Source organism: Solanum stenotomum, chromosome 7 (genome assembly GCF_019186545.1).
Source record: "Solanum stenotomum isolate F172 chromosome 7, ASM1918654v1, whole genome shotgun sequence".
In the NCBI taxonomy this organism is placed as follows: Eukaryota; Viridiplantae; Streptophyta; class Magnoliopsida; order Solanales; family Solanaceae; genus Solanum; species Solanum stenotomum.
The window spans coordinates 5957851-6018755 of record NC_064288.1 but is presented as its reverse complement, the minus strand read 5'-3'; the positions used below and the strand labels follow the sequence as shown (position 1 = coordinate 6018755).

The following is a 60905-nucleotide window of genomic DNA, read 5'->3' as shown; positions in this document are numbered from 1 at the left end:
TGCTAAGAAATGATTTTTAGATGGTAGTTTAAAGATTCATATGTTGCAAGAGAAATTAAAAAATAATAATTATTTATTAAACAGTTATCCCAAAAGACACCACTTGTAAAAATTGGATAAATTGCATGGTTAGCCTTTATATGATGTCTTTTAATTTGTGCCATTTTAATTTAATTTTTTTACACATATACGCCTACTTCAAATAACTATATCTGAAGTTTATCTTGTCAAAGTCTAATTTCATACATTTGTTATCAATTACTTCGTAGCAACTACTACTATCTTACTTATTGACTATCTTATAATAATTCTTTTATTATCAATCTCATCTAAATAATGTATATATACTAACCTTTGCGTATAGAATCTCGAATTGAAATATTTGGTTCAGTAATTTTGATTCTTAGTTTTTAAAAATATTATATTATTACTATATCAAATTAATTCGATATAGTTTGATATTTTAAAGTTCGATTTCCATATTTTACGGTATGGTAAATCAATTATCATAGTTTGGTCAACTTAAACTTATATATATTTGTATAATAAAGAATTATGACTTTAACTTTTCAAGAAACGTCTCAATTATATCATACTAATACCTTATACATGTAAAAATATACAAAATAAAGTACAAACAATTCTCTTAATTAATCATTTAGACATTTGCCCATCAAGAACATCTAAGTCGAGTCAAAATTTCAAGATCTAAATAACTAGTCATTATTTTATATATTTGCTAATATTATATAACTACATATATATACTTGAGTATAATATTCAGTATTTCAATATTTTTGTTCATAAATATCAAATATCAAATCGAATACCAAACCTTTTTTAAAGACATACGAAATACTATAATATTAAAAAAAATCAATTTTGACATGATATTCGATAGGTCAAACATATATGCAAACCCTTAAACTTGTTCCTAAATTTCATTTTGATACTCCAACTCAACTTTGTTCCATTTTAATCCTTCAACTCCAATTTTTATGTTCCATTTTGGCACTTCTAAGTGATGTGGCAGAGAGTGTGCATCACACATTCTCTAAGAGAGTGAAAGACAAAAAAAAAGTATGTTTTAAAAAAATAATAAAAGATTACCCTTTAACTTTGTTTCTTTTATGTACCATTTAACACAAAATACTAATTTTTTGATTTCTTTATGTCACGCCCCGAGCCTACACCCTGGACGTGGCCGGCACTCGAAGACCATTGTTGGCCCCAAGCGAACCCTTGGCCTGACTTTCTTAACTCAGCGGAAACTTAATTCAACAGAATAACTCCATGCAATGCAAGGACATAAAACAACTTAACTGATAACATCTGGCCTAAAAGGCAACTCGAGTCCCAAAATAGAATATTTACATATATACATAGATGAGAGACTCAAAACTAACCAACTGACTGACTGTCTATGAAGCCTCTATAACATTGAGATGGATGTTAGGACAGACCCCGCAACATCCTAATAACACAAAAGTAAGAGAACAAAATAATTGAGTCCTCCGGAATGCAAAGAGGCTCACCACTGACTCTGGAGTGCTTAGTTGGATCAACGACGTGCTGGATGGTGGTCCTGGGTACATGTGTCTGCATCGTCATAAGATGCAGGCCAACTAACATTAGTACATTGAATGTACCAGTATACAAGCTGGAAACTAAGCAACATAGGCTAGAAAGAAATCTGGAAGAAACTGAAAAGTTTACCTGGCTCAACTCAACTCAACCTGACTGACTTCTTTCAATATAAGACAATTTAAAACAAGTGCGATATAAAAAAAGACTATTTAAAACATGCTATAAACTCTGTGTGTATACAAAGATACAATAAGCCTGAGATGTACATAGAAATACAAATGAACTAATGTATATAAAAATACAATAACTGTTGTGTATGAAAACACAATAACTGCTGTGGGAGTTTCTCTAACCGACAACCATCACTTAGAGCTATAATGATGATACAGTGATCGACCTCACGCTGCTAGAGCATCCTATACCCGGCCAAAGGTATAAGACCTGAACTGCCTAATGGATCCACTAGTCTATCTGGAAAAGGATTCATCTAAAAAGTATGATCATTTTCTACCCATGGTGGCTAACATGGTTCTATGGGGGCTGTGAGTTCTTTCAACGCTCCCCCAATTCGGTGTTCGATACTACTCCCAAAAATGTACTGGCTCTTATGTTTTTAAAACATATGTCTTCCTGCTGGTTTGAGATAATTACTCAAAAACTTAGCTCAAAGGCTATCTTGGAAATCTCAGTTTCCTCTCTTGCTTCATTTAGAAAGCGATTACTCTTATCTGGAAAGCTAGCCTGAAGGCTCTTTGGAAATCTCAGTTTCCAATCTTGTTTAAATGTGAAAACATTTCTTTAAAACTTCTTTGGGAATACTTAGTTCCCTATAACTTTTGAGAAATAAACTCAACTTTATACTCTTGACTTAACTTGAAATTCTATACTCTTTGCTTGACTTGAAACTTGAGCCTTAAAATGAAGTTAAAACGTTCAATAAAGACTCTTAAACAACTTTAAAGACTTGCTTGAACTTACTTTTTAATTTTTAAGATTGACTCTAACTTCTCTTGACTTTGATCCAAACTTTCCTCGAATTGGATTATGAATTCAAGGGTAATGATCACATGTTTGTGGATGAGTTCTTGACGTTTAGACGTACCTTGGAGTGTGTAAAACAACTATGAAACATAGGTACAATACCAAGGAACATGCATGAGAAAGTAGGGAATGAAAGGGAAAACTTAGCGTCCTTGGCGCTCTGAGAGGCGCGGAGCGCCAAACCAAAAAGTTCAAAAGGGCCTAGTTGGGGCTCTGCTAGGGGCGCCCCCCCAAGGGCTGGACTTCAGAGTCCCTTTTGGGGCGCGCTGGTTGGCGTGACGCCCCAGCCCTTTTCCCCGAAAATTTCAACTTTTCTCCTTTATTTTTCCAACTCTAAACCTTCTTAACTTCAATGGATCCAGCCTCAACAAACAACAACAACAACATACCCAGTGAAATCCCACTAAGTGGGGTCTGGGGAGGGTAGAGTGTACGCAGACCTTACCACCACCTCGTGGAGGTAGAGAGGCTGTTTCCGGAGGACCCTCAGCTCAAGTACAACAACCCAAGAGAAATAAGAGGAAACATTATATATGACATAGTATCCAATAAGAGAAAAGTGCATAGTCAACAACGGAGACAATAACATCAAGAAAATAAAGTGAGAGGTGAAACTCAGTAAACGACACAAGACTATATGATCACAGACAAGAACTACAAGATCAAGGCTAGGACTACTACAAACGTTACCAACCAAAACCCTCGCACGGGAAGACAACACGCTAGCCCTACTAACCTTCAACCTTAATACGCGACCTCCACTCCTTCCTATCTAGAGTCATGTCCTCGGTAATGCGAAGCTGAGCTAAGTCCTGTCTAATCACCTCTCCCCAATACTTCTTAGGCCTACCTCTACCCCTCCGCGTACCCTCTACAACCAGCCCCTCGCACCTCCTCACTGGGGCGTCTGTGCACCGTCTCTTCACATGCCCAAACCATCTCAGTCTCACTTCCCTCAGCTTGTCCACCACAGAGGCCACTCCCACCTTCTCTCGGATAACCTCATTCCTAATCTTATCGCTCCTAGTGTGCCCACACATCCATCTCAACATCCTCATCTCCGCAACATGCAGTTTTTGAACATGTGAGTTCCTGACTGGCCAACACTCCGCTCCATACAACAAGGCCGGTCTAACTACCACTCTGTAGAACTTACCTTTAAGTTTCGGTGGAACTTTCTTATCACACAAGACTCCAGAGGCAAGCCTCCATTTCAACCAAGCCGCCCCAATGCGATGTGTGACATCACCGTCTATGTCACCACTTCTTTGGATTACAGCCCCAAGATACTTAAAACTTTCTTTCTTGGGAATAATCTGTGTGTCCAGTCTCACTTCCCCATCTGCCTCATCCACCGCATCACTAAATTTGCATCCCAAATATTCAGTTTTGGTCCTACTCAACCTGAACCCTTTGGACTCCAACGTTTGTCTCCACACCTCCAGCCTCGCATTAACTCTGTCCCGCGTCTCATCAATCAGTACTATGTCATCCGCAAATAACATACACCATGGTACCTTCTCCTGAATAGACCGCGTCAACTCATCCATCACCACAGCAAATAGAAAAGGGCTAAGGACTGATCCCTGATGCAACCCCATCTCAACTGGAAAATATTCCGAGTCTCCTCCAACCGTCCTAACCCGAGTCTTGGCTCCACCATACATGTCCTTTATCGCCCTAATATAAATCATCGGGACACCTTTAGCCTCCAAGCACCTCCAGAGGACCTCCTCGGTACTTTGTCATAGGCCTTTTCGAGGTCAATGAATACCATGTGTAGGTCTCTCTTCCTTTCTCTATATTTTTCTACCAGTCTTCGCATAAGATGAATGGCTTCGGTAGTCGATCGTCCCGGCATGAATCCAAACTGATTTTCAGAGATGGACACCCCTCTTCTCACCCTCATCTCCACCACTCTTTCCCAAATCTTCATAGAATGGCTTAGCAGTTTGATACCCCTGTAGTTGTTACAGTTTTGGATATCACCCTTGTTTTTATACAACGGAACCATTGTACTCCACCTCCATTCATCAGGCATCTTTGCTGTCTTAAGAATAACATTAAACAACCTAGTTAACCACTCTATACCTACCTTGTCCGTGCTCTTCCAAAATTCCACCGGAATCTCATCGGGTCCGGTCCCTCTACCCCTGCTCATCCTACTAATTGCACTCATAACCTCCTCGATCCTAAAACACCTACAGTACCCAAAGTTCCGAAGTCTCTCAGAGTGCGCCAACTCACCTAACATAATGTCCCTGTCCCCTTCTTCATTTAAAAGTTTATGAAAGTATCTTTGCCATCTTTGCTTGATGGAGGTCTCTTCCACCAATACTTTGCCTTCCTCATCCTTGATACACTTCACTTGGTCCAAGTCACGAGCCTTCCTCTCTCTTGCTTTTGCAAGCCTATACAATTTCTTATCCCCACCTTTGTCCCCCAGCTCGACATACAAGCGTTCGAAAGCTGCCGTCTTAGCCTTCGTAACTGCTAACTTAGCTTCTGTCTTTGTCGTCTTATAAACCTTCTTAAGCGTCCGTTTCTCTTCCTCGTCTACGCACTCCACCAACTTTGTGTAAGCCGCCTTCTTTGCTTCCACTTTGCCTTGGACTTCCCCATTCCACCACCAATCTCCTTTATGGCCTCCAAAATTACCCCTTGAAACCCCCAACACTTAGAATCAGAAACCCCTCAAGATACAATAAATTTCCTCTCACAAACACAATCGGAAACATGCTCCAAAACAACAAGGAACTTCAACAAACACAACCAATCTTTTCTCGGAATTTAAAACGAGGTTGGCGTGTAGGGGAAAGAACCAACCCAACACTATGAACTCACATACCTTATTAGGGATCACCCCCGACGAAATCCACGACGATCTCTACGAAGTTTGCTTCTTCTTCTCCTTTCTCCTCTTCTCTCCTTTTCTATCAAGAATCCTAACTCTCACTTTAAAAAGGAAAAACTGATTTAAAATCAGTCTAACACCTTAATATATATCCAAAAGAAATGGCTAGGGAAAAGACCAAAATACCCTTACAAAATCGGGTTAACTGTCCTGCCAACAGCCCAACTTCCAAAGGGCATAACTCCCTTATACGAACTCGGAATCGAGCAAACTCGACGGCGTTGGAAAGACCATTCCATGAACTTCGCAAATATAACTGGAAATACACCTAACTCATCTTGACCTAGGAGTTATGACTGTTCAAAGTTGGCCAAAAACTCACTTTTTCCCATAACCAAATTTTCCATATTTTTATTTTTCCAAAAATGACTATTTCCAATTCTAAGCCTCTTCATAGTTATTTCAAATTGCCGGATGTTACACTTTATTTCTATATATGTTATTGAACTGCAATTTTGCATTTTAAAAATCGACGATCATCCATTAATTATTGTAAAAAATTAAAATTGACGGATTATCATTGTTTTGTTTTTTTTTTTTTATAAAAAAAGTAACAATTTCTTTTTAAGAGTTTTCCTATATTTTTGCTTTAAAAATAACCAACGAAAGTGCGTCGATTTTCTTTCTTAAAAAAATCAATGACAACCCAACGAAGTCTATCGAGTTTCAACATTTTTTTGTAGTGTTATTAATTAGCAATGAACATGAGTTTTTTTTTACTCGTATTTAGTTGAATGAAAAATTAGAAAGCTGATATTTGAGTTAGTCCAAGTAGACTAGATATGAAAAAAATAATATGTGATGTTATTTAAATTAACTAATTGTTTGGAAAAAAAAAAATCAACACACTTTCGTCGATTATTTTTTTACACAATAATGTACAGAAACTCTAAAAAAAAATATTTTTTTAAAAAACGATGTTCATCAATTATTTTTTAACACAATAATGGCATGTGAAGTACCCACATCCCACTTTGTTGATTCTTTGGAAAGAAGTGCCAAAATAGAATATAAAAATTGGAGTTGAAGGGTTAAAATGGAACAAGGTTGAGTTGGAGTGCCAAAATGAAATTTAAGGACAAGTTTAAAGGTCTACATATGTGTTTGACCTATTCGATATCTACCGTATCATGTCCATTAAAAGTGAGCGGAATTTGATATCGAGGGGGTGAATCTGCTCTTTTAAATTACAAAACGGACCAAACATTGCAAATATCACAAACGGAAAAATATCTCAACAAAGCCCGGCGTGCTTTCGAAGTTTGAAAGAAGAACAATACGATAAGACAATACTGTGGCGCATTAGGGAAGAAGAGAAGCGAAAGAGAAATTAATTCAGTAATGGCGTTGGAACAAACAATTGCATACACTAACCCTTTTTTCTCTTCAACTCCAAGAACCCCTGCCAAATCTCACTCTTTTCGATTTTTCTCTCCATCCAAGCAAGTAGAAACCGCGAAATTAGCTTCGGGTTGTCGTATAAGATGTTCATTTGAGTATAATAATAGTTCTGGAAATGGAAACGGTAGTGTGTATGAGTATGAAAGGTATGCTGGGGTTTCTCAGTACCCACGGCCTTCGGAAGTACAGTGGAAGAAGGAGCTTTGTAATTCAGTGCAGCTTATTGGTAATGTTGCAGTGCCGGTTCAAATTAAGCATCTTAATTCCGGAAAGGTTGTAGCTTGGACTCGCCTTGCTGTAAGGAAGTCGCAAAACGACACTACTTGGTAATTTAAACGACACCCAGTTGATTTGTTTGGTTGCTTGACACTTTGTTATGTTTATCCTTTTGAAAATTTTGACATCTTGAATGCAACTCCAATTCAAACACTTGTAGCCATTAAGGGGTTGTTTGATTGCGGGTTAGAGTTAATGTAGCTATTAGTAATGCAACAATTATTATGCAGGATTTAGTTATTCCATCCTCTATCCTGCATATATAATACATAGATTCCCTTGTAAGTAAGTATTAGTTATGCGAGATTGTAATCTGGTAGCGGAATACCAAACTTGGTGTGTGAAATTTTATGCAGAGCAACTAAAATGCTACCAAATATGGTACTAGTTATGTTGGTTTTAATACATGAATAATTTACTTTTCTAATCAGCAACCAAATGACACCTAAGGAGGACCTTTTGTTGAAGCTGCAATTACTAGACTGCAGCTCTAATTCGAACACTTGTAGCATTAAGGGGTCGTTTGGTTGCGGGTTAGATTTATGTAGGTTAGTAATGCAGAGGTAAGTTATGCAAGATTTAATTATTCATGTATTAGTTATCCATCTTCTATATATAGATTCCTCATAAGTATTACGCGAGATTGCAAACTGGTAACCAAACACCGTATTTGGTGTGTTGAGTTTTATACATCTTTTTTTTTTTTGAAACTGGTAATGTTGAAAGTTTTGTACAATCAACTAAAATGCTACCGAACATGGTACTCGTTATACTGGTTTTAATACATGAGTAATTTACATTTCTAACTAGCAACAAAACAACCCCTAAGTAAACTATTTTCATTCACCAATACAAGTAGTAATAATGTGAGTGTGTTAGTTTAGAGGCAAACTTTTGTGCTACTGTGAAAACTTTAAGCCTTCATCCAATAACAAATCGAACAAAGTGATCCAACTATAATTCATCTAATAGACACTCTATCATGGCTGCTTTAGTTTGGTGTAATTTTTACTGCGATAAATGATAATTGTATATCATGGCATTGTTCCAATGATCTGTTGTTACACTTAAGGGGTTAAAGAGATTATCTTGAAGCCATCATAGCTAGAAAATTTAATCTACTGAAACTTTACGATGTGGAAATCTAATGAAAGATGCAGTATATCTACTATTATGCCATGAGGTTATGGCATCCTCAATTGATGGCCATAAAACTGATAAAGACTATTCACAATACGCATACATCTAGTATCTTAACATAACAAGTAGTGAAAGTAGATGCATAATTTATGTTTTCACCTGAAACAAGTTTGTCTTTTTCTTATACCTAATTCAATATTCAATGTGGCAAAAACTCATGACTTACAAACTGCTTCCATAAATCCATTGACTCATGAAAGCTATCTCTGTTGCTATAATCCTTGTATCCTAATGTCCATTGATCTACTTTTCTTCCTCTTCCACAACTGGACAGTGTCTGAATTTTCCATACCACATACCCAGAAAGTCAGTTTTCATGAGTTTCCTGATACCAATGTTTAGCTTGACAAGGGACTAGAAAAATCCCTAAAATTGAAATTTGCTCAGGCACATGAGTTAAATGTACTTGCGTTAATTAGTTGTCGAGCAAGATCTAATTTTGAAGTTTCCATATCCAATTCCTTTTGCGTTCTTAGAAATGCCTCCGCACTTCTGATTTTGATGACCATTCTGATGAGGAAGTCTTGTGAAACCAACAGGCCTTTTGTTCTCCAAGGGGGTGCCTTTTTTAACTCTTTCCAAGTTGCATTCTTTTAGGACCAAAATAACTGAAAGCTGCCATTTGGTTTGGCATTACTCCTTCCCTCAAGCTTTCATTTTTTTCATTAGGACTTTGACTAAATTCTATTTCTTTTATAGTGTAGTTTACTAGTATGTTTGTCCTCTGTTTCTATGTTTCCTTTGAGGGCTCAGATCATGTTCTTTTTGGCTTAGTAAATTTGAGTTTAACATAGATTATTTCTACATAAAAGGTTTTGTTTCATTGTTCTCGCATTCCTACTGTTGCTTCCTTAATGAATAAAAGAGAGGTTAAGTAATGATGAAGCTTACTTTGCTTGAAATAGCAATCCTCCTTTCCTATCTCTTTTTTATCCTACTTAATGACCAATAGCAGAAATTTCAGTTTCTATTTTTGTGGTTTCAGGATTAATTTGACATTTTGGGATGACTTGGCTAATGTTGCCAATCAACATGTAGAAAAAGGACAGCAGATATATGTGTCTGGCCGCCTAATATCAGATACAGTTGAAGGTGATGATGGAAAAGAACAGACTTATTATAAGGTTGCTTTACTTATATTTTTCTTTGGGTGTTTGTTATATTGACATCATGTTTGTCCTATATTTGTCTGACTGTGAACTTTTACGTTCTTTTTGGCAGGTGGTCGTTCAGCAATTGAATTTTGTTGAGAAGAACTCTCCTCCAATGGCCTCATATAATGGGGATTCTAATTCCATGGCACCACGTAAATAACACTTCTTTACCTAAAAACTGTGTTTACTGCTAGAGTTGGATGCACATCTTTCTGGCGTTAAATTTTCAGAGGTTTCCACGTGTGAATTTGCAGGTAAAAAGCAAAATAATTATGCTGCAAATACCACTGGATCCACAGAGGAGCTATGGCAAGCTTTCTTTGCTAATCCACTAGAATGGTGGGATAATAGGAAGAACAAGGTACCCCAGTAAAGCATTTCTTAAAAAGACATAAACAAGAAGTTGTCGATTGCCATAGCATCACTAGTCGGCTTAGTGGCCTTGCATCATAATCAAGTTGCACTTTTATACTTGTCTTTACTGGTGCCTGTGTAATGCACATGACATGCTTGCTGCAGAATTCCTTTTTTTGGGGTAAAATTTAGTGCCAAAACACTAGAGATAAAGAAAGTGCAGTTTGCTTGGGAGCAAGGAAGACAAACTAAAAGCAAAAGATAGTCTGAATCATGAACCTATTAAAGTGAAATGCTGAACAATGCTGAATTTGGGTGCTTAAATTTCAAGATTGATTAGAAACTTCACAATATTATTTCATTTTGCTAATCTCTCACAAAATAAATACTCAGTGATATTATTATTTCCTTTGACAGAGGAGTCCAAGCTATCCAGACTTCAAGCACAAAGATACAGGTGAAGCATTGTGGGTAGAAGGCAGGTATAATCCAACATGGGTGAAATCTCAACTTGCAGTACTGGATTCAAAGATGGAGTCTTTTCATGATCAAAATGGCAGCAGAAATGCAGAGTTCATGTCCATGGATAATTTCCAATTTTAGTCGTTCCCCATTTGCTTTCGCCTGTACTTCCAAATATTCTCTTGTATAGATTTGTTCCTCCCAGTAGGAACATAAATTTTGTATTACTTGTTTGCTAGTATTACTGTTCAAGGAATTTTAGATTTTCAGAGTAAGTTTTTGAGTCGTTCTTCGATTGTAAGCTAACAAGAAAACTAATAGACCTATTGCTGCTGCATCATATGTGCCTTGTGCTAAAATTTTGTATTTCTTCCCGTATATATAAACTCATACATAATACACAGAAAATTCTTCGAAAAAAAAGAAGAGAAACTATTTGTACAAGTAGATCTAGATCTATATATCCCATGAAATTGATCGAAGATCAGATAGTGTTACAAAACTGAAACTTGTTCATCCCTAGTAGATTTGCATGTATGTATATATTTATTTCCATGTTTTTATAGACATGCTAAACCTTTAGCTTCAGATCCTTTGATAATTCTAAGCCTTTTGCAAGAACTGATAAACATCTCCCATGGTACATCACCAACAAGCATCCAATCACCATCCTTGTCTTCATATGTTGGTGCATAATCAGATCCATTATATCCTTCTCTTTCTGAGTACACTCCTGAAATTATTCAACATAAAAACATAAGTATTTCTACTTCAACACAAACAATGAGATACCATTTACTAATTTGTATTATATACACTGACAGTATCACGAAACTTACCAATAGTGCACTTGAACATGTTTTGTAAAGCCTTGAGTAGCTCTTGGTAACTTTTGTAAACCCTAAGATCAATTTTCCTCAAGTAAGGTGCTCCATCCATGCTAACTTTTAAGTACATCCCTGAGGAATTATTATCAGATTCTGATAGTTTAGACACATGATTTTTCCTGTAAGATCGAACTGGTGGCCAACCAACAACTTGTGCTCTGAAATTATCATAACAAAAATATTGTTAAAAAACGATCGATTTATACAACAATATTCGGAAAAAAAAAAAGAGAGAAGTAAAAACAACACTTGCTTTGGTGGAGGAGGTGAGTCTTGTTGTTCATTTTCATTTACACTAGATGAAGGTCTTTTTTCGCTATTTTTAGCAGTACTAGTTGATGCTGAAGATTCATCTATTATCCCAGGCAAACCTAATCTTAGTTCAGTTGCCTCAAGATCATTGAGATCCTTCTCGTAAATTCCCATAATTTAGAGAGCGGTCTGTTGTTAATCGATTGATCTTAGAGTAGTTGAGTTGAGTTAAAGCTGAAGAGTTGTTTTGGAAATTGGCAAGTTGTTGTGAATTATGAGGATTGTGATATAATTATATAGGAAGAGTAAGGGGAATAGGCGAGTTATTCTCTCCGTGCATGAATCTCATAACACGGAGAAAATAACTCGCCTACGATTCGTTGTCAATACGCGCTTGCTTGCAGCCAGGTAAACGGACAGTGTGTCGAATACGCACGTTGGGTGCGATTTTTGCACGGAGGTTACGTTAGTTTAGGAATACAATTTTGATGCAACAGGGAATGGTGTCCCTCACATGACCGGCAATGAGGGAACATAAGAGGGACACTCCACACGCTAGTATTAAATGCCCTGCTCCAGAAAATCGACAATGAGTCAGGATTTTTATTAAGGGAGTTCAAAATCAGAAGAAGCAAACATACAGACTAATCGAGAGGGTTCAACATCTACTAGATATACAAAGTAATTTTAACTAGGTATAAATAGTTGGATGAACCCCTGACTATAAGCTTGCTCCACCCTTGATCGAGGGTGGAGCTAGTAAGGGTCGAACATATATATATATATGGAAAAATCCTTTTGGTCAAAATGGTGTTTTACCTATGTTATTTTACCTTTTTGAACATTTTAGCCTTTTAACTTTAATTCCTTTTAACTAAAAAATGATAAAAAAGATCAGTTTATTTTAAAATAAAAAAGATATTATACACTTTTTAAATTTTCTGGCCAAATTCTGACCAAATTTTCTAGTCATTTAGAATTACCCTATATAACCTCTTGGATTTCTCGTGTTTTTACTTCTCGTAATTTGAACTTCGTAACAATTTTTTTGGCTCCGACACTGATAATGATGAGTTAGTTTGACATAATGAGGGAGGAATTAACGTTACGTTACATGGAAGTTGGAACTCGCGCGGTTACAAGGGTATTTTTTTTAAAAAAAAATAATAAGATGCAGATGTATGTAAACATAAAAACATTTAATACGGCCGTGATTACATGCGTCAATGTTGTTCACAAGAGTAGATGTTTAACGTTTTAAAATTATTTTTTAATGTAAATTAAATTTTAAGTACATGATTTTATTATTGTGGATATTTTGTCAAATAATTAAGTGAGATTTAACGTGAATAATAAATAAATAAAATTATTAAATAAGATTTTATTTTTTTTTGGATCGATTCTTAACTTTAAATTTGAGCTAAATTTACTGTTCATTTTGTTTTAATATAGTTGTTCTACTTTTTTGTAAATAGTTTTAAAAAGATTTTTTTTTTATACATTTGACGTATTTTTAATTTAACAACATAAAATTTAAAAATAAAATTTTATTTCTGAAATTACATGTCAAGTCAAATCAGATAAATAGATTAAAATGGAAAAAAAATTATTATAATTTTTAATATATAAATTTATAACACACACAAAAAAAAAGACTAATTTGATATGATTTTTTCTTTTTTTATACTTTTTATACAATTCGACATCTATTTTGAAATACGGTTGAATTTGAATTTATATCGAACAATCCATTATTAACGGCTCTCTGACACAAACAATTATGTCAAAAAAAAGTTTAATACTATGAATTGGATATGAGTTCAGGCATATAAGTGTCAGACCATGGGCAGAAATCAACATGTGAAATGGGTCCCTTAGGTGTCGGTTGATGAGTTTTAGGTCAATTATTAATTAGGACCTTACCTATACAAATTGGAAACCCTTTTCATCTAAATTATATTTTCTCCGTTTTAATTTATATGATATTATTAGACTTGACACGATGTTTTAAATCTACACAGCTATTGTGTAGACATAGATAGACATAGGCATGTTCATGGCCAGCTCATGGATTTTCACTTAAATTAATGTTGATTTCCCTTTTAAGTATACGTATAAATTTATAAAGGAAAAGGGATCAGTTAAAAGCTTCTATAAACAGTAAGCTAATTAAGTTTAACAATGGATTAATAATTAATTGTAAAGCTAAGTTTAACAAACTATAATATATTAAGCTATAGCAGTTTGTTTAGTTAAGTTATAACTTATACCTAAGCTACTTGTTATATTTTCACCAAACTTTTCAAGTGTTCACTCCCTCTCCCCCCACCCCAAATGTTGGACCACTTAGATATTTATTCTTAATGATTTTTAATTAAAATTTTCATAAAGAGAGTTTTAAAATATAAAGAAGTCGAAAAGTTTTAACATCTACTAAATATACATTTAAAAAATAGTTTTGACCATGTGTAATTCGTATTTCATCAAAGAGACCTTGACTCTATATACCTAGCTCCACTCTGATCGTATTCTTGGACTAACAATATTGCAATTAGGGTTCTCCTCAAATTTTAGTGTGGTCAAATTCTTTGTACTTGTAACAAATCCTATAATTTGTAATCTTTTATCAATTTGATTCTTGTCCTCATCTCCTTCGTCAAATATATATCAAATTGAGTTAATATAATTATTAATCGAGTGATCATCTGACAAATCAAACATATTTTTTTACATCATAAACCACATGGAGGTCTGTTTTCGAAGTTTAAATGACCTTTGTGGGCAACTATTACATTAAGGAATTTCATCCACACATTTAAATTTTGAACATGGAATTAATTAATGTCAATTCAATTGCTGCAACTTTAATTTGACAATGCATTTAATTAATTAATAGACTAATACTAGTAAGAGTTACGTTAATTGGTTGTTCAATTGATGAGAACCTCAATTTTCCACCACTTAGATAACGTTACGTTGGAGTCTCCATTGCTACTCAATGCCAATTAATATCTCAGTTTAATTAATTGCTTATAAATTAATCTTTTTAGTATTATGACTTTATAAATGTAAGTTTATAAATCAGACTATATATGTGTGTTTTGTGACATGTACAAGAATTCTAGTTCAAGGAGTTGTCATGTGTTTGACGAGTATTTTCTTCATTATAAATTTTTTTATATTATCATGTAAAAAATAAATATTATTGTCATGTCAATCACAACATTACCTAATTTTTTTATTTTTTCATAAAAAATGACCTGGTACTTTAATTAGGAGGTGTACGCAAAATTATTTAGAGTAAATCATTATATTCATAGGGAAAAAAAAAAGAACTACATACAAGATGCAAGTATCCGTTATATTTAACTTAAATAGTACGTTAAAATAGCAAATTATGACAATAATTAATCTTGGTCATATTATAATTAACGTTTTTACGCATTTGATTTTTGTGTAGCATTATGTGATTTAAAAGCATGCACGTATTAAAATTAATATGGCAGATGCTAACCACATATATATATTGAGTCCAATTTAATTTGGCTAGATTTGAAAGGGTTATCGATCGATGGGGTCACCTAAATTAAATGTGTTATTAGATGAACAAAATCAGACAATATCACGCTTCAAAAATGTAAATGTCGGGTTGCCTTTCTATGCAATTAATACCCTCACCTACTCGAATATGTATCATATTGTATTGTGTTATATTATATTATATTATATTATTTTAATGAATATAATGATTGAATAGATTGTATTGTATTGTTTTTTGTCGTTACATAATGTTATACATTCATAATTTGAATGATAAACCTACAAGAAAGGTAGGGTACAAGGTAAAACTACTCTGAAAAGGTACGATAAATAAGGACAAAATGAGAAGAAAATATTACGGTAAAAATGTGATCACACCAAATCGATTGTTACATAAAATGAGTCTTTTCGACGTTACCTATAACGATGGATTTAAACGATACGATATAATATAATTTAAGTAATACTCAAAACAAATCATAATTAAACTAACAATACAATAAAATACAACGCGTAACAACCATCCAAACAAGGTGTCACTCCTTAGGTACATGAGAGATCAATATATCCTACGGGGTTAAAGGTGGGTTCAGAGATAATGAAACCTTAACATGATCTTAGTAAATGTAACTAGTGTAATTCGAGAGAATATGTCTAGTAAATTATCGTAATCACCCAAGAGAGAATTGTGGTAAGTGGAGCGCTCAATAGTAGAGAATAAATTGGTTAAATTATATATAGCTACCGTAGCGAGCTGAGAAATTAATCATAACTCTTAGTCTCCTTTATCTTAAATTCAACTTCATCCTCTTTAGTCGATAATTTTTTATACTTTTCAATATTTATTATTTACTTATAATTATAAATAGAAATATTATTTTTATATCTCAGAAAATTCAAAACAAAAAAAAATTCTAAGGTAATATAAAATAATTATAGTTAAACCTTATTCTATGTAAAATTTGACTACAAACTAAAAAAATAGATTATATTTATAGCAGTCACTTATCTTATTTAGGACAAGTTGTAAACATAATCAAGAACCTATCATGTGTATGCTTTGATGATATGTAATCATATTATACTCAATACACTCATTTTTTTTTTCCACTTCATATTCGAAGCTCACATTAAAGCCCCAACAACGAAAAAATGAACAGACAAAAAGGGTCCACTACTCCAATTATATTTACCAACACATTTAACCTTGCTCTCGATCGTTTTCTTATATTTGGACCTAAGTTGTTTATTTCCCTTTTTTCAAAATATTATCCACTACTATAAATATTCAATACTACTTTAATTTTTAACCACCTAAGTAGATTTGACTTTAGTTTCTATTCAATCCGTCTCAATTTATATAATATAATTAAAATTTTAAGAGTATGATTTTTTTATTTTTAATGTGTATTCGAATATATAATTTTTAATATTTTAATAAAATAATTTAAATATTTTGAAACTGCATAAAAAGTACTATAAGTTATAAAAATTAACAATTTAAAATATTTAAAAGACATACAAATAAATTATAGTCAATTGTTTTGGTTTAACTCTAGAAATCATAAACTATATTTAAATTGTATCATATAAATAGAAACAAAGGAAATACCACCGTTTATATAATTATATAATAAAATCCAATATTTCACATCCCACCTATGTTGGACGACTAAACATACATTGTATCAAGACATGCTTCTATTGCTCATACGATAAGTACGTACGTGTTAGTTAAGAATGTTCAAGATTTAATAAATATGTATGAAAAATATTTTTTGATCTAGATACGTCATATAAATTTTTAATATACATATAGTATAATTTTTTTGATTCAGACTAATGTCTGATTGATCACCCTGACATATATGTGACTACGCCACCATCAAGCTAAGCACGAGGTTCTGCGAATTTTAATGGACTTAATTTAAGTTCTCACACATTCTAGTTTCTACTTTCTTTTCTTCTTTTACTTGTTCGATTGTTGGTTATGAAAATCTAATGTTATGTTTTTACACAATATTATGAGTAGCTATATTTCTTATTTGGATTTTGATAATTAAATTTTTTGTAGGATAAATTCTTGTTACATTTTAATATAATTGAGCCTTTGAATTTCTCTACATGAATTGTTCAGCTATATGTTCTTATTTTTGGTTGATTGAACTGTGACCATGCATCAATTATCCGTGTCTATTTATTATGTATTGCTCACGAAAACCCATATTTAGATAGTTATTGAACGACGTTATTTTTCAAGTATATGAGAGATTAATATATATATTACGAGATTAAATATGGGTTTAGAGATAATGAAATATTGACGTGACCTTATTGAGCCGTAAGAAAGTGCAACTAGTGTAATTCGAGGGAATATGCCTAATAAATTATCGTAATTACTCGAGAGAGAATTGCAGTAAGTAGAGTGCTCAGTAATAGAGAATAAATTAGTGAAATTATAGCTAATGTAGCGACCTAAGAAATTAATCATAACTCAAGTCTCCTTTATCTTATTTTCAACTTCATCCTCTTTAATCTATAATTTTTAATATTTGTTATTTACTTAATTATAAATGGAAATCTTATTTTTATAACTCAGAAAATTCAAAAAAAATAAATAAATAAATAATAAATCTTAGAATACACTCATCTTCTCAACTTAGCCAAGGGAGGAAGAACAGACAAGAAGGGTCCACTACTCCAATTATATTAAGTATTCACTAACACATTTAACCCTTTTTAGGGCATTACTCTGGATCGTTTTCTTATTTTTGGACCTAAGTTATCTCTTTCCTTTAAATCAAAATACCATCCACTACTATAAATATAGAATATTACTTTAATTTTTAACCACCTAAAAGAGGGGCACACGACAACAACCCTTACGGTAGATTTGACTTCAACTTTTATTTTCTGCGTCTCAATTTATATGATATAATTTAAATTTTTAAAAAAATAAAAAATAACTTAATCGAGTTAGATAAAATATAGATCAAGCGCAATAAGTTATGAGTGATTATTTTGCATTGAAAGAAAAAAAAAAACATGTCAAATAAGGTCCAAATTCAGCTCTCAGACGGTCTAGGAATAACTTCGTTAGACATAGAAGAAAAGAGTGTAGAATTGATAAGCTTTAGAAAAAAGCTATCCGATCAAAAAATTCAGGAGGCCACCACAAGCGATCGATGCACGCTTATATTGAAGCATGCTATTGCATGAAGTGGAAAGGGATAGTGGAAGACCACACTAGACAAGAAAAACAAGGATTAGATTTTGTTAACCATCACTTGATCAACACGATTCACTTATATGTTGAAAAGTATTATCCAAATAGTAAAATCCTTAGGACATAGGACTATAGTAAGGTAAATCAACCTATTTTATTGACGAGATGCAACAAAAAAAAATTAAACAAATTATGAAAAACAGTGTTTATAATCGTATCGAAATAAACAAGAGTACTCATCTGAGCTGTAGAAATATGTACATATGAAATATGAGAATTAACAATTTAAAATATTTAAAAGACATATAAATAAATCCTAATTAAATTTATTTTATTTGACTCTTGAAATCTTAAACTATATCATATAAATTAGGGGAAAAAATTACCCCTTTTTACATAATACATAATTATATAAGAAAATCCAATATTTCACATCCGACCTATGTGGGACAACTAATCATATACATTGTATCAAGACATGCTTCCATTGCTCATACGATAAGTACGTACGTGTCTGGATGGAGAAGAGGATAGCAACAAGCAACTTAGGAAAAAGGATAAGACTAATGTAACAAAAAATGGATGATGGAGGTAAATTTAGAATTTAAATTTTTTAACATCGACTCATTATATTTCAAAAGCTATGAATTTAATTCATATGTATTATCCATTATAATTTTATTAACTTTTTTAAATATAAATTTATATTTCATAGAAAAAATAATGTATTCAGATGAATTCGATACGATGAAGCATACGTGTGAAGAATTAATTGTTGATGGTGAGATGTGGACCTTACCACACGTGTAGTTAAGTTTTTGGACTTTGTTGACTTTTGAAGGAAGGCTAGTCATACTTTCTTGTCTGTAGGTATGGGTTGGGTTTGGGTCCAGCCCATTTTGGCCTATTATCTATGCATCCTCTACACCGCATGTGCACCCATCATGTGTCACTTCCAAGAACCGCAACAACACATGTTTAATCATTACCGACGTGAGATTGTTTCACTCTTAATTAGATGTCTCGATTCGAGCTCTTGATATGGAGATAATCTTGTTGGAAATGTCACCCCTAAATGGATTCTGACATGTAGTGCGTGATTATAATTTAGTCGGTTCTCCAGTGTGGACTCCAAATACTGAGTGAGAAACCAAAACATATATATATGTTTAATCATTTGAGTTTTGTTGTAAAGTCTAAGCTGAAAAGTTAAGTAATAATATTAACGATGAGAGCAAGAAATAAGAGATATAGAGAGGATATCTTTTTACTTCTTAGTGTTTTTAAGTGTAAATAATATGACTTCTCACCTTCTATTTATAAAAAAAGAATGATATAGGCATGATATTAAACGTTTGATGTCATGAGAAAAGTGATCAGAGACATGACATTATGTATTAGAGATCATGAAAAAGGTGAAAGACATGTTATTAACGATTGATATATGGGTAGGTTATTTCTTTAGTCTGCCGCAATATTTCATAGTTCTCCCATTTGGATGGACACATAATATAGATAAACTTTCACAAAAAATAGGAAGGAAAGAACTCATACAAAGTATAATATCCGACCTTAAGCATTACATGTCAAAAATATTACTACATCTTATTTGCAGGAAAAAAGTAGTACTATAAACACCATTATTTCCAGTCCCTTGAACTTATTTCATCACCTCAAGCGTAAACGCAACGAAAGGTTCTGCACTCTCATCAGATTCAAGCCAATGGATAAAATTCTATTTGGCTAACTTTTGATGCCACCATTCAAATTTTCCCTCAGCACTCTTAGTACAGGTGACAAGTCGGGGGCTCACCTCAATTCGTCAATCGACTTGATCACCAAATCTGCATTGTTCTTGGACTTCATAATTAGCTCAGCATTGGGCCTGTCATTGTAATCTATCTGTGGAAAGAATTTAGCAATGAACCAAAATATTGTTCAATACCCAAAGAACAATAGGAATTGAGCTTGATGATATCTTAAAAGGGATTAACAGTTAACTGTTAATTTTAATTGTTCTTTCTTTCAAAAAAAGAGCAGTATTGGAAGTGAGGCGCTTACCCTCCATTTAGCAACATCAGGGGACTTCCCTATAACATAGATGAGAAGGCGCCAATTAGTCTATATTACCCAGTGTTTTTCTACACCTTTTCTAGTAAAAAGAGTTGAAACAACAGTTGGAATAGTACCTGTAGATATATGTCTCTTCAGGACACGTTGCATTGCTTTCTCAAGATCAACATCGACGAACCTAAAAGTAAATACATATAAGACAAGCATCTTACCACATCAAGAACTAAAGTTTTGTTCTCATATAATGCTGCCAAGCAGCCAGTTTTTTAACGAGTCAACAGATCCTGTTACCAGCAGGCTTTGATAACCTATATCTAAGAAACTTAAGGTATCATATCTTACAGTATATGAACATTAAACAGGCATTTTCTAGTTTTAGCAACATGCCATTTTCCATTAAGTCGGGTATCTTTAATTGCTTGCTTTTTCTCAGATGGAGCAGATGGCTTTAGCACAATTTTTTCTCCTTGAAGACATGATAGGCATCACATTATGGACTTAGTCAGGGATCTTAACATTAATCCTTTTCTTTAACCATCTGGTATCTGGTACCACTAGCCCGACAAATCCAGATTTACGTCACATAAGGCCCATTAAAATGAGAGGCGCTCCCAAGCAAGAGTTTCTCCATTCCCATGGCTCGAATTTACGACCTTCGGGTAAGGGGGAGGTATCCTTCCCCACTATATCCTTTGGTGGTATCTTGATATTGATTCACAAATCAGTTCCATTAATTGATAGATGTCAAATAATCAGTAAATCGATAGCAAAGATAATTGACACAATCACATATTTTGTGCTAGGCTGATGCAAACTCAACTTTTACTTGCAGAAAAACTCAAAGTTATCCCTCAGCATTCAATTTAGTATATTATGGTGATTTCAAGGGAATTCACAGGGATTCCTTCCCTGTTGTCAAAAGAAAAACATGGATCAAAAAGATCATCTTACCATTTCTCATCAAACATGGATGATACCTCCTTCCAAGCACCATCTCCAAGCAGCAGATAATTACCTTCAACTATCACTATTTTGTGTCTGCAAAAACTCACCATGAAATTATTTTTTTTAAAAAGGGAAGAGGCAACGTTAGCAACAAACAAAAGAACTTCAACATTTGTCTATTCCTTATGTGTCTTTAGAAACTTATTTAATTATCCAATCAAATTATTGAAATATCGGTAGACACCTATGAGAGAGGTATTAATAATTTTAGTTATCCAGTGCCCACAAGTATGAAGAAAAACTTTAACAGAAGTAGCACGATCATAGTGAGAACACTGATTGAGCTAACACTTCTAATAACAAGACACCTCAGCAGGCCTGCATATGTAAAACATTACCCAGCGGCCAGCTTTCACAGTTTCATAACGTATTCTTCACTTCACTTCTAACCATTACATAGAGCATCAACTAAATTCAAAGAAATGAACTGATAAAACTTATATTCTTTGTTAATTCATCCATTCATCAATTTCCCCTCAAAATAATGACTTAAACACGCACGAGTGAGACACATTTAGAATTTTATAGGGTGCACAGAAAATAGCATCCAAACTAGATATAAACTTACTGAAGGTTCACAAAGATATCATCTTCTATAGGATCTCCTACACCATGGTCAAAAGATGGACAGTACACTGATCCCTTGCAGAAGAAAGATTACTAGATCTTAGAATTTTCACTACATGAACAGAGCAAGGTAGAGGCAAGCAGAATAACAACCTCTTCTCTAGATGAAACATTAAAGTTCAAGCCCACACGAGATTAACTCAAAAGGCTAAAAAAAATCATTCATGGAAGTAAGTGCAAGTAATCAGAGGTGAATATTCACTCACCTGATCTTTAAGAGTCTTAAGGCATTCTAGTAGTAAATTGGGGTCAAACGTCCATGGAGCTGATTCAACATAAAGAGATTCCAAAGAGAGAAATAGAAGTTAAACCAGAAATTAATGCTTAAACTGTGTATAAACATATTAGCTATCTGCTGCGAAAAAAGAGAACTTACCACCCCTTCTCGCATGTGCTTCCTCTGGATCCTATAAAACAGGCCGACCAGTTAGATTGTTGGAACTGTTACAAAGTTTTAAAATGAAATCTGCTAAACACATGCTCCAACCACAATATATGTACAAAGTTTCACTTATAATTCTGTAATTCAAAAGAAAAAGGCTGAAAAAATATTTTATAGCACCCAAAAGTGTGGCCTAGTGGTTAATGGAGTTGGTTGAGCACCATGGGGTCTCAGGTTCAAATCTCAGCATAGACAAAAACACTAACACACTGGGTGGTTTCTTCTCATGTATTCTAGCCTTAATGGACAAAATTACCTGAGACGTGTTACTGGTGGGAGGTGACAGGTATCAAGTTGGCCCGAACACCACGGTTATCAAAACAAAAAAAGTATTTTATATGCAGCTCATATGTTGTTCTTTTACATTACTCTTTCATCTCTTGTTAAAGTGCTAACTCAACGTTTGTCCTCTGTCCATTACTCAAAACCAGCTAACAACACACATCAAACAATAAGGCTTTGTCGACTTCATGTAGATTTTCAAATGTTTTAGCAAAAAACTAAAGAAATTGCAGTCAAATGAAGCAACACGAATAATAAGAAACCATAGGAAATCCTACCTCCATTGCATCAAGCTGATGGCGATAAAGGTGGAATCCATCCATTGGAAGAACAATGGCAACTTCTAGAGGCTCAACTTGAGAATCAAAGGAAGGAGACTTTTGGGGCCATATCTTATTGACTCTCTTAGCTACTTCAGATGCGATAGTGCTCTTTCCAGCACCGGGAGGACCAGCAAGACCAACAATATGCCTGCATAATTAGGCAAGTTGTTCTCCTTAAGGCACCTCATGGAATTAGTCAACATACCAATTTAGTAGAGTGTTTGTTGATAATACTAGCAGTTTGTAGTTATAAAAGTCATGAAACACAAGCAATGGAAAAAGATCGGAGATGATAGAAGTAAATAATAATATCAATATAAAGAAAATGATATTAATATACATAAAAGGAAATATATGCATGTTTGAGTCAATAAGGAGATGTTTGTAGCCATAAACATCATAATCACTAAATTAAGATGCACAATTCTACTCATTTAAATGATTCAAAGCATGTTATTTTACATTTCAGAGATGTGTTTTATATTATTAATATAGGCTCAACTTCTAATTTTGAAAAACATGCATATTTTTATTATTATTGCAACTGACTCATCAACTGATTTAGGGGTCATTTGGTAGGGTGTATAAGAATAATGTTGAATATGGTGTACTAGTAATGCTTGTATTAGTTATGCTAGATTATTTCTTATACAGTGTTTGGTTTGGTGTATTAAAAAAACATGAATGCATAATTTCTAAAATAAATATTTGTTTACAAAAATACCTTCCACAAGTATGATAGAAGGGATGTGAAAAAGGTTTTGAGCGACAAATGTGTCTTTAACCATGCTAATGCATGCATTAGAACCCTTTGCATTACTAATACTATGGATTTTCATGCATTAATTATACACACTTTAATACCAAAGAGAGATTGAAAAAGTGTACCAAACAAGGTATTAGCAATACAAAAGCTACTGTATGCACTATATTTTCTAATACACTCTACCAAACGACCCCTTAGTGACTATTATGTTTTATGTCTATTCACTCGCTATTATTAACATATTTACACGGATAATCGAGACATATACATTTTGGTTGTCGCTTCTTGGGGTATATCTTCTTCTTTCTTCTTCCTTTATTCCCCCTCTCGGAGGATCTGTCGTCGTGTTTTTCCTTTTCTCTACGGCACATGTCATATTAGTCCTCTATATTGATATACATCTCATTCAGATAACCAGCCAAATGGTAGAGGCAGATTAGAAATAGCAAAAACTTAAATGAATCATTTCTTCTTTCCTTTATTTTCCCTTTTCCAGGTTCCAGTCAGTATTTAGTAAGGCCTTAAAGTTAGGAAGTAATTCAAGATAAACCATAATTATCTTGAAAAGCTACATGTAAATAGCAACCAAAATTTCTGCTTTGAGATGCAGATAAGCATCTAACAGATTTGCAAGATGATAGCTTACTTGAAATAAGGGCTTGATGCTGCTGCTGCAGTTGAAACAAGGTGTTCGGCCAAAGCATCATATATGTCATCCATGCACCTACAAGGTACACAAATATGAAGTCAAACATATAAATACAAATTAATAAAAAATATCACAGTTGTATAAGGTGGCTCAACTTTACCCATCTCACTAGGACAGATTTTCTCATGCCAAGCGAGACACAACTGCACAAGCTTTATCTTTTAACATATAGGCAGGAAACGCATTGATAGCTTATGAAATAGCCATATGTAGAAAAGGAGGTATCTACTATCTATAGAAGAGCAAGCATGACATATTCAGTCTAGATTGATTTTGTCGTTCCAGTCAGACACAGATTTGTTTCTGGTATTGAGCTATCTTTCCGGAGTTGAGTTATATCTTTTTTCAGTAATTAGCAGTCTTATTCATGAGAAAAAAAAGTAGCACAGGAGGGCCCAATATGGAAGAAATCATACTGAGAATAGGATTAGGCATGACCAAGCCAGGAGAAATAAAAATACAACAAACAGAAAACAATCAACTAATATTAAGTATCAACCACAAAAGGATGTTGCCTGATCTAGAGATGTAGCTCATGTATTATATAAAAAATCTTACAGACAGGTAGAGCACGTATCAATCTATACCATCATTTTTCAATCCTAGTTCTCGGCCTCTATCACTCCAGATGTTTTTTTGTCCTCTTCAAGTCTCTTTTAACTTTCCAGCATGAGACCATTGTGCGAGCAATATAAACTCTCGTGATTTAACTTGATCAATCTACACAAAAACAACAAAGGAGTCCACAAGCTCGGTGGTTGCTTGCGTCGTAATATTGGTACTGGTATTTCATCTTCAAGGAATCTGAAGTATACCAATCGCTTGTCCTACTTTGCAAGCATTAGGTAAGTGCTGCAAAATCCACCATAAGTTAACTAGAGTGATTTGTCCTATATCTAAGGAAGTCCCCTATATCTCCAATTGTTGTAGGCCTGTTCAGAACTAAATGAATGAACACCAGGCCTATAAAAAACATGAAGTAGTGCAGCATGGTCACCATACTGTTGAACAACTATTGAACAGGGATGAGTCCCACAACATTGGGAAGTTCTTTCCGCACAAATGCCTCAACACTTGTTATTTTTCAAAAAAAAAATTACCGTGGTGTTAGGGTCCGCTTTCACGTTCCATGGAATACTTGTCACCTCTCACCAACAAGAGGTGTCAGGTAACTTTATCTATCAAGACTAGGACAAATAAAAAGAATCACCTAGTATTTTTTTGTCTCCACTGAATTTGTGAACATGAAACCTCAGGGTTTTCAACCACTTCATTGACCACTATGTCGTCATACCCTTGGTGCTACTTTTTTATACTTAATAGTAATAATTTAACTTTAAACTTTTCATTTTAATCTTACAAGATGGTTATAGTCACCCGAAAATCTAAAACTTTTGATTTTTTCTTTAATAAGAAAAAAAATCGTGTCTAATCAAACAGTTTCACATACAAGAGTAAAGTTAAAAGAAAACTAACCCGTCAAGCAAGTGCAAATGAGCCTCCAAATTATGTGCACAAACAAGATCACTAGTTGGTTTCAAAAAAGGTGAATTCTTATGATCCAAAGCCAACTCCACACCAACATGTGAATAACTCCATGGCAACTTTTCACATATCTTCATAACCATAGATGGTGAATGCTCATTCAACACTAATCCTGGTGATTTTGGCACAATATCATGAACATTCACAACTCTCAACACTTTCACACCTAATTTTTCAATTCTTTCTTTGAACCTTACATTACCAACTCTTGGCCCTGAAAATGAAAAAACACAAATTGGCACAACACTTGTATCCGCCTTTACATTTAAGCCTGTTTCCACTATGTCGTACGCGCTTAATATTGCTAGCGCGCTGCCTAAGTTGTGCCCAATAACCGTTATGCTCATTTCCTCGTCTGGATACATTTCTATTAATCTTTTCACTTCCGTTAGTATCTGTTCTCGAGCTGAAAATTTGCAATACCTGCATAAATCATTCAAATTTTAGTAACAAATATGAATTCTGGAAAAAAAAAATCATTTAACTTTGCGCTCTCTCTAACAACTTAACCTTTTAAATGAGATTGTTACACACTTAAACATGGTATCAGAGCAAACAGAATACTGAGGTCGAATTATGTGTTCTTGTCTAATATATTAATCTTTTAAATGAAATGATTACACAATTCAACATGATATCAGAGCAGACAAAAGTACTGAGGTTGAATTATTATGTGGTTTGTCTAACAGATTAAGCTTTTAGATGAAATTGTTACACACTTCAATATGATATCAGAGCATACAGAGCTATACTCAGATTGGATTTTGTGTTCTATCTAACCGTTTAAGTTTCTAGATAAAATGAACGTACCTGCACTTCTCGTCTTTGTCAGTGTAAAGATCAAGAAATCCAGACTCGACCTTGACATTAGGATCAGGGCAAGGTATATTATCTGAAGAAATCGGACGGAGATAATCCATTAAATCAGCAATCCATTCCAAACGAGTCACGGTACCTCTCCATGCTATTGTTATGTCACGACGCCCTAACCGTTTCGACGTTTCGTCATTTGAAACCGCAACATAACCTATCCAATTCGCGTTTTTACTCCATATCTATTATTTCGACATTACATAATTAAGTAAATAAAAATACATCTTTTTTCTAATAATTTTGACTTTCCAGATGAGACAGTCATACAAACAGACACAGAAAATAAAAGTTACCTTAGGCCAACGCGATTGCTTGAAGAAATTTGGCAAGTTAATATTTGAAGTTGCATATAGATAACGTGTGATATCGTACCCATATTCAGCCATCCCTAATCCATCAAAAAACTTGCGCCTTGGAAATTTGCAACTCCCACAATATTTAGAATATGGATCAAAATCGAAAGCATCGTAACAAGCTTGAGCCATTTCTCCGTAACGAATTAATTCGTTATGTAGAATTGGATCCATTGGATCAAGCATACCTACCCAATCATCTTGACCATGAATTTCTAGCCATCGATCTACTAATTCCGGTTCATAAATTTTCGTAGTGTTTACACTTTCTTCTAATTGATCGATGGATTTGTTGATTTTTTCTTTTTCGAACTCGTTAATGATAGATGTGAAAGATTGGCTAGTTTTAGAGGACAAAGAGCGTGTTCTGGTTGACGACTTGATTCTAGTAAGGAAATTAGAGGGAGGAAGAAATGAATCGGCGGGTTTGAAATTAGTTGTACCTTCGTGCTGATGGGGTGTACATGTTTGGAGTGTGAGAATGGAGTTATTGAGAAAAGCCATTGATGAAACAAAATGAGGTCAATTATGAGATAGCTGAGGAGGGGCTATGTATTGGGATATGATGAAATGATGGTGGTCCTGTTTTATATAGTAAAATATATAATAATTTAAAAGAAAGACGGAAGCAACGTTATGATTTTTTTTTTTAATGGATTTCTCAAGAAGGTTCTGACTTATGATTTTTTTTTTTAATATTAACTTTGTTATACTCGCTTTTAATTTCAATATAATACGGTTAAACCTTTTTATATTAATCGTGTTTGTCTGAAAATTTATTTAGATGTTATTATAAAGAAAAGTATGTAAAGAATAAATATATATCAGATAAATAAGTTAAAATGAATGACGTAGTACTACTTATTCATACTTTAACTACTTAGCTAGAGTTAGTTAAGAATCATTAAAAACATATATAATATTAATAAAATTAGTAAACAGAATTATATTGCAAATTCATGTACCCCGTAACCACTTGTGATAAACTACAAACTTCAATTCATATATAGGAATCACACAAAACTCATTTTAATGAAATAAAGCATCATATTATAATAACTTACCGTATTATTTTGACTTTGAAAATATTGTAATAAAATTTTCACATAATATATACTACTGTCAAAATTTTAGCGCTGTTTTTCCTTGTTTAATCACTATTTTGGTTTATACTTTATATATGCAAATGGAGTTAAATTGTTATAAATTAAGAAGTTTTATTAAGTAATTTAGTAATTTAAAATTTTGTGTAAAGATAGGTAAGTTTTTATAAAGACAAACAAATGTAATCCCATGAGCACTTTTTTAAAAATTGAAAATTAATATTTGCTAAGGTTTTGCTAGTGTTGATGTGCAACATTTCAATATTTGGATGTAAATAAAATTACTAATATTAATTACAAAATTTGTAGAGAGAATTTTTTTTTCTTACCAAAGTTAAAAGAATTTTTTTCCAAACTCAATCTTTTAACTATAATTAAGGTACTCATTAAATTAATTTAATTTAGATCTTTAGTAACTAAATAAGACAAGCATCACTCATCAAATATACTCTCTCCATCCTTAAATAAGCGATATTTTTAGCTTGGAGCCTTGAACATACTCCTTAAGAAACTACTACTCCTAAAAAATAAAAGATATTTTTACTAATCTATTCTTAATAAATATCTTCAAAAATACACAATTCATTAATAGTTATTAGATTACATAAAATTGAAATAACATTATTAATATCTTAAGAAATAGGGACAAGCGTGATGGAGTCAAATCCATAATCAATATCTTTCGTGAAAGAAATTTTGTTACTAACGAATTGATTTGTCCCACCCAAAAGCATTAATAACTGTCGCAGAAAGGTATGAATGGTCCTACATATGCTTTAATTTGGTTGTTACATAATTGTTTACGTCTCTCCTTCCAACTTGTGACTTATGACCCTCTAAATAAATATAAATGTTCGAGTTGTCTTCATCTCTATATTATTCATATTTAATTTGATATATCTTTTAAGAAATAGTAAATAAAAATTACTATAAGAAAAGTACTGATTACCTGGGGATTTTCCTAGGGATAACATAGTAAAATCCCCAGGTAACTTGATAACCTGCGAATTTTCTCGCAAAATGAAATCCGATGAAAAAACCTTTGTCGGTAACTCTTACCTGCATATTTATACAATCCCTAGGCAATTTACCTGGGGAATTAAAATCTGCATGTGTTACCTGTGGATTTATCTGTGAGACATAACGAAAATTCTTGCGAATTTTTTACCAAAATTTCTTATAAAAATGAAATTTCTTGGGAATTTTCATAGAAATATTTCGCAAGCAATTCCCTATGAAGATTCCCAAGTAAATCCGTAGGTGTTTGGAGATAAAATTTTGTGAAACAAAAGGAAATTTCCTGCAGATATATATGAAAATATTGCTCAAGATAATTCCTATGAAAAGAAACCCGCAAGAACTAACAGAAAATATCACTTTCATTCAACAAAAACCATATTTCATAATTATAATTTCTTTGAGAATGAAACCCGCAAGATCAATATTTTAAGATTCTTAAATGGACAATACAACTCAAATTTGAATTCTAAATAGTACTGTCAACTATCTCAATCCTAACTTTCATTCGCGCTATCAGAGTCATGGGCATAATTACTGTCATTTACGCTATCAGTGTCACGACCCAAGCCTAGGGCCTAGAGGTGACATGGCGAATGAGGAACCCGAAGGAACCCCAAACAAGCCTCTCAAACTTGTCATCACACTTCATCGGTCGCGGAAGTACATTCAACATTAATTAACGGGAAATAGGGACTAAGGGCAAACCATTTCAAAATGACATCATAGAAAAGAGTCAAGCTCATTTACAAAATACTTGTCCAACGCACACCTCTACATACATAGATAGGACGGGGCCATGACATACTACCGGCTCCCCTCATAGCCAAAATACAATTGCAAGCTAAAGTCTCAAAACATAGGAGTAGGAAACATAACATAGCCCTCGAATCATTGAGGACTCACCAACAACTCGGATAAGCACCGTACTAGCCACGTGAATTGAGAGAAGGATCAAGAGTAGCTCCGGTCCCTACATGGTGACATCATGTAGGCAAAATATGCGTTAGTACTTAGATGTACTAAGTATGCGGGGTGCAACACAACAATAGACAAGGACACAATCGAAATACAAGAAATAGTTTCATAGGCATTATGAATAACAATATGAGGATGCATGATCAAAGTGAAGTCAAAACATGTTTAAGTAAATCTATACTAATAGTAGATATCATATGTGTATGCATGATCCAACCAATCTATAACCCCAACTTAGGATGGGGGATGCCGTTCACACCCGGACACCCTGGTGGCAAGGTATAAACCCCTCACATGGTTGATGTTGGTCACACCCCAAGCATCCTAGGTGGTGAGATATAAACCTCTCACATGGTTGATGTTGGTCACACCCCAAGCATCCTAGGTGGTGAGATATAAACCTCTCACATGGTTGTCCGGTTCTTTTCCCCCGGACCGGGCATGGTCATGCAACACTTTATATAGGAAATTCCCATTAGGCTCTAATGCAATCTCACGTATGGAATGAACATATACACAAGCTTAGTTTGTCATCAACACATCTCTGGATTGCCATACATCTCATAACTCAAGCTTTAAAGCATCGATTCATCAATTCTCCATAGTTGGACATTTTGTCAAACACCTTGAAGGCATGTAATGGAATCAAAGAGCATGGAAAATAGGGTAGTAATTATGCAGCCAAACCAGTGAACAACCTACAACAACACCTTTTAACACCCACAATACCACATGAAAATCTCCACATCCATTCCAAATTTAGATTCAAGTTCTAGAGTCACAACATGCTCAAAACAATCACTTTTCATGTTTAAAATTCAATGTGCAGGAAATTATTACAAAGAACAAGACTAATTTATGAATCTTAACTTAAACCATGAATTAGTGAGTAGAATAGAGTCTAGGCACTATGGGTGGAAGGACCCATGAGTTCAACACCACATACCTTGAGTTCTTATGAAGGTCTTGAGAGTGTCTTCAATGGAAGCTTGGAACTTGGAGCAAGAGTCTCTTCAATCTTGAGGAAGGTTTTGGATTAGGGTTCTTGAGAGAACTTGAGAGAAAATGTGTCTAAGTATGGGAGAGGTGTTTTGGGAAATGTTTTAGAGATGGGAATTGAACTAATGGTATATAGGAAATAACATATGCCCTTTGGAAAAATGGTCCAACACTTAGAAAAAAAAATGAGGCGGGTGAACAGTAAAAACGCTCACTGGAAATTGCATTTCCTGCCGGACAGATTTTACGAAAATGGGCATAACTTCTTCGTCCGAACTCCGAATGAGGTGAAACGAAGTGCGTTAGGTAGCTAACTCAAAGGGCTTTCCATGGATATGTTATGGGCCACCCAATTATTTGTGTGCTAGGAGATATGACCCTCCAAAGTAGACCCTCGAAAAAGGCTTCACTTGGAAATTTCGGATTTTGATACGGTTGCTCTAAAATTTGGGTTAGACCCATTTCCCACTCAATTTGACCCCCTAAACAAGAATATGAAGTCGGATTTTCGAAAAACGAAACGGATTTTTTTTGATATAGCTAAACAAGTTTCCGGTAACTTCCGAAGCACATTTTTAAGAACCTTTTGGGTCATTTCAATATCTCCCCCTTGGGAACATTCGTCCCCGAATGTGGAAGAGACGTACAAGGCAAGACTTAGTAAGAACATATCAGCCCCAACATGAATGCAAAAATTTTATTTAAACATCACTTCAAGATTTCAAAACTTAGTGTAAAGCATCCATAACTCATCAATTTAAACATATATGCACATTAATGATTCAGGGGCTGAAATGTAAGACTCAATGGAGTACAAAGGACTTGATTTAATACCTTAGGCTTGAGTGGAGTTGAATAGATAAGGATAACGTCTTTGCATGTCCGCTTCGGCCTCCCAAGTAGCACTCTCCACTTGTTGATTTCTCCAAAGCACCTTAACGGACGCCACTTCTTTGTTCCTCAACCTTTTAACTTGTCTATCTAAGATCTGAACCGGGACTTCTTCATACGTCAAATTATCTTCTACAACACCCACAACCTCAAGAGGTACAATAGCGTTAGGATCACCAACACATTTCCTCAACATCGATACATGGAATACCGGATGAACTAATTCCATCTCCTTGGGCAACCCCAACTCATAGGCTACTTTACCAACCCTTCTTATTATCTCATAAGGACCGACATACCTAGGACTTAATTTCCCCTTCTTACCAAAACGAACCACACCTTTCATTGGAGAAACTTTCAAATAAACCCAATCACCCACTTTGAATTCAAGATCCCGTCTCCTCACATCGGCATAAGACTTTTGACGACTTTGGGCTGTTTTCAACCTCTCCCTAATCATCCTTACCTTCTCAAGAGCATCCATGACCAGATCCGGACCCAACAAGGCCACCTCTCCAACTTCAAACCACCCAACCGGTGACCTACACCGTCTACCATAAAGTGCCTCAAAAGGAGCCATACCGATACTAGAATGATAACTATTGTTGTATGCAAATTCAATCAAAGGAAGATGATCATCCCAACTACCTTTCAACTCCAATACACAAGCTCTAAGCATATCCTCCAAGGTTTGAATTGTTCTTTCGGCTTGGCCATCCGTTTGAGGGTGGAAGGCCGTGCTAAGCTTTACCTTTGTACCAAGACCCCTTTGGAATGACTTCCAAAAGTGAGAAGTGAATTGGGCACCACGATCCGAGATGATAGACAAAGGAATCCCATGCAACCTTACCAATTCATGAATGTACAACTTGGCATACTCTTCAGCCCCGTAAGTAGTTTTAACCGGTAGGAAATGAGCCGACTTTGTCATCCGATCAACCACCACCCAAACCGAATCAAAGCCTCTTCTAGCCTTGGGTAAGCCCACTACAAAATCCATGTTGATTTCTTCCCACTTCCAAGTAGGTATCTCAATGTCTTGAGTTAGGCCACCCGGCCTTTGATGTTCGGCCTTGACTTGTTGACAACTATGGCAACCCGAAACAAATTTTGCAATGTCCTTCTTCATACCGCCCCACCAATACACATCCCTCAAGTCTCTATACATCTTTGTTGACCCCGGATGAATAGAATAAAAAGAATTATGAGCCTCATCAAGGATTCTTTCCCTCACACCATCCACACAAGGAACACATAATCTACCTTGGTACCTAAGGGCACCATCTCCCCCTTGGGAGAAAACCTCCACCTTACCACTACTCACCGAAGCCTTTAATTCTACCAAAGAAGGATCAAGATCTTGCTTGACTATCACCTCATCAACCAAGGAAGACCTTGAACCATCAACAACAACTACTCCTCCACTATCCACCCCTTCTAACCTAACTCCCAATTTGGCCAACCGATGGACCTCCTTAGCCAACTCTTTACTACCTTCCTCCACATGAGCCAAGCTACCCATGGACACTCTACTCAATGCATCCGCCACCACATTAGCTTTCCCCGGATGATAGTGAACACTCATATCATAATCCTTAAGGAATTCTAACCACCTCCTTTGTCTCAAGTTAAGATCTTTTTGCGTGAACACATATTGGAGATTCTTATGGTCGGTGAAGATATCAACATGCACCCCATACAAATAATGACGCCAAATCTTTAAAGCAAAAACCACGGCGGCCAATTCAAGATCATGGGTTGGGTAATTTTTTTCATGAACCTTAAGTTGCCTAGAAGCATAGGCTATAACCTTACCACTTTGCATCAACACACAACCCAAACCAATACGGGAAGCATCACAATAAACAACAAAACCTTCTAACCCATCCGGAAGTGACAAAATAGGAGCGGACACAAGCCTTTCTTTCAAAGTTTGGAAGCTTTCCTCACACTCATCCGACCACACAAATTTAGCCTTCTTTTGAGTCAACTTAGTCATAGGAGAAGCAAGAGAAGAAAACCCTTCCACAAATCTCCTATAATAACCCGCTAAACCCAAGAAACTCCTTATATCCGACGGGGTCAAAGGTCTAGGCCAATTCCTAATAACATCGGTCTTCTTAGGATCCACCTTAATACCATCCCCCGACACCACATGGCCTAGGAAAGCAACTTCCTTCAACCAAAACTCACACTTTTCATATTTAGCGTACAACTTCTCTTCCCTCAATCTTTGGAGTACAACCCTCAAGTGACCCTTGTGCTCTTCCTCACCCCGAGAATAGATCAAGATGTCATCTATAAACACCACCACAAAAGAATCAAGGTAGGGTTTGAAAACCCTATTCATCAAATCCATAAAGAGAGCCGGAGCATTAGTCAACCCGAAAGACATCACCACAAACTCATAGTGCCCATACCTAGTACGAAAGGCCGTCTTGAGAATATCACACTCCCTCACCTTCACTTGATGATACCCTGACCGAAGATCAATCTTAGAGAAGTGACTAGCCCCATGCAATTGGTCAAATAAATCGTCAATCCTTGGAAGAGGATACCTATTCTTGACGGTGACCCTATTAAGTTGTCGATAATCAATACACATTCTAAGAGACCCATCTTTCTTCTTCACAAACAAAACCGGAGCACCCCAGGGAGAATGACTAGGTCTAATAAACCCCTTCTCTAACAAATCTTTTAATTGCTCTTTCAACTCTTTCAACTCCGCCGGGGCCATACGGTAAGGGGGGATAGAAATAGGTTGAGTATCGGGAAGGAGGTCTATACCAAGATCTATCTCCCTTTCGGGAGGGACACCGGGAAGGTCTTCTGGGAAGACATCTAGAAACTCATTAACAACCGGAATAGACTCAATAGGAGGGACTTTAGACTCCACATCATTGACTCTCACAATATGGTACAAGCACCCTTTGGAAATCAACCTATGGGCTTTAATGCAAGAAATGAATTTCCCCTTCACCACAACATCCCGGCTCTCCCACTCAAGGACGGGTTCATTAGGAAATCGGAACTTGACTTTACGAGTCCTACAATCAATAGAAGCATAATATGCATGCAACCAATCCATCCCAAGAATAACATCAAAATCCACCATGTTCAACTCAACAAGATCACAAGGCAACAACTTATTTAATATGCAAACCGGACAATTTCTATACACTTTTCTAGCAACAATAGAGACACCAATGGGAGTGGATACTTCATATGACTCATGCAACAATTCCGACTCGACATGAAATTTTCTAGCAACTAAGGGGGTAACAAAGGAAAGGGTGGCACCCGGATCAATCAAAGTATAAACATCAAGATCAAAGATTTGCAACATACCGGTCACCACATCCGGAGTCTCATTAACACCTTGTCTACCATGCAAAGCATAAAATCGATTGTCCCTTGGGGCACCACTTTGAGAAGCACCTCTACCCAAAGGAGTAGTGTTAGCACTTCGGACCTTGTTGCGGATCTTGGGACATTCAAACCTCTTATGACCCACTTCTCCACATTCAAAGCAAGCACCCGAACCCTTCATGCAAGGACCACCATGCTTCCTCCCACACTTAGGGCATACATCCATAGAACCCACTTCACCTCCCCCTTGAGGTCTAGGAACATTGATAGCAAATCCCCGGTTGACATGAGGGTTTCCTCGGCCTTGATGAAATCTAGCACCCTTAGGGAACCTATTCTCCAATCGGGCCCTCTTGGCCTCGTGCCCCCTTCTCTTCCTCAATTTCTCCTCCTCCATTTGCTCGGCATAAGTCATCAACCGAGACAAATCCATATCTCCAATGAGCATAGCGGACCGACACTCCTCACTAACCAAGTCGGATACACCCATCACAAATTTGTTCATCCTCGACCTAGAGTCGGCCACCAAGTGAGGTGCATACTTGGAGAGTTGGACAAATTTGAGGGCATACTCCCTCACACTCATAGCTCCTTGCTTCAAGTTCATGAACTCCACCAACTTTGCCTCCCTAAGCTCAAGAGGGAAGAACCTATTAAGGAAAGCAAGTTTAAACTCCTCCCACAACACCACATAGCCATTACCTTTCTCACCCTTCCATTGATCAAACCAAATTTGAGCAACCCCCTTGAGTTGGTAGGCCGCCAATTCCGCCTTCTCACAAGCACCAACATCCATAATGGTCAAGATTTTGCATACCTCATCGATGAACTCTTGCGGGTCCTCATCCACCTTTGAACCATGGAAGACCGGAGGGTTCATCCTCATGAAATCTCTCACCCTTTCCCCCGGGGTGGTAGTTCGAGGAGCTTGGGCTCCTTGTTGCACTTGGTTAGCTACCACTTGTGCAAGCATGGTGAGTGCATCACGGAGCTCACCATTGGTGGGTGGCTCTTCCGGTGATCGGGCCCGTCTTCCCCTCATGTTTGGCATGATGATCTAGCAATCCAAAGAACAAGCGTTAGGGAGGAATCACCTTATCGCACTCTAAGCACGACATAGAACATGAAGAAGGGAAACCTTTCCTAAAACGTTTTGTAGCCTCCCATTCATAGTCGTGGCGCGCTTCACAACCATGATTAGGACTCTACTCAACGCGGTGTGTTGGACTCCGAGGATTTAACAACCTAGTGCTCTGATACCAAGCTTGTCACGACCCAAGCCTAGGGCCTAGACGTGACATGGCGAATGAGGAACCCGAAGGAACCCCAAACAAGCCTCTCAAACTTGTCATCACACTTCATCGGTCGCGGAAGTACAATCAACATTAATTAACGGGAAATAGGGACTAAGGGCAAACCATTTCAAAATGACATCATAGAACAAGAGTCAAGCTCATTTACAAAATACTTGTCCAACGCACACCTCTACATACATAGATAGGACGGGGGCCATGACATACTACCGGCTCCCCTCATAGTCAAAATACAATTGCAAGCTAAAGTCTCAAAACATAGGAGTAGGAAACATAACATAGCCCTCGAATCATTGAGGACTCACCAACAAACTCGGATAAGCACCGTACTAGCCACGTGAATGGAGAGAAGGATCAAGAGTAGCTCCGGTCCCTACATGGTGACATCATGTAGGCAAAATATGCGTTAGTACTTGGAATGTACTAAGTATGCGGGGTGCAACACAACAATAGACAAGGACACAATCGAAATACAAGAAATAGTTTCATAGGCATTATGAATAACAATATGAGGATGCATGATCAAAGTGAAGTCAAAACATGTTTAAGTAAATCTATACTAATAGTAGATATCATATGTGTATGCATGATCCAACCAATCTATAACCCCAACTTAGGATGGGGGATGCCGTTCACACCCGGACACCCTGGTGGCAAGGTATAAACCCCTCACATGGTTGATGTTGGTCACACCCCAAGCATCCTAGGTGGTGAGATATAAACCTCTCACATGGTTGATGTTGGTCACACCCCAAGCATCCTAGGTGGTGAGATATAAACCTCTCACATGGTTGTCCGGTTCTTTTCCCCCGGACCGGGCATGGTCATGCAACACTTTATATAGGAAATTCCCATTAGGCTCTAATGCAATCTCACGTATGGAATGAACATATACACAAGCTTAGTTTGTCATCAACACATCTCTGGATTGCCATACATCTCATAACTCAAGCTTTAAAGCATCGATTCATCAATTCTCCATAGTTGGACATTTTGTCAAACACCTTGAAGGCATGTAATGGAATCAAAGAGCATGGAAAATAGGGTAGTAATTATGCAGCCAAACCAGTGAACAACCTACAACAACACCTTTTAACACCCACAATACCACATGAAAATCTCCACATCCATTCCAAATTTAGATTCAAGTTCTAGAGTCACAACATGCTCAAAACAATCACTTTTCATGTTTAAAATTCAATGTGCAGGAAATTATTACAAAGAACAAGACTAATTTATGAATCTTAACTTAAACCATGAATTAGTGAGTAGAATAGAGTCTAGGCACTATGGGTGGAAGGACCCATGAGTTCAACACCACATACCTTGAGTTCTTATGAAGGTCTTGAGAGTGTCTTCAATGGAAGCTTGGAACTTGGAGCAAGAGTCTCTTCAATCTTGAGGAAGGTTTTGGATTAGGGTTCTTGAGAGAACTTGAGAGAAAATGTGTCTAAGTATGGGAGAGGTGTTTTGGGAAATGTTTTAGAGATGGGAATTGAACTAATGGTATATAGGAAATAACATATGCCCTTTGGAAAAATGGTCCAACACTTAGAAAAAAAAATGAGGCGGGTGAACAGTAAAAACGCTCACTGGAAATTGCATTTCCTGCCGGACAGATTTTACGAAAATGGGCATAACTTCTTCGTCCGAACTCCGAATGAGGTGAAACGAAGTGCGTTAGGTAGATAACTCAAAGGGCTTTCCATGGATATGTTATTGGCCACCCAATAATTTGTGTGCTAGGAGATATGACCCTCCAAAGTAGACCCTCGAAAAAGGCTTCACTTGGAAATTTCGGATTTTGATACGGTTGCTCTAAAATTTGGGTTAGACCCATTTCCCACTCAATTTGACCCCCTAAACAAGAATATGAAGTCGGATTTTTGAAAAACGAAACGGATTTTTTTATATATAGCTAAACAAGTTTTCGGTAACTTCCGAAGCACATTTTTAAGAACTTTTTGGGTCATTTCAATCAGAGTCATCACCACTTTCATCCTCATCATGAGCGTGATTGTCTTCTTGAGATGATTGTCCATTTGAAGATGGTGTGTTGTATACGTTCAAACTTGACCAAAATTATGAATGAATAAACTTGATACACCACACAAATTTCAGGAAAAACCTTAGCCACATCTCACTTTGTGTGATTTCATTGATTTCAGAGGCAAATTTTTCCTAACATCTTGAAAAAGTTGTGTCATCCTTGCAGATGCCATTTTCTCAAAATTACGTCTTATAGCATCAGTATAGTGAGGGAGCCATTTGAATTTCTTCTGTATGTAGCAAATAAAAACTGCATTAGTTATACAAGCTCACACCACCTGCATTAGACACTTGAGAATTGTTAGAGTGTTGCAAATGGTAACGTTATTCTGGGAGATTCTTTAACAGATGAAATAAGCTCGTTATTTCATTTGAGTTTAGATAATATATATGATCTCTCACCGTCGTGAATGTACCTCATCTAGTACGATACATCGATACATATCACTTCACAGTTCCAGATATAACTAAGACAAACATCTAAGATAATAAGAAGCAGGAAGAAAATTCGTTTTCGAATTAACAAAACCAACAATGCATTTGCTGCACTTCTTGACTAAAATCACTTCCAAACTCAATCACATAACTAACAGTAAACTAATTAGAATTCTTTAACTGTCACTCAATGCTTAAAAAATAATTGTAAAGTTCAAACCTTTAATTTTCAGAGGAGAGAAAATAAATCATACCCTTTTCCTGGACCCATTCCTTTTGCAGCTCCATATTTTTCACAAGCAACATCCGCCTGAAATAATAAGGTAATACTTTCTAGATGCTAACTAGACATATCAAATATACAGAAAGACAAGAAATCACACTTAAATAAACTCAAAACTCACTGCACTCTCAGGGTCTGAAAGCATGGCAAATGTGACATCAAAAGTTGTTGCAACCTCCTCAGAGGATGATTTGTATCTGCAGAAAAGAACGTCAAATTACCTTGAAATGCAAATTATCCAAAGAACCACAAGGTATCATGGAGTCAAATCCATAATCAATATCTTTTGTGAAAGAGATTTTGCTACTAACGAATTGATTTGTCTCACCCAAAAGCATTAATAACTGACGCAAAAGGTATGAATGGTCCTATATATGCTTTAATTTGGTTGTTACATTATTGTTTACGTCTCTCCTTCCAACTTGTGACTTGTGACCCTCTAATAAATATAAATGTTTGAGTTGTTGTCATTTCTATATTATTCATATTTAACTTGATATATCTTTTAAGAAATAATAAATAAAAATGAATGGAGGAAGTATTTATTAATTAATATACAAAAGTTCATGTCTTGTATTGAATTATTGGACATTGTAGAATTAAGGTTGCATGACCATCTCCCAACAAATCAAACCTTTATAACGACAAGAATGAAGTTTTTCTCTATATAATTAAGTTATTATATTAAAATTAAATAAATGGAAATGAACTTAGGAAGATGAAGCTAAAGGCATAATACATAAACCTGATCTTTAACATAGTTGTAGCTGTCATTTAATTTTGGGTGTGCACAAGTAAACACTTTAACTTGTTTAAAATTGAACAAATAAACACATTCGTCATACATAGAAATTTCTTGTCTTGCGTGGCGTCCTATATGTATTATGTCACGTAGGGCACGTGTGTCTACTTGTTCAATTTGATACAAGTTTAAGTGTCTACTTGTGCACACTCAAAGTTGGAGGGCTTAAATATCAGTTGAAGTCAAGTTAAAGGGCATATGATCAACATTCAAAACTCTCTAAAGTTTCATCTAATGGTCCCTTATATACATACATTCAATTTAGAATTTTCACTAAGGAGATTCAGAAAATAAAAAGGTAATGTTTGGCATTTGAACTTAAAATATTTAGGTAAATTTTAAATCCCTAAATCACATCTAATTTTATGTTGGGACTTCAAAATCTATAATATACATAAAAGCTAAAAACATATCTTATATATACTGTAATTAATTGTTGAGAGGATTCAGGTGAATATCCTAGAAAGGTAGGTGCAGATCTAAATGGGAATCTAGGGGTTCACGTGAACCCAATAGCTTCTGCGTAAGCTCTCTATATGTATTAAGAATACACTAAATATCGATAAATATTTGAATGTGAACCCATTATCATTGTTTATTAAGATCACTATAGGAATTCATAAACTTTAAATCTTGAATTCGCCTTTGCTCGGAGTCGGAGGGCGTAGATACACCCCACTTATTTACCAGCTCTTTGATATATAATTACTTCATGTAGTTGATATACTTGATCTCTTGTATGTAAACATTATACATACTCAAATTTATATACCAAAATGTAATTATCGTCCTCCTATTTGAAATGTCGAACTCATGGCAGCCTGTCTTTCGATTTTTTTCTTGCCAGGCCCTTTCAATGTAGGCAGGCCAGTTGCAAACAAAGTTGCACCCAATAAATTATTTCGTCCCCTACGTCAAATCAAACCAATTTAAGGTAAAGAAAAGGAAAAAAAAACAATTTAAGGTATGTTCGGTTCAGATTTCAATTTTTTCATGTTTGATTAGTCAAAAAAATTTGAAAATATTTTTCTTTAAAAAAAAAGTTCCTTAAAAATGAGATAATTGATTTCTCTAATAGAAATAGAAAAAAGAAGTTTCACAAGTGACATTCCTGATTATTTTGAATGAAATTTTATCTCGACTGATAGCTGCCTTCTTTTGATGCTTATTAGCGATGATGATGATGATGATGATGATGAAATGATGATACTTTAAATAAAAAAGAGTATGACATAATTTGAGACTGGGGAGACTACCCAACTATTAATGGAGTGCATATTAGATCAATTTTTCGTAAGGACATTTGAACATTTTTCCCTTTTTAAATATATATGCTATTAGAAAAAATTGTACTCATCAATAGCGTTTCAGGTCGTTGAAGTTAGAATTTTCACTAAGAAATCTCAATAGTTACAAGTCAAAATGTAACTAGAACACATAATTTCAAAAACACCTTAATTACTATACTAACCTTGTGTTAAGAAGGATCAGTACTTGTATTGACATTAAACAGTTGTATCAATGACGATTTACATGATTAGGCTTTTTACCTAAAATCCACTATAATACAAAGAAAAGACAAATAAGATGCCTTTCTCTTTCTCTTTGTATCATAAAAAATGATTGAAATACATAATTTTATATACAATTATTATCATGTCATGTCTTAAATTCCTAAATAAAATTTATGGTTTAGATAAAGAAAGAAAAACCTCAATTTTCAAAAGAGCGCGCAACCAACCTAATTGAGGGACATAATAATTTATACAAGAGTTCAAATCATTAAAGTCTGGGCAATTCAGATATAATGACTGCATGAAAATTTCAATCAGATACAGTAGCAATGAAATGAATAATCCTTATATCTCATAAACTGACTGATTATTCTTACATCTAAGCTGAGTTTCTTCAAGCGGCTGTGCTTAATAATCAGTTTCTGATATATAAGGTAAAATTTACTATTTCGCGTTCGGACTGTCTAGATCTGGATCACGTATGCGGTTCAGTACAAACGAAGAAATTTCAAACAAAAGGAGAGAAAAACAAAGCAATCATCCCACAGTAGGCAACTAAGCTGCACCAAATTGTATGGAGTAATTTCCCTAGATAGTCACCTATGTTTGACAAATTACCTAGTAATATCATTTATGTTTGTTTTAGGATTACAATATTACCCAACTTTACATATTTTTTTCAAAATATACTTGACAAAGAAAAAACTTTATTCTCTCTCCTATTGAGATGCCATATCACATTATCCATTTTTTATTAAAAAAATTAACATTTTAAAATAACTCATATGTTATATTCATTAAAAAAAAAAAAGAATAATTCTTGATTATTTATCATTTTTAGTTTTTTACTTTAGCATATTAAGAGATAGACATTTTTTATTTTATTATTACATTTAACATTAATTATTTTTCTAAAATCATTTCTCAATTCATTCATTCATTAATTTCTTAAAGAATATGCAAAGTGCACACTTTAATAGGAATGTCATATCATATTATTCTTTTTTTAACTAGGAAATTTAGTTTCTACTCCTTCCGTCCATATTTACATCTTTCTTGTTCAATATTAATTTGACATATCTCTTAAGGAATAATAAAGATAATTTTACTATATCAATCTTTGAAAATAATAAATTTTATATTTTAAAAAGGCATTGGCAAATGACTATAATTAATAATAACAGTGAATTAGGAATTAAGTAATAAATTATCACTTGATTTTCTAAAATAAACAAGTAACAAATGAATGATTATTTATAGTGTAATGAATAAATAAAAATGGACAGAGGGAATAGTTGCTAGAAAAAAATCCGTAAAAAGAGTTAGTCGATATAATACTTTTGATTTTTTATGAGTATGTGAAAATTATTCTCTAACATCACTTTTTTTTCGTTCACTTTTACTTATTTTTAATGTTCACCTTCCATGTTCTATAAGAACTTAAAGAATGAATGATTTGAAAAATGATTTAGAATAAATAATTAGTATTAATCATAATAACATAAAATAAACATGAGTTTGTTTAAAAATGTTCACTTTGCGTAATGTAATTATTATTTTTACGGAGTATATCATATAGGTTGATTTTAAAAGTTTTTATTGCCTTTTAATTATTAGTAAAAAGAGAATAATATGACACGGCATTCATTAGGAGAGATAAAAATGTTTTTTTGTGTCAAGTATATTTTAAGGAAGATATGCAAAGTTGGGTGATATTATAGTCCTAAAACAAACAAAAGTAATATTATTAGATAATTTCTCAAACATGAGTGACTATCTATAGAAATTACTCAATTGTATGCCACCTATAGAATAATCCAACAAAGTGCATGCAAGGAGAAGTTTTCAATAATTTCTCTGAAAATACATTGCATATATCATTCTGATGCCGCTGTCAGTCTGTCACTGATACTAGACCTGTAACAAGAGAAATATTAGTTGACAGTAGCTAGATATGCAGGCAGATGGCCATACCCACTGAAGTAGTCAGAGTCACAATAACCTAAATCTCTTTCTAAATTAACTTTGCAAGGTTTAAACAAGCATATTAATTAGCCTCCTTCTCAACTATCATGTTGTTTAAGCATTGGATTGTTTTATTATCACAGTAATTAGATAAATACATAATTCTTTTAGTTATATCCTAGCACTCTATTGCCATCCACAAAGGACTTCAGGAAGTGAAATTTGTTGGGTTTAAGCAAGATGTGAATGAGAAATTGAGAAATATGGGGAACCAATTTGGAGGAAAATGAAAACTCATTTCTCCCTTATTGGTAGAAGAAAGAAAAGAGTTGTCCTAACATTTTCTTTGGCTTTTAAAGGTTGCCCTCGCCTCGACGCTCGCTCGGCCTCAGCATCGGCTATTTACCCACTCAAATCAAGTAACTCAAGCCTCAAGTAGCTCGAGGCTACAGATACATCATTTATTTCTGACCCTAGTACAAGGGAAAGAATTCTCAATCTCCTGTAATTCTCTTGGCGAGGGAAATCTCTTTCAAATTGAGAAATCTAGTATAAATCAAAACTGCAAATTGATTATACAACACAACATGAACCTGTTGGAATCATCAAATCACCTTTTCAAATTCGTCTTGATCAAATATATATTGATCGTGGTCAACTCCAAAGTTAACAACACTCAAATTCTATCCAAGGGTCCATATTCACTCTCGAGTGCCTCAGTAGGCTTGCAAACCATCCAACGAAGGCATGAATTACCCTTCGGATCTAGTGAAACTGCTAGAACTCAAAGACGACCTCATTAATTCAAAATGTTGACTTTGATCAAACTTTCAAAACTGAAAATTTTGTTCAAACCAAATTTGATCACATTGAAAATCGAACCACGATCTCCATAAATCACAAATGACATAATTAAGCCACAAGGAGGGAAAAATTATAGAATTATTATCATTCATTTCATTTCTCAAAGTTTCTTCCATTTTCTTTACTGCTTGATGTGTGAATGCGATCGACCTAATTTTTCTTATTTTATGCGTAGACATCTACCATTAAATATATACTCATTTTTGTGAACGTGTTTAGCTTTATTATTAGTTTGATATCCATTCAGACAAAATCCATGCCCCTAACCAGTCGTACTCTGATCAGGCCTCGAAAAATTTCGAGATCATCGAATTTCTCAGAAATCGAGGGGTCAAGAGCCTAATCAGGTCCCCTCATATATATATATATATATATGATGTGGAAAGAGCATGCAATTGGTTAATTTTATCAATGATTAAATATTAGGTGTGTGTGTTTGTGTATTTCTCTTATTAAATAAGAGATCAACAATGTCTTATTAGAGTTTAGGAGGCTTAACTTTCTTAGTACCCTTCTTAGAGGGTGATTAGGAGATTGAGTGCTCTTTAGGTTTATTTATTTTTCGGTTGTTAATGGTAATTTACATTGATTTAAAAAAAAAACAATGTCATGACTTATAATTAGGAGGAGGATATGAGATTTGAGTCAATTTCAACAACTTATCTCTTTACTATTTTTATTCGTTCATCTAAATTATAAAAAAAAAGTTACACGCTTTAATTTTAAAATTGTTCAAGTATAGTTTTTTCATTTGAATAATTTTTTACAAAAATTCTACACACATACATATATATAATAGGAGATGTGATAGCGCCTACGTGTAAGCACCACAAAAAACAATCTTTTTAAATAATTAAAAATTATTTTCTATTTTACAGACTTTCTACGGTCATTTAAATTTTTGTCTTTTTTTTTTTAAAATTCAAATTGTGACATTTTTTAAGTCATAGATGATTATATATTTAATTTAATTTTAAATACATTTCAAATATCTTCTATATCATTATTTACATATTACTAAAAAAAGTCAGCAATGAAAAAAAACATATCGTGTTTGTGTTATAAAAAAAATCAAAAAATAAGAATTCAATCTATATTTCAAAAAAAAAAAAATTCAATATTTCAAAAAATATTTTCAATTATAATTTTATATACTTATTTATGAGTATCTTAATTAAAATGATAAATAACTATCTTATCCGCCTTCTTAAAGTGAAAAATCATTTATTATTATCAAATTAAAAATTTTACATCATTTTACTGTTAAATAATTCTTTTAGATTTAATTTAGTTATTTCTACTTTTAAAATTGAAAACTATAAAAAATTAAAAATAGAGTCACATTAATTTAGAATAATTTATTTTCATTTTAGATTTTACAAAAGAAGAAAAAATTATTTAAATAAAAATGGGGATATAAGTAGGAAGTTTTAAAACTTCACATTACATTCCCACTAAAACCCAAACTCTTAAAATCTGATTAATTAAAAAATCACAAATAAAACAAATTATATTACACAAATTGTAAATTTTAATATTTATATAAAGGTAAAAATTAAAAATTAAATATTTGAATGATTTTTTTAATATTAAAAATTAAAAATAATAATTAAATTATATATTTAAATAAAAATGAGAATCTAAATTGACAGTTTTAAAACTTTCCATTACACTCCACTCAAACACATACTTTAAAACCTGATTAAGTAAAAATTAGTAAATTGAACCAATTATATAACACAAATTGTATTTCTTTTAACATAATAAGATACTAACAAAAATTCAACAATTTTAAAATTCAAAAAATAATTTAAAATTCTTTAATATATGTTTCTTAAATTAACCAAAAAGAAATAAAAAAGAGTAACCAACTAAAAGATTCTTTTAAAAATAAATATTACAAAATTGTATTTTGCAAAAAAAAAGAAAAAAGAAAAAAACACATATAATCACAGTTAATTAGAGAGTACGTTATACTTTTCCTCTATCAAATTTTCCAGAAGAAAAAATATAAAGTAGATTAGATAATAAAATAAATAATCCATTTTAAAACCTTAGTTGATGAAGTAATACTTATATACAATGTGAAAATTAATAATGAATGACTTTTTTATGTGATTTGAGTGAGGGATATTGTTTGGTTTAATTTTGAATTAATAATTTTATATGGCTATGGCATCATATATGTAATGTATAATTACTATATTATTTCTCCGTTATTTTAGTCTATGATGAAGTTCCATTATCTTGTTTAGAAAATTCATATCTTTTTTAATATAGTTCAAATCAAAATTTAAAATATCTAATAAACATATTGAGAAAATCGATCTTATACAGAGTTTGTACTAACTAAGTTTAGTTTTACAACAAATCATTTTTTCTATTATAAATAGTAAAAAATATTTCGAATAAAACATATGTTAAATGTATCTAATATGGAACAACTATTTTTAGTAAGATGATCAACTAATATGGAACGGAGAGAGTATTATTTAAATATATCACTAAGTGATAATAATTCTTATTAGTTATTTTTAATTATAAAATGATTATATTTTAAATGTCCGCGCAATGCGTGGACACGTATCCTAGTTTCTATAATTAGAGTTTTGCAATTAGACTAAAAGAACATGTGTTTAATATTTATGCATACACATGAATGTAACTCTAGCAAATTGACAGACATATTATACATAAATATAAATTCCAAAGTTGAAAGTTCACTATGTTCATCTAAGAATATATATATTAAATATAAAATAATATGAACTTTAGTTTAGTCATCAAATATTTTAATAAATATACTTATTTCTTTGATTACAAGTGATATATACACAAAGACATGCAAATCAAATATAAAATTTATATCTTATTCTAGATACACTTATATATCAAAGGAATAATTTAGTTAGATCTAAAAAAAAATTAATTTTTATAAGTCTTCAAGAACGAATCAATGAGAAATTAACATTATGTTTTATTTCACTTAGAAAATAGAAATTATTTTTCATAGATTCTTAAGGAGAGTGAGTCATTAGGACACGTTCATTGTATCATAAAATATTTTTGAGTATGTATCGATGTTGCTCCAATTAGTATTGAACTAATGATAGTTTTGTGACTGTTAAGGTGTTATTTTGAGCATCAAAAATCTTAAATACTATTGCAAAGTCAAATACATTGACAACGAATTTGATTTTATGATGACATGATTGCACGCAAAGAAGTTAATTGTAAAGTATATTTGCATAAATTGTAGACAGTGAAATTTTATTGATAAATTCATATTAAATTATAGATTAGTCGTTAAATTATGATATATTGACCAAGTTAAATTATTGATTAATAACGTTGAATTATTTAAATTAAAAATTATATGACTTAAATAAAGTATAAAATATATTTGGGCTAGTCCGTTAAGTTGACAAAATGAGACCAATGCATGCTCTTCAAGCTCAAGCTCCTCTAAAATTACCTGAAGACCAAAAAAAAGACAAAGGAACAAGAAGAGAAATACGTAGAAAAATTGTTCTTCACTAGTGATTTGCAAGTATTCCGCATACAAAGGAGTCTTCGTCTCGAAGTTGTGTGCCACAAATTTTCATATCTCTGTGATTGTGACTAAAACTTGGCCTCGCATTCGCGGTATAGTTTCAACAAGTGTTTCACCGATTCAAAAACAAAGAAAAGCCCTTGAGTTGACAATCGCGACAATCTTCTCCCCACGATCGTCAAGTCAATGACTTTGCTTTGTTTTTTAATCAACGAAATATTTGTTGAAACTTCACCAATAATGTGTAGCCAAGCTCCGGTCACAATCTTGGAGATATGTAAACTCGTGACTCACAACTTGGAAATGAAAGACTCATTTTGTATACAGAAAACTTGTGGATCACCACTTAAAGTTTTCTTTTCTATGTATTTCTCTTCTTCTTCAAGTTTCTTTTGTTTCATCTGGTTTTATTAAGCCTTTATATAGTTTTAAGCTATAATTTGGGGATATTTTGGTCTTCAGGTAATTTTGGAGGAACTTGGACTTGAAAAACATGAGTTGGACTCGTCTTTTCAACTTAACAAACTAGCTCAAATGTAATTTGGACTTTATTTATGTCATTTAATTTTAACTTAAATATTAGTCCAACTTTATTAATCAGTAATTTGACCTGATCAACATATCATAACTTTAAAGATTAATCCAAAATTTATATGAATTTATCTAAAATATCACGGTCTACACAAATGATTGCAAATCCATTTACTCAACTAGATTCGTGTTTTTTATTCATGCAAAATCTCAAGGACGTGTGAAATATGACATAGAGTCGTTGATTTTTGATAATTTTTACAACGTTCATGATTATTATTTTATAAATTTGATTTGCATACACTTACTATTTTAATGTTTGTGTAAATTCTGATAAGTGAATATTTTTACCAACTATCTTGTTTTTAAGTTTATGTTATTAACTTGTTTAAGTGAGAATGAAAGCATTTGATGTGGTTTGCTTCATGTTTTGCGGAATAATGAGATATAGAGTTGATTGAAAAAAATAAAAGAGAAAATCAACACAAAAAGGGGACTAAAATTGAAAATCAAACCGGCAGCAAGTTTTTCATCGCGATCAATTATCGCTATCACAGTCAACAAGTCCACAATGAATCGGGATCACGTGGAAGGAGGTCGCGATAGCAAAATCTTGGTCAAACTTTTGCGAACGCGAAGAAGAAAATCCCAAGCGTCCAGGACAATGTTGAAAATTCACATTTTGATCTCAATTAACAATTTATATATACTCATGCAGAGCCAATTTGAGAAAATCTTTCATAATTCTGAATTTGGGCATAGCTTTGAGAGTAAGTTTTCATAACAACACCATTACGTGAAGATTGAATATTTTGATTGTAATGATTTTTCACCATTTCTTCAACTCTTTGATTTGTAATGCTTAATTCTAGGTAAAATTGTTCATGAGTGATTTAGGTTTTGCGTTGGTGATAAACAGTTGATGGTTTGTTGATTTTCATGAAGTGTTTTTGTAGTTAATTGAATATTTTCTCATATATAAAATGAGTCTTTAATTTGATTATCTAGTCCCTGCTTTCTAATGGAATTGATCACTCCCATGACTTGTTCATTTACTTTGATTTAGCTTGAAATAGTTAATTGAGGTTGAGAAAGATTGATTGATACTAATTTGAGGTGTAATTACTCGATTAAAGGATTATAGTTAGAAATAGTGAAATCATTACAATGCCTATATTCGGATCATCTTTATTGTCGCTTAGCTAGGTTTGAAAGAGCTAGTTGAGATATATTTGTCTTTGACAGAAGGATATAGGTGGATAATTGAGGTTTCAAGGCATATTTGATTTAACCCATGATTAATTGAGATTATATGATATTCATATACAATGGATTGTATAGATGTTGATTGACTTACCATTTCTAAATCTCCTTTGATTCGTTGCTTGACGAGACATTTTTCCTTTATATCTTCTACCCCACATTCTTAATTGTTCATTAGTGATTTGGATTTTGTGTTAAATATAGCCAATTGGTGGTTTGTTGATTTAATTGTATAGTCAATCTCTTGCTTTAATTATTTCTCGATGGATTAGATCACTCCTAGGACTTGTCCATTTATTTTGATTTAACTTGAAATAGTTAATTGAGGTTGAGAAAGATTGATTGATGCTAATTCAAGGTGTAATTACTCATTTAATGGATTATAGCTAGAAATAGTGAAATCCTTGAAATGCCTATAATTGAATCATGTGTTTTGCCACTTAACTAGGTTTGAAAGAGCTAGTTTAGATATATTTGTCTATGATCGAAGGATATATGTAGATAGTTGAGGTTCCAGGGCATATTTGATTTGACCCATGATTAATTGAGATGTGTGCAATTGATATGCAATGGATCGTATAGATGTTGATTGACTTTCCATTTCCAAATCTCCTTGGATTCCTTGCTTGACGAGGCCTTTGTCCTTGCTATTTTTTATCCCATATCCTTAATTGTTACCGAAACCCTCCCGAAAATACTTGTATTGTTTGTTCGAATTCAAATTACTAGCTTGTAATTCTTTATTTCTTCAATCGCCTTTACATTGTTTCTTGTGGGATTCGACCTCAACCTCATACGTTGAGTTATATGTTACTAGCGACCACTTACACATGGATTCATATGGTGTGTAGTTGAGCGTTGTCACATTCTTACTATTATTAGTGTTTATTGTACATTCATATTATGAAATGTTTCGGATGTATTTTTTGATGTTGGCGAAAAGTATGTCAGGTAAATAGAAGTTAGCCTTCTCACACATGTGACAACCTCTATTACTTTGGTGTAAATGGGAGATGAGACGAGATTTCAAGCAATTTATCATATGTGACAATTATCATATGAATTACAATCTTTAGCATTATACAAGGAATGACAAAAGTCATTTAGTATTTTTCTGGTAAAAATAAGTTTCACTTAATCTATTGTGAGAGGCCATATGTGAATTCACATTTTATTGAATAGATCACGAAACTCAATTAAGATACATATGGTATTTGAATATCACTTATACAACATTATCTTATGAGATAAATACATGCGCTTCATAGGAAAGAACACATATTTCATACCACGTATGCAAATATAAACCAAAAGCGCTAAAATAAGTTATATCTTGACTTATTATGTGAAATCTTATTGAATACTCTCACGACTCTAATAGTAGCTCAAAACTTGGTGTTGACACCCAATTTTGACCCACCACAATATAAATTAATCATTTCGAGCTTCTCCAATTTCAAACGATTTAAAATAATTAGTTTTATAAAATTTCCAAAAAAATAATAATATAGCTTGCAAGATCTTTAAATAGTTTTGTCACTTTTCATAATTTTTAGATAATATATATGTTTTACATAATTATGTATATAATTAGTATATTTTATGATTATTTGAAAATCGTTTCAAAAAAGATTTTTATATTTTAAATATTAGGGATGGTTATAATTTTGAATCAATGAGTTTTATGAAATTCAAAATACTTTCAAGTTATTTTTTAAAAGTAATTTTACCATTTTTTAATAATAAACATGTATATTTTTGCCATTACGTTATTTTATAAATATTTGAAAATATCATCACAAAGATTTTACATCTTAGTTAAATATTTTATTAATTTACTTTAAGTATAGTTATAATTTCGAGCTAATTAGTTTTGTAATTGAATCAGTTAGTTTATAATTAAGTTAATTATTTTTTATTTCGTTGAGATTAAGAATCTCATTAATTAATTTGTATTAACTCGTCTTGTTTAAATTTTAGCCAAATTCACCAATTAAATTCTATTCGGCAATAATTGAAATCCATTATTTAATGACAATTTTTAGTCAATTGCTTATTCCATCTTTTAAGAATAATTTTGGGCCACTTCCTAAAGGCCCAATCCCAATCCCAATTTCCTGTACAACAAATAATTTCCAGCCCAACAACAATGCAGCAACCATATTCCAGCCCACAATTCCAATTCAAAATACACATACAACATATCCAAACAACAATTCCTAGCCGACCCCATCCCCTTTCCCTTCCAAGTTCCAATACATACATCAGCATATACATACAACAGGACACACAGTACACGACCCCACTGCCCATACCGTCTTCTTCACGCAGAAATCCCGGCAAACCCGAAAATCCAGCAGTAAATCTCGACGCGACAGTGTCCACCCATACGTATGTCATCCTCATGTCCAATCATCCTGGTTTTCCCCCTTTTCGGAGTTTCAGAGCAACAACAACTCCCCTATTACTTTTATTGTTGCCTCGAAAAGAAACGGAGAGATTCAAAATTCAAACGGATTTTGCCCAAAAATGAACCCTATTCTTGATCTATTTAAGATCCTTTTCTCGTTGTGTTTGGGAGGGGGGTTCTAGATCAAAAAAAAAAAAAGGAAGGAAATTTTTAAGAGACGAATTTACTACTCTAAAACAGAGGAATTTCATCAAAAGAAGGACGATTTTTCCTCTAGAACATAAAAACTCTTCAGCTTCTTTTACTCGAATCCTTCAAGGCTTTTCAGAATTGGGTGAAGCTCCGCTTGAAAGTGTGGAAATCACTACTCAGCTCGCCCTCTCGTTCCAGTCGCTGCCCAGAAAGAGGTAATGCCTATAATACTCCTCAATTTATTTTACTATTTTTTTTACTTTGCTATGGTGTTTTGATAATTTAGAATCATTGTTTTTTGTTGTTAGGTGGTCGTTAATCGGTTTTGAATGTTGATAGCTTGTATATGCTACATGTATGCTTAAGTAATCTCTTTGGTTTATTGTTGGATATTGTTTTGCTCCTTCAACTTTATCATGGCAAATTTTATATTTTCATTGCTCAAGCCTATTTCGGCATCTGCTTCATTGGCTTTCGAATGTTGAGTCTGCTTTGTTTTCAAGCATCTGTTTTCTCCTCTTTGTTTTAGTTATTCATTTTTTTATTTTTTTTTCTCATTTTAGTCATCATGTGTTAGGTGTATATTATATTAAAGCCAATGTTTTCGTTGTGCTACTTGAAGTTTTGTTTCGTTTCCTTAGTAAAATATATGGCGGAATTCTCAGTTTCTTTCTTCATTTCGCTAACAGTTTGAGGTTTAGCTGGCAGTATCTCTTTCACTATAAATTTCATGCTCTTCTTTCCATTTGGGTTTATGTCATATGCTTGAGTTGATGTTTCTACTTGAATGATATTTTCCATTCGATTCGTCGTTCTTCCCTAAGTTCTGTCGATATAGGATATAGATATGTGCATTGCATTTATTGCTAGTTATCATACTTTCAAGTTTGAAAATGTCCTATGTTTGCTTGAAATTGTTGAAGGTTCATACCCCTGTGACTTCATTATTGGTTGCTATTACTGTGTAATCTCATTTAAGTTTTCTGCCCTCTTTTGTTTGTAGTGGGAACTTTGTTGGCACTTCAATTAATTTCCAATTAATTATGCCCAGATTTTTATCTTTTTTTTTTATATATAAATAGAAAGAGAGAAGGAAATAAATAATAATAATAAAAGCAAGTTACAATGATTGTTTACATTTGTGAATTTAGGATTTGCGCTTTGCCATCATGTACTTACATTTATTTCATTTTCTTTTCCCTTTGTTATTATGGTGAGTTGTTATGATCCATTTCTCCGTCCTAATCGTTTCATCTTGTTTTCTTTGCATAAATTCCCTCGGATCGAGTTCTTCGAACTCCTCTTTGCCTTGTATTTTGAGTTTGGGTTGAAACCCAATGCTTTCCCTATTTTTTGAGTCAACCCCTGTTTATGTGGATCGTGGGGAGGCAGATATACAGGGTGAGAGCATGTGATAAGTCCCAAAAGCCCAAAAGGGGATTGTATACAAGATGTATACAGCTGTACACATTCAGTATACACTTATATACAAGTAAAAAATGTGAAAATAAAGAGATGAGGTGAAATACAAGTGTTCGAAAGCAGGAAATACACGAAAAAGGCTGATATACATGCCGATATACAGAAAATGTATACAAAAACGGGTTTTGGTTAAACCCCAAAAAATACCAACGAAATTGGCCCAAAAGGGGGCCCAAATTCAATTTCTCCCTTACTCTTTAATTATTTAATTGTGATTATTTATTGTTTGTTGTTTAACTCTAATTTTATACCATTTCTCTGTGTTGTTTTGTTTCTAACAAATCTTATTTTATCTACCCTTGTATTTTCGTTTATAATCTTTAGTCAAAACTTTTTATTTTTTTCTATTTTTATTAGTTTAAAATAGTTTTCATAAACCAAAAAATGACTCAAATAAAAACCAACTAATTTAGTTTCGTTAAAATTCTTATTACTTGTCTCTAATTCAAATGTTTCAATTAAGGTCCCATTTTTCTTAAAAAATAAAAATCGCTCTTTGTTTAACTATTTTCTCAAAGTTAATCTAATAATGTAAAATATTATTATAAATACTTACTTAGTCATTTTCTCAAGAAGGTTAGTCAAAACTTTTTTTCTTCAATTAATTTAAAATGATTTTCATGCTTTAATGTATTAAATTGGTTCAAGTTATTTTAAAATGAATTAAATAAATTCTAATTAATATAGTTTTATTAATATTCTAATCACTTATATTTTCAGTCAAATATTTCATTTTGAATCCCTTTTCTAAAAAAAAATAAAAAATGTGTCATTTATTTAACTATTTTTTCTCAAAGTTAATCAAATATTGTAAGTTTTTATTTTATGTTAAATCGTTATTTTTCTAAAAATAGTCAAATATATTTTAGTCAAGTCGCAGGTCAACCGCATGTTAGCGGGCACTTCGAATGCTTAAACCCTTCTCTAAGTGTAAATTGAACCCCGAACCTTCTTTGGTATTTTCAAATGATTTTTTCTGTTTAAATCTTTGAAAATTATAAGTTTTCTTAATTTCTTTAAAAAATTAAGTGGCGACTCTTTTCTAAATATTTTTTTCAAATTGTTTTATACTTAGAACATTTCAAAAAGTGATTTTTCTAGAAATAGTTAAATTACGACACAACACTTAGTTCAATATTCATTATCTTAATTAGCATGCTATCAAATGATGATGAGAGATTCAATTTGGCATAACATGACTAAAAAAGCAAGTTAGATATAAGTCAAGAAGCTCGTGTTTAGGGGCGTATTCGATATGAAGAAAATATTGTTTGATTGAAAACAAACTCCTTAAAATAATAGAAAATGATTCCAAATAAACACCTTGATAGATTTGGAATATCTTTAATTTAAAACCCAAAAAATTATAGATTTTATTTATTTTTTCATACTTCTTCGTATCTGGTCAAAAGGTGAAAATAAAATAAAAAGCTTAGGACAAAGATTTTTTAGGTGAAAAAAATTAGTAAGACTAAGAACAAAGATGGAAAAAAAATTAATTTTTCTTTCCCTCACATTATAATATAGCACATGATGCGAGCACTACACTCATTAAAATAAATCAAGCTTTGAATTCATTATTTGAATTTTACGAAAGTGTGATGCATTTGTATAAGTTGCTCTTCCATATTATTGAAATAACATTTTGGAGTTTATATCTTAATTTAAGGGAGATTCATTAACTTTAGCATTGATTTTATGAGAAATTTCAAATTAAAACTTGAAGAAGACGAAGATTTTGGAATTGTTTTGCAACTGTATTAAAATTGAATTAGATCTATTTCATAATTGTATTAAAATTGAATTAAAATCATGAACAATACATTTATAATACATATTTCAAATATATCATCTTCTTATATAATTCAAAATAATTTATAAGATACGTATAATACATGTTTTATTTACGAATAATGATATATGTTTAATTCAGTTTATAGATCATTGTCTTGTCTTTCGTTAGTTACGTTTTCAATTCATTCATAATTCTCTCTTCTAATTCAACTTTAATACTGTGTAATACAATTTTAATTCAAATTTAATTCATTTTGAAGTTTTTTTTTATTTATTTGTTACTATTGGATACTTATTTAATTCATTATTGATATAACTTATAAGTTTAATTCAGTATAGATCATTGCCATGTCTTTCATTAGTTATGTTTTTCATTCATTCTTAATTCTCTCTTTTAATTCAACTTTAATACTATGTAATACAATTTTAATGCAAATTTAATTCATTTCGCAATTTTTGGATTTATTTGTTACTAGTGGATACTTCTTTAATTCATTATTGATACATGTTTAATTAATTCTAGAGATCATTGTCTTGTCTTTTGTTAGTTACATTTTCCATTCATTCTTAATCTCTTTTCTTATTCAACTTTAATACTGTGTAATACAATTTTAATGCAAATTTAATTCATTTTGCAGTTTTTTGATTTATTTGTTACTATTGGATACTTGTTTAATTCATTATTGATACAAGTTTAATTTACTAAATAGATCATTGTCTGATCTTTCATTAGTTACGTGTTTTTATTCATGCTTAATTCTCTCTTCTGACTCAACTTTAATATTTGTGTAATACACTTTTAAATACAAGTTTAATTCATTTTGCAGTTAATTGGTTGATTTGTTACGATTGAATTACTTGTTTAATTCATTATTGATACAAGTTTTTTCAGTTGACATGCAGATCAAAGAATGCTCGATCAAAGAATGCTCTTTTGTTTACTACATTTTGCATTCATGTTTGATTCTCTTCTAATAATTCAACTTTAATATGATTGTAATACATTTTTAATTCAAGTTTAATTCATTTTGCAGTTTCTTATGTCTCTTTATTTGTTACGATTAAATTACTTGTCTAATTAATTATTGATACAAGTTTTATTCAGTCTAATTTCATTGACTACTCTACGAAAGAAAAGAAAAAAGAGCAATAGTAAGAGAGGGAGAAAGAGCAACAAAAAAAAGGAAGGGAGAAGGAACAGCAGAAAGAAAAAAAAGAAAGAAAGAAAGAAAGGAAGGGAGAAAGAGCGAGACAGAGAAAAGAGAGAAATTAAAGAAGTTGTTATAAATGGTAATAATTTAAGAGTATATTTAAAATAAATAATTATTTTTTAAAAGGGATCCACTAAAGTAATTTTGACACAATGACATATTTTGTGCTAGACTGATGCAAACTCAACTTTCACTTGCAGAAAAACTCAAAGTTATCCCTCAGCATTCAGTTTAGAATATTATGGTGATTTCAAGGGAATTCACAGGGATTTTTTCCCTATTGTCAAAAGAAAAACATGGATCAGAAAGATTATCTTACCACTTCTCATCAAACATGGATGATACCTCCTTCCAAGCACCATCTCCAAGTAGCAAATAATTACCTTCAACTATCACTATTTTGTGTCTGCAAAAACTCACTATGAATTTTTTTAAAAAAATGGACGAGGCAACGTTAGCAATAGACAAAAGAACTTCAACATTTGTCTATTCCTTATGTGTCTTTAGAAACTTATTTAATTATTCAATCAAATTATTGAAATATCGGTAGACACCTATGAGAGAAGTATTAATAATTTTAGTTATCCAGTGCCCACAAGTATGAAGAAAAACTTTAACAGAAGTAGCACGATCATAGTGAGAACACTGATTGAGCTAACACTTCTAATGACAAGACACCTCAGCAGGCCTGCATATGTGAAACATTACCCAGCGGCCAGCTTTCACAGTTTCATAACGTATTCTTTAATTTACTTCTAACCATTACATAGAGCATCAACTAAATTCAAAGAAACGAACTGATAAAACTTATATTCTTTGTTCATTCATCCATTCATCAATTTCCCCTCAAAATAGTGAACTGAACACACACGATTGAGACACATTTAGAATGCTATAGGGTGCAATCAAAGACAGAAAATAGCATCCAAACTAGTTATAAATTTACTGAAGGTTCACAACGATATCATCTTCTATAGGATCTCCTACACCATGGTCAAAAGATGGATAGTACACTGATCCCTTGCAGAAGAAAGATTACCAGATCTTAGAATTTTCACTACATGAACAGAGAAAGGTAGATGCAAGCAGAATAACAACCTCTTCTCTAGATGAAACATTAAAGTTCAAGCCCACACGAGATTAACTCAAAAGGCTAAAGAAAAATCATTCATGGAAGTAAGTGCAAGTAATCAGAGGTGAATATTCACTCACCTGATCTTTAAGAGTCTTAAGGCATTCTAGTAGTAAATTGGGGTCAAACGTCCATGGAGTTGATTCAACATAAAAAAATTCCAGAGAGAGAAATAGAAGTTAAACAAAAAATTAATGCTTAAACTGTGTACAAACATATTATCTATGTGCTGCGAAAAAAGAGAACTTACCACCCCTTCTCACATGTGCTTTCTCTGGATCCTATAAAACAGGCCGACTAGTTAGATTGTTGGAACTGTAACAAAGTTCTAATGAAATCTGCTAAACACATGCTCCAACCACAATATATGTACAAAGTTTCACTTATAATTCTGTAATTCAAAATAAAAAGGTTGAAAAAAATATTTTATAGCATCCAAAGGCGTGGCCTAGTGGTCAATGGAGTTGGTTGAGCACCATGAGGTCTCAAGTTCAAATCTCAGCAGAGACAAAAACACTAACATACCATGTGATTCCTTCTCATCTATTCTAGCCTTAATAGACAAAGTTACTACGGTACTTGTTGCTGGTGGAAGGTGACAACTATCAAGCTGGCCCGGACACCACGGTTATCAAAACAAAAAAAGTATTTTATATGCAGCTCCTCTGTTGTTTTTGAATATTACTCTTTCATCTCTTGTTCAAGTACTAACTCAACGTTTGTCCTCTGTCCATTACTCAAAACCAGCTAACAACGCACATCAAACAATAAAGCTTTGTCCATTTTAAGTAGATTTTCAAATGTTTTGGCCAAAAACTAAAGAAGCAGTCAAATAAGGCTAGGCACCAGAACGGGTTGTACTGGTACCGTTCCGGTACCATTCCGGTCCGGTAGTATTCGGGACGGGATGGGATACATTGAACCGGTACACGGAATGAAACGGTATCATGATTTGCCGGTACCGGTTCATTCCGGTTCCGTTCCGGTCCCGGTAAATCATTTTTAATTAAAATAAAAAATAATATTTTTGTCATTATTTACTTTTATTAGCATTTCTTTTTTGTTTATTTAATTTTTTAAAATTACAAACTTGAGTTATTTAACTTACAAGTTATAAGTATAACTTAATAACTTATAAACTTCAAAAGATTCAAATCTTTAAAACTTATAACATAACTGCATAAGCTCAAAAACTAAAAAAAAAAAAAACTTTATTAAACTTAGCTTACAAACTTATATACGTAAAAATTAAAAAAAATATCTTTAAAATAAACTTAAGTAAAATTATTATAAATTTTAGAACTTAAATACAATAAACTAATATAACTTAGAAAAATAAAAAAAACATTCATATTTTTGTAATTCAAAATAACTCAAAATAAAATAATTATGTTTTGAAATAGCTATATGTGTCGTCCCATTTATCCCATCCCGTTCCGTTCCGATCCATTCCGGTCCGTCCCGGTTCTATCCCAATATATAGTGGGACGGGACGGAACTGAGCCTCCATCCCGGTAATTTCGATCCGGTTCATTCTAGTACCGGTCACAACCCGATCAAACCATCCCGTTCTGGTCCGGTACCGGTTCGTTTTGATCCGATGGTCCCATTCCGGTACGGTGCCCAGCCTTACAGTCAAATGAAGCAACATATATAATAAGAAATCATATGAAATTCTACCTCCATTGCATCAAGCTGATGACGATAAAGGTGGAATCCATCCATTGGAAGAACAATGCCAACTTCTAGAGGCTCAACTTGAGAATCAAAGGAAGGAGACTTTTGGGGTCATAACTTATTGACTCTCTTAGCTACTTCAGATACGACAGTGCTATTTTCAGCACCGGGAGGACCAGCAAGACCAACAATATGCCTGCATAAATAGGCAAGTTGTTCTCCTTAAGGCACCTCATGGAATTAGTCAACATACCAATTAGTAGAGTGTTTTGATAATAATAGCAGTTTGTAGTTAAAAAAAAGTCATGAAGCACAAGCAATGGGAGAATATCGGAGATGATAAAAGTAAATAATAATACCAATATAAAGAAAATGATACTTAATATACATAAAAGGAAAAAAATGCATGTTTGAGTCAATGAGTAGATGTTTGTAGCCATAAACATCACAATCACTAAATTAAGATACACAATTCTACTCATTTAAATTATTCAAAGCATGTTATTTTACATTTCAGAGATGTGTTTTATATTATTGATATAGGCTCAACTTCTAATTTTGAAAAACATGCTTATTTTTATTATTATGGCAACTGACTCATCAACTGATTTAGGGGTCATTTGGTAGGGTGTATAAGAATAAAATTGAATATGGTGTAACAGTAATGCTTGTATTAGTTATGCTGAGATTATTTCTTATGCAGTGTTTGGTTTGGTGTATTAAAAATAACATGCAATGCATAATTTATAAAATAAATATGTTTACAAAAATACCCTCCACAAATAT

The 60905-nt window shown here is 33.3% G+C and overlaps 3 protein-coding genes and 1 long non-coding RNA gene across 10 annotated transcripts; 1 reads left to right on the top strand and 3 right to left on the bottom strand.

Moving 5' to 3' along the window:
• The first annotated feature begins 6758 nt into the window (after positions 1 to 6758).
• Positions 6759 to 10652, top strand: LOC125871005 (protein OSB2, chloroplastic-like). The gene is made up of 5 exons (XM_049551579.1): positions 6759 to 7269; positions 9405 to 9543; positions 9641 to 9725; positions 9828 to 9934; positions 10345 to 10652. Exons 1-5 carry the CDS (start codon positions 6884 to 6886, stop codon positions 10528 to 10530), a joined length of 903 nt encoding a protein of 300 aa, XP_049407536.1. The 5' UTR covers positions 6759 to 6883; the 3' UTR covers positions 10531 to 10652.
• Positions 10653 to 10724: 72 nt separating this feature from the next.
• On the bottom strand, positions 10725 to 11810 carry LOC125871006 (auxin-induced protein 22D-like). Its single transcript, XM_049551580.1, has 3 exons — positions 11530 to 11810; positions 11229 to 11434; positions 10725 to 11122 (listed from the first exon to the last, which is right to left on the bottom strand). Exons 1-3 carry the CDS (start codon positions 11700 to 11702, stop codon positions 10950 to 10952), a joined length of 552 nt encoding a protein of 183 aa, XP_049407537.1. The 5' UTR covers positions 11703 to 11810; the 3' UTR covers positions 10725 to 10949.
• An 8004-nt stretch (positions 11811 to 19814) lies between these two features.
• LOC125870648 (phospholipase A1-Igamma2, chloroplastic-like) lies at positions 19815 to 27858 on the bottom strand. Of its 6 annotated transcripts, none has more exons than XM_049551129.1 (12): positions 27233 to 27858; positions 26877 to 27121; positions 25998 to 26489; positions 24459 to 24536; positions 23002 to 23194; positions 22376 to 22406; positions 22206 to 22264; positions 21941 to 22014; positions 21319 to 21405; positions 20484 to 20545; positions 20356 to 20384; positions 19815 to 20196 (listed from the first exon to the last, which is right to left on the bottom strand). In XM_049551129.1, exons 1-12 carry the CDS (start codon positions 27794 to 27796, stop codon positions 20104 to 20106), a joined length of 2007 nt encoding a protein of 668 aa, XP_049407086.1. In that variant the 5' UTR covers positions 27797 to 27858; the 3' UTR covers positions 19815 to 20103. The 6 variants fall into 6 exon arrangements, 3 of the variants coding, with proteins under 3 accessions (XP_049407086.1, XP_049407087.1, XP_049407089.1); XR_007446932.1 differs by having other exon boundaries at positions 20178 to 20196; positions 21941 to 22007; positions 27233 to 27857; XR_007446933.1 differs by lacking the exon at positions 21941 to 22014 and having other exon boundaries at positions 27233 to 27857.
• Positions 27859 to 38945: 11087 nt separating this feature from the next.
• On the bottom strand, positions 38946 to 40062 carry LOC125870649 (uncharacterized). 2 transcript variants are annotated; one of them, XR_007446936.1, is made up of 3 exons: positions 39851 to 40062; positions 39701 to 39756; positions 38946 to 39289 (listed from the first exon to the last, which is right to left on the bottom strand). It is a non-coding gene; the product is annotated as an uncharacterized LOC125870649 (long non-coding RNA). The 2 variants fall into 2 exon arrangements; XR_007446935.1 differs by having other exon boundaries at positions 38946 to 39241.
• Between the last annotated feature and the right edge of the window lie 20843 nt (positions 40063 to 60905).

Coding starts and splice junctions, on each gene's coding strand:
- LOC125871006 (XM_049551580.1), bottom strand. CDS start 11,702: ATGGGAATTTACGAGAAGGATCTCAATGATCTTGAGGCAACTGAACTA. Junction 11,435..11,529: donor GACTCACCTCCTCCACCAAA/GCAAGTGTTGTT, acceptor TGATAATTTCAG/AGCACAAGTTGTTGGTTGGC. Junction 11,123..11,228: donor CATGTTCAAGTGCACTATTG/GTAAGTTTCGTG, acceptor GAATAATTTCAG/GAGTGTACTCAGAAAGAGAA.
- LOC125870648 (XM_049551129.1), bottom strand. CDS start 27,796: ATGGCTTTTCTCAATAACTCCATTCTCACACTCCAAACATGTACACCC. Junction 23,195..24,458: donor GCATCAAGCCCTTATTTCAA/GTAAGCTATCAT, acceptor CTAATTATGCAG/GCATATTGTTGGTCTTGCTG. Junction 22,265..22,375: donor AGCACATGCGAGAAGGGGTG/GTAAGTTCTCTT, acceptor ATGTTGAATCAG/CTCCATGGACGTTTGACCCC.
- LOC125871005 (XM_049551579.1), top strand. CDS start 6,884: ATGGCGTTGGAACAAACAATTGCATACACTAACCCTTTTTTCTCTTCA. Junction 7,270..9,404: donor TCGCAAAACGACACTACTTG/GTAATTTAAACG, acceptor TTGTGGTTTCAG/GATTAATTTGACATTTTGGG. Junction 9,726..9,827: donor TTCTAATTCCATGGCACCAC/GTAAATAACACT, acceptor GTGAATTTGCAG/GTAAAAAGCAAAATAATTAT.